General features: G+C 37.5%; 2 protein-coding genes and 1 pseudogene across 2 annotated transcripts; all 3 read right to left on the bottom strand.

Moving 5' to 3' along the window:
* Positions 1-22,312: 22,312 nt before the first annotated feature.
* On the bottom strand, positions 22,313-25,179 carry LOC139734986 (galactosylceramide sulfotransferase-like; annotated as a pseudogene).
* A 10,282-nt stretch (positions 25,180-35,461) lies between these two features.
* Positions 35,462-37,465, bottom strand: LOC139734985 (galactosylceramide sulfotransferase-like). The gene is made up of 2 exons (XM_071645761.1): positions 37,338-37,465; positions 35,462-36,572 (listed from the first exon to the last, which is right to left on the bottom strand). Exons 1-2 carry the CDS (start codon positions 37,463-37,465, stop codon positions 35,462-35,464), a joined length of 1,239 nt encoding a protein of 412 aa, XP_071501862.1.
* Positions 37,466-58,041: 20,576 nt separating this feature from the next.
* LOC139734969 (protein CREG1-like) lies at positions 58,042-65,699 on the bottom strand. Its single transcript, XM_071645746.1, has 5 exons — positions 65,564-65,699; positions 63,045-63,220; positions 62,028-62,096; positions 60,827-61,103; positions 58,042-59,080 (listed from the first exon to the last, which is right to left on the bottom strand). The coding sequence occupies exons 2-5, from the start codon at positions 63,153-63,155 to the stop codon at positions 58,878-58,880; spliced, it is 660 nt and encodes a 219-aa protein (XP_071501847.1). The 5' UTR covers positions 63,156-63,220; positions 65,564-65,699; the 3' UTR covers positions 58,042-58,877.
* Between the last annotated feature and the right edge of the window lie 6,390 nt (positions 65,700-72,089).

The raw sequence follows: 72,089 nt of genomic DNA, 5'->3' as shown, positions 1-72,089 counted from the left end.
TTAAATACAGTAGCATTGCTGAACATTTTACAACACGTAATAATTATTGCAGGTACATTATTCCCACACAGAGGTAGAAGAATGCTTTGCCGTGAAGCGATGTTGATGATGATAAAAAAAAGTGTCAATAACTTTTGTGCAGAATGACGAATTATAAGTCTTTTTTTTTTCAACAAAATCATTATGACGTGCCATATCGTGCTCAGAATGTATCAAGTTTGCTTTGTGGGTACCTGCCCAAGTGATACACGTTAAGCGCGACCCGTGTATTTATGGTTTACTGTGAGATTTCATAGACTCCATTTTATTAAGACAGTTTAAAGGAGTCGAATCAATTATCTGAGACCCCTCTTCACTGCGTATCAATCCTTACTCTAACTATGCCATTCCCCTTTCGCTCCGCACGAAAATGACGATTTCCAGTAAATAAGAACAAAACTGTTGCGAGCACGTCTCAGATGGTTGACATGAATGATTTGAAAGAATTTGAGTCATTATTATTATTATTATTATTATTATCATTATTATTATATTCACTGTGAATCTGAGATGGTTCAGTCACACGGCACACTCAGAAGTCAAGAGTACGAGTGACGTCAACAATAGAGACCACCTGACTGAAGCATGGCTATATTTCCAAGTTGAGTTTCGTAGCTAGAAACTTTGACCATGCTATATAGTGCAGTATACTTTGTTTGATCAATTCAATGACTTCTTTCTTTTCTTCTTTGTCTTCTGCGCAAAACGCCTCGCCAAACTCAGTCACCTGCATCTTCTACAACATACAAATAGACCTCGCTGCTTTATCCAATTAATTTAATTGCCCCCTTTTGAATACACTGTGTCACAATTGATTTTTCTGTTTTCTTGTAATACAATTTGTAGTATGCACCTTTAAAAGCATTTTACAGCTACATAGACTACGCTTGAGTTAGCCATTGAATTGACTTAATGCAACAGTGAACATTATAATGCAATATGCAGGTTAGTACTGTCTTGAAGACCAGACTTTACTTGCACGCGTCGGTGATAGAGGGCGCTGTTTCATCGACAGCTATCATGTAGGCGCCACAGAACGTTTCTTTCCCCGCGTCTGTGGACGTGGAAACATTGACAGACGTGGTGATTCCCAAGACGGGGCTGATGCTGAGCTGGTCGCCCGCCAACAGGTAGACGATCCCGCCGATGTACGTTGAATCCCTTGGCGTTGGTTCAAGGGCATCGCTTCGCGCACTAGGGCAAAATCATAGGATGAACACATTATAGGAAAATAATCAAATTCACGTTCATCACTCTAAACGAAGCAACAACATCGCCTTTAAATTATACAATGGCAAGAAGTATCAAGATGTAAATGCTTCTGCTCTGATCCACTATGTTTTTCTAAAATTTTTCCTTTATTCTAATATATATCTATTGGATTTACGCCAGTGCCTAACCGCAACAAGAGAAGCAAAATATTGACAAAGTGTTTGTTTTCAATAGTTTAGGATCCTGTTTCATGCTATTTGAGAGATTTCTGTAAAAAAAAGTAAGCTTGAATTAGGTTTCTCCCTAAAATGTTTCCAAATCACGTTGGCCTTTCTTGACCTCGCTTTCACTTCCGCCATGATGCGTATATATTCGAACTTCTATCATGCGAGTTTGTGTTTCGAAGGTTCATTAATGATGGTGATGATGGTAATAATGATAACAATAATAATGATAATATTGATGATGATAATAACAATAGTAATAATGATAACCACAATAATAATGATAATATTAATAATAATGTTATTATTATTAGTGTTGTTATTATTACTATTATTATCATCATCATCATTATTATTATCAACATTACATAAGATATTAGAATACTAACAATAATGATGATGCAGATAGGATAATTTCAGACATTGTTTTGGACACAACTTAAATATGTCTCAAAAATAGCGAGTACAAATGAGGAATACACGTACTCGGTTGAAGCCCCTTGTCAAAATTATTTGAACGTGCTCAGGGCGACTTACTGTTGTGTTAGTTCAGTCCTCATCACTATACGGGTCTTCCCTCTCCCACAGTCCAAGGTTCGGGCGATCATGTGACCCACGGCCCGTCCGACCTTGTCGGCAAAGGTCACCTGACTGTAAACGAAGTAGTACCCGGCAGCTGGGACCACGATGGACCGGTTGTTGACGAGCTCGAACCCGGGACTCCGCCTGAACTCGTTGGGGATTTCCCACTCGAACACCTCCCCTGCGACGTCATGAATAGATTGAAATCAAAGCTCATACCGGTGTTGTGCATTTCCATATTCACTTCCCGCATTTCGTATACGCGTATATGAATAATGCATTGGTGTAAGTTTGGCACAAAACAGATAGGCAGAAAATCTACCATAAAAAAAAAGTCAAACAAAGGGAACGCTGGGTGTAGAGTTATAGTATAAAACAGATATTGTAACAAAGGGGTCACTGCGTGAATGAAAAATTTTACTGGTGCAAACATAAATTAAGGTTTGGAGAGGAAGGCTACAGGAATTGTTGTTATATGTATAATCCATGAAGATCCATGAAGGAACTTGAAGGTACAAGTCAATAGAGGAAATAGGTCGCTATATATCAATATAAGAAAATGACATATAGGCTCTACACTCTGAAACAGGAGAAGAACAATAAAGTATATAAACATGTAGACGGTCATTTTGGGACTTGACTTTTTACTTTCGTTATAACCGTATTTGCTGTAACTTAATAAACATAAAAAACATTCCTAATTACCATATCAACAACAAGAAATTGAGCATGGTATGGCAAGACCTTACCTTGTACTTCCAGTAACAACAACAACAACAGCAACAACAACAACAACAACAACAAAAATCCCCTTTTCTTAATCTGTGTTGCTATTTTCATCGTGTTTATTCAAATTCATTTCAGTTTGATCTTACTCAGTTTAAATTGTATATAAACTAAGGGAAACATTTTCCTCCCCATAACAGGTAATGTAAAATTATTATTTCCTAATCTTCATATGATAGAAAAGGCCATGTACAACGTTTGTAACACGAATTTCATCAGCGCTTTTCAGTTTTCAGGCGTTACTCACCTAATGAAATTGTGCCGGTCAAATTCTTTGGAACGAGGTGGATCACAGGGTGTTCTTCAAGGAACGGAATCTGTGAGTGGTAAAAAATAAGGGTATAATAACTGTCAGTCACACCACACCGGGGGTCAAAGACATCGTATTCATCTGGTACAAAGTATGGTAAAATGAATCTCCATGATAATCACTCATATCACATTCGTAAATTACAAGGGTAAATACGTTGGGCATAGATTTCACCTCGTGTATAGCATCAACCCAAAGTATTCTTATTTCAATTATTTTTGAAATCACTGCCACCCTTATCCCGCAAAAATTACTTTCCCGGAACACTGCGAAACGCACGCACCGAAATATTTACACAGCCTCAATTTTTTACCATAACGACAGATGAATCATTTTAGCTCCCGGTTTTGAGATTTTACTTCTATAAAGTCGTTCATACCGCGCTCATCTGTTTTCAAATTTTCGTTTATTTTTTTTTAAATCGAAAACAGTTAATGAAAAAAAAAATACTACGCTGCATTTAATGGACACCACAGAGAGAGCAAAATTTGACAAAACTCACCTTTGAAATTGCGTTGCTTTCGTGACTTCGATCTGCGAAAGTTGAAAAAAAAATGAAGGTGACAAAAAAGAATGTAAAGAAAAATGTTGGACGATATAGATAACAATAAGAGTGAAAGACGCAACAAGAATAACACAAAGTCCAGCCAATGTTTGACAGTATCAATTAAAATAATACACGTGTCATGACAATGATATACATGCTATATTACACCACCACCGATTGCTCATATGTCATTACCTATAACAAACATAACGCACATCCAAGTGTTTATTACGGCTGGAATGACCTTTGTAGTGACGTTGATCTAACTGTAAAACTACAGATCTAAAGCAATGTCTTAAATAACAATCTAGGCCATATATCAAATACTGTATAGTTTTCGACGGCTTTAAAACGAAGAAGCAAAACGGTCCCTAAAATGAAGACATGAAAATCGGCCTTCAACCTGGTGTTACCCAGTTTAATGCCGATTATGATCACTCATGATGAAAAGAAAAACCCCAAAAAACTTACTGGTGCTCTCTCCTGATCCGGAAACAGATCTTCGTGCCCTCTCGTGATGACCTCGGAACATCGTTGTGCGGTTAAATCGGTCATGGTGGGCGAACGTATCCCTTTGGGGAAAGTCATCCGGACCTGACGACGGAAAGGACCAGAGAGCTTATAAATTATATGCAAATATTGTTATAGATAAAATGTAAATACATATATATATATATATATATATATATATATATGTGTGTACGGACTGTATATAGGCCTATATATATATATATATATATATATATATATATGAAGAGTTTTATTGCAAAACGAGCTAAGTTAACGAGGTAAGTTCTTGTTAAGTTGGGATATTTGTTATCAAAGCTGCTAAAAAACAAAGAAAATGATAAGAAAATACAGGATATTTTCAATCATAACTCTAGAATATTCCTTGTTATGTCACAAGTGAGGTATTACAGGAAATGTATAATTTTGCTCTATCTGATGATGGATTGACTTTGAATTGTTTAAAAATGGCGCTTAGCTAATATATGGCGCTTCATATACATGTATACAACAAAACCGACCAAGACTTCCTCTGTAATCTTATTGTTGTTGTTATTATTGTCAATTAAATGTTAATAAAGAATGATATATATCTATTTCATGTAACAGCATTGAACAAATACACACAATGTTGATGTCGGACAAAAGACAATACTATGCAGAACATATCACTTATAAACAAACGAGCAAAAAGGGCCCTTGAGTTCCATGACAGCAAATTATCCGCCTTAGACCTACAAGCAACAAAATGTATTTGCATTTTTTTTTATTTCCGTATCAAAAAAAATCCAGAGTAACACAAAGAGCAGAGTGAAAACAAACAAACAAACAACTCTTAAGATATAGCACATGCAGAGAAAGTACATAACACCGCTGTTCTTCCATATGGGGTCCCGAGAGTAGCTAGTGATGCGACGAAAAATATTCATAATTATGAATAATAAGCTAATTCAATAAAATACATGCATAAAATGACTCGTAAAATTCAGTACAGAATACACTGTATCTAAAATGAACAATTATAAAAAGTGAGGACATTTTTTCGATCTATTTCTGAAAGATAATAAACTATCAGACAGCTTTAATTCAAAAGGAAGACAATCAAATTGGAAAGCACCTCTATATACAGAAAAAGTTCTTTTGCAATAATCCGTATTGGGTTTTGGTAAAAATGTCATATTATTCTGATTAAAAAAATCTAACCAGAATATTGCACTTCTTAATAAGTATCCACCATTAAAAAACTTTCAGAGTTTAAAGACTTTTCTTTGCTTGTTGATATTGTTGTGTATTTTATTGTGTGTGCGTGTGTGCGTTTGTGCGTGTGTGTGTCACAATGTTCCAAATTAAGTTGATGATATGTGGAAAGTAGGTGACCGTAAAAAATAAGATATCGACAAAGCTGTATGTTTTTAAATTAAGTTGCAATTTAATGGCATTCATCACCTATATATGGGCCTATAGATACGCTACTCTTGTCGAATGATTTTCTGTGGATAGACATGACGAAGTTGTTGCTGGGTTTGTTTGTTTGTTTTTTCGGGTTTTTTTTAAACTGCACAGTAATTGCTTGAGTCAGGGAGGTGGTTGAATATGAGTGTTTTGGTCACGGTTCCAAAATCATAAAAAATGTTTTTAAGTTGCACAGCACATCGATATTATGAAAAGCTATGCGACAGCTTTTCATCAAATTTCCAAAGTTTGATATAAGTTAGGCTGTTACTTGGATGTTGCTTTTTTTAATCTAAAGTGGATTGACAATATTTTGGAAACAAATGATTTGATTTGTCTTACCATAAGTTCTGGTATCAGGAACTCGTGACAGATGCTGTCTGAGATTCTGGATTTCATAGCGCATGCATGCCATCCTAAAAGAGAGGGAAAAGAAGTTAAGCCCAAATATAATTATGTAAATTGAGTGAATGTAACGATATTTGTAGAACTCATCAGAGAAGTTTGAGGAAAAGCGGACTGTCCGTTGAACATATTCAAAAGTCATGAATTTTCAAAGATTCCCCCTACAGCCATCACTGGATAAGAAGACTACAACATTTCGTGACGTCACAATACCATTTGAACTATGATATTTTTAAAAATAAAGACAATTCCACATGATATCATTTTTTTCTAACATAATGAAAAAGCACTTGACTTACCTCTTTCAGAAATGAGGGGGAATATTATTACCCTGAACATGTATAAATAACAAGAGAAGGGAATTTGTACTTTTCATTTGAAGCAAAAATGAAATGTGAACAGAGATATCTGTTCACAAACGCACATATACATTGGAGAAAACAATTTCTTAAAATCAAAACAAATGTATTCGGCAGTGAAATTGTTTCAAAGGTAATCTAAAAAAGACATTAATTGATTATATTTGTACCTATTCCAACATTGTTTAACATATAATATATATATATATATATATATATATATATACCTTTATATTTACAAACATGAAGCTCCGTTATTTAACTTTTTTGGTTGAGGCTCAGTTGAGAAAGAGAGAGTTTTTCGACGACAAATAATCTCTAGGTGCAGAAAATCAATATAATTCGTCAAATCAAGCTCACTATCATAGAACATATAGATAAAGATACTATTCCTTACTTGTAAAATGCTGCCGAAAATGCGCAGACGATGAGTAAAAAGGCGAAAATCTGAAGGAATTCCCGCCATCCGCAGTTCCCAGACTCTCGCTCGGCCCTCTCTCGCAGCATCGCCAGTCGCTCGACGTCGCTCCTTGCAATCTTGTGCTCGCTGACGTCGGCGTGTTGAGGGTTTTCGAAGACGTGGATCAATTTCTTGCTCGTCATTTTGAGTATTTCGATTTCAGATAGACGCGAGAAATCTGAATACGACCAAAGGGTATTAAACGTTTCAGCGTCGATTTAACTCGATGAATTGCAAAGAGATCGATTAGAAATACGTTTGGAAATACAAAAGTCGAACCCACTTCAACCTTTATTGAGCTCACTATTACCCTCGGAGACAGACTCTACGACAACAAAAACACCTTTCAAAAAGCTCAACAATGCATGAGACTCGTTAAAGGATTCAACTCTTCTGGCGAGATGCGAGAAATGTATCCATATTTATACTCAAACACGGCGGGGGTAATTTGCTCCAGCAGATCTCTCTGATGAAAGTTGATTACGACACACCGACCGCGTACGCCGGCCACACTTTCACTTTTGGGGAATCCCCGACATATTTTTAGCATCGCACGTTACGCTCAACGCCATCTGTCCAGTGATTCGCGAAGTCATTTCCGCGCGTGTTGACGAGTTGCTGCAGCAGGTTAGTACACATGCCGAAATATCGGGAGAGCAGCAACATTGCCATACGCACAATTACACAATTTTGACTGTGAGAAGGAATATGAAGCTTTGCATTTGACAAGACAATGTGGTTTTTTCAGTGGTACTTCATTTAGTGGCTATTTTGAAACTTGCTGTTTGTATTGGTTTCCCTAGATTACTATTATCTTTTGTGCTAGATGTTACTTTCATTGATAACGGAGAAGTATGCTGCTTGATCGAACAATATTTATTGAAAGAGTTTTATGACAATTAATATTCTTTATCAAGTGACGAACACTGCGCACATATACATACACACACACACACACACACACACACACGATATATTATGTTCATATCAATACATTCATGTGTGTGGTGCGTGTGTGTGTTGGGGAGCACTGTATATGTTTTATGTTTTCTCTTCTTTTTTTACATACAAAATTCTTCTTTTTTTTCATTCGCAATATTGGCAATGTGGAATTTGTTGTTATAATGAAATTTGTGTTATTTTTGTCATGAATTAATTTGTATATTGTTTATATTAAGAAGAAAGAAAAATTAAAGATTGACAAAAAGAAACAATAGTCGTCTGTTTGAACTTGCCATACCACATCCAATGACACATGAAAATTAAATGTAGATTGCAAACTGACTGCAAGAGGCATTTGAGATAATGGTCAAATAAACGAAGAAGAAGAAGAAGAAGGGAAATGACAAAGAAGAAAAAAGGAGGAGGAGGAGGAGGAGGAGGAGAGACAAAGATAGAAGATGGAAGAATGAGAAAGATGGAGAAAGAGAAGGGTAGAGGGAGAGAGGGAGAGACACACACATACACAGTAAATAAAATCCCCAAACTTGCGAGAGCCAAACTTCCCTTGTTGACTCTGAAAAAGAAAAGTCTAATCTGACGTCGTTTTGCCAGACGGGTTTCGTCTCTTGTTCTTCGCTTTGCGCACTGAGCGCAACAGTGATATGACAAGACTACATTACAGGGGAACTCCACATTCAAAATGCATTACATTCTCGTCTCATTTGCGGTCGAACTTTCCCTCGAAGGAAATTCTACTCGAAACGTATATAGTTTCAACATTTCTACTAATTCAATTCAATGATCGCTCAAGTTTTGGGGGAAAAATAGTTGCAGAAGGAAATAACGGATCTTCCTCGAATCAGATCCTCTATCAGTAAAGAAAGATGATTTGCAGGTCAACAGTCTGAAAATTAATACGAAAACGAAAATAAAGCTCTGAGGAATATGTACAGATAATAGTATTTGAATAAATTATGCGAATAAGATAATGAACAATGTTTGTACAATTGAATAAATGAATAAATGAATATATGATAATTGGATAGACAAATGAAAAAGGGTTCTGTCTCCCTCCCCCCTCTCTCTCTTTCTATCCTCGTGAACAGAGAACAACTGCCACATGCAGTGCACATCTGTTAAACTTCCCAAATAAATTCGCAATGGTACAATAACTGTTGTTAAGAGTTGCAATTGTCAATTACATCAAGTGTGTATGCTCTATACTATCATTGAAAGAAGCTCTTATAATTACTTTCAATCCTTGCATTAGTATCAACTGTACAATGGTAGATTATGCAAGCAGAGTTTGAATTTCGAAAGCTGCTATCCCACTTGCCTAACTGTTACCTTCATTCTTTGACTTTCTAATGATTGACAGTAATGCACATGTTTAACTAGTTTATGTATAGTGAAGCCACATTACACTGCAAAAAGTCCGGTGTTAGATAGTGAACACCGAGCTGGTGTTAAATTTTCGGTGCTCATTTATGGTGTTAAATTAACATCTGCGGGTGTCATTTCCAAATTTTAAACTGTTTTTTGAAGAGTTTCTTAGTAACTGCACTTCTTGTTGATTTTTAATTTAAACAAGACGATCAAGAATTTTACATCAAAATACTAGATTTTTGAAAAAATGTGAAAATAAATTTACACTAAAGTAACACCAGCTGGTGTGGTCTCTTATTGAAGCTGGACGGGTGTTAAACCATTGATATTGACACCAACAAATATCAAATCAACACCATGTGGTGTCATTTTTGAATTAACACCAGTACAGTGTCAAAATAACACCAGGTACAGTGTCAAATTAACACCACGAAGTGTCAGGTGAACACTTTTCAACACCATCACAGTGCATTTTCAACACATGTGGGTGTGGTCCTTTATTGAAGTTTGATCCGTGTTAGATTTAACACCCGTGGTGTTAAATCTAACACCGATGTTTTTACAGTGTAGTTGCGGTTTTTGTGTTATTATTATAATCTTTATTATCATTATCATCATCATCATCACTATTTTTTATCTATCTATTTGTCATTTCAATGTAAAATACAAGGAGATATCATATTAAATACATGACTTCAAGAATGTGCTGGTTGCCAGGGGAGGAAAAAAATCAAACAATCACAGAGGCTTGAAGCTTTCTTCCCCGACCAGTCCATGCACCCAGAATCAGCTTTATCAGTGTAAAACTATTATAAACAATATCTATGATATACATTATAACATAAAACAAATATACACTTTATATATGAATGAATACAGACAAACATACAAATATAATTGGCAGCTTCGAAGTCAGCTACTTTCATTTTCAGCCAGTTCACAATTTTTAGAATCGCACGAACTGCAAAAGCAAGCTATTCCGTTCACAATCACCTCCAGAATCATTTTGAAAAATACTGATAAACTGTTTGTAATCTCATTCAGGCTGTAAGCAAAACTGATATTTTAATGTCCTTATAATTATGTTGTACATCATATTTATTTGTATTCATTGTTGATAATATCTAACGAAGTAGAATTAAACGTATAATACATCCATGTATGTTGTTTGACCCTCAGACTGATATAATTATCTTCATTTCCACTTGAATCTTAGTTTGTTCATATGAAATATGCGTCATCATTTATACTACGCTTTCCAAGATTATCACAATTTGCTTAATCTCTAAATCTATAATTGACATTTGAATCGGCAGAACCTTTCATTTCATTTCATTTCATTTCATTTTATTTCATTCTCCTTTTTCCAACAGAACACAACACAGTATGCATTAGGTTATTATCACAATCGTATACACACAACTTGCAAATGATATCAAATGATACAGTAATAAAGTTACATAATGCATGTATACGCAAAATAATACAAGTCTATGTTTCAGTTGGAAAAAAAGGAGAACTGAGAGGTCCACTAAAAAGCAAGCTTGTAGATTGTGAACCACTCAAGAAACTCTAACGAAATACTTACTTGTATATGCTTAACACAAGTATAATTCAAACAAGACGGAACAAAACAGGAGACACACGATAACATGACACGACTAGACAGAAAGGTGGAAAATGGAAAGAAGGAAGGAAGGAAGAGAATGTCTACACGCTGATCAAAGAAAAGAAAGAGGGAATTGAAGAGGGAATTGAAGAGATGCTTTAAACAGCCGGTGGTTGCATACAGCCGTGTAGACATTATGATGGCTATTTCATGAATTAATGAGTTCAGAAGATTCAAGTACTTTTATCTGTGAATTTGTCCCTTTTTTACATTATTTCTCTCAGATTTTGAACAGATTTAATGCAGTTCCATGTTAGTTTTTCTATAGATAAAGCATCCATATGTAGTAAAATTCAGAGTTGCAAATTTGATCGTGACAAAGCATTTTATTTTCGTAACAAACTTCCTCCAGGACTTGACAGGTAAAGTCTGATCTTCTCAAATCTCTGTAGTTTAGTATTTATTTTTATTTCTGATGATTTGTATAACGATTGATATGTGATGTTTGCTTTTCTACCAGTTTCTGTTTTCCATAATACATAGTAAGGTACACAACTTTACATTATTTTACCATTACGCTACGGTTTCCAAGATTTTCACTCCTATCATCTTCCCCATATACTCGCACTATTTTTGCAAAGAAAACAACTATGTTTACTGGACCCAGATACCGGAATGATCTCCCTCAAGATATTACTTCTTCCTTGTCATCGCTATTCACCTTCTTTAATTACTAGTATTACTTCGTGGATACACCGTATATACCAGGCTTTTGGCAACTTTCTTTTAGTATTCCCAGTCTCTTGCATTTATTATCAGCACTACGTAATTTAATGGTAACGATAACATACAGCATCATTTTTTTCTCAAACATGGCGAAATCTGTACAGTCTGGTACAACAATATTTATGTGGTCTATTAGTTCGTTCATTATATTGTGTGTTTTGGTGTGTGTGTGTGTGTGTGTGTGTGTGTGTGTGTGTGTGTTTTTTTTTATACTGCAATAATTTTATTCGGTCAAGATAAGATATCCGTTCTCCGTATAATTCCAAGCCTATATAAATTTTGGGACCTACAATTTTACAAGCGTTATAGCTTTTATGTAGGTCCCATCATATTTCTGTTATTTCATTGTGACATCTTTGTATCATGATATGACTATATACATTTGTGTTCAGTATTTTTTTTTTAATTCTTCAATCAAAACGCATGCATGGTTGTATACATTTTATATTCTTACCTGTTAAATTATTGTCCATTATTTTGCAATTTCATCGAGAAAGTGGAAATATGAAAAAAATTGAACTGAACTGAACTGAATCATTAATTTGCTGACCAGTCTACTAAGTAAATTAAAAGAAAAATGTACATGAAATGGTAGCCTTGTCTTATTGACAGTACGTGTACTGTATTCATTATTATAATTATGTACAAGAAACTTTGACCCTCTTGCGCCACTTTTCTAGCTCTATCTATAGTTTTTCTTTCCTTAGAAATCTATACCTACAAAACTTCGTGGACACTCTAAACTTATACATAGAATCTTTTGCTCATATATATTACCGGTAATTGAATGTCATGTTTATTACTTTCCAAGCTATATCCATTGGATTAGATTTCTTTTAGTTTATACGAACAGTACTTTCGACTCATTCAATTATAGAAGGTATATATATCTCTGGCTGGCAACTGTATTGCCGTAATAATTATGCTATTCATGCATGAAGTATTACGTTTCAAACTTGCGTGTGTTCTTTTTGTATCATGCTATAATTATGTGAATTGAAGAAATGATTGTGAATAGAAAAGAATAATGCAGACGTCGGGAACTGAGAAATAAGGAGGAGCCCAAGTTTCATGATATGCTTGTAGTTCTGTGTCCTTGAAATTCTGTACCACCCCGCGTACTCGTTCTCTTTAATAAACAGACTAAAATCACACAAACAGAAACGAGAAAAGTTTCGTCAAAATTGGACGTAAGATATATGTCTTGATTACAGAAGATATGTTTTTTTTTATTGCTTTGAATGTATTTCAATTGAACAAGTTTGTGATATATATATATATATATGTACATATATATATATATATATATATATATATATATATATATATATATATATATATATATATATATATATATATATATATATATATATATTATGTTTGAGCATAAAATTGATTTGTTACCTGAAATGCTTTCTGGTATGTTTAAATTCAATGACCACATTCATAGTTCTAACACACGAAAATAGTAATAGAATATAGTGACAGAAATAGTAATAAATATCATTCGTTTAATATATTATCTCGTGCACACGTTCAAACATAATGGACCCTCACTGAGGGATTCTTTACCAGATATAGTTACAATTTCCCCCACTATATAATATTTTTGAGAAAATCTTAAAAGACATTTAGCAGATGATTATATCTTACATTGTGGAATACATAATGATAATTGATGTAATTTTCTTATTAGTTTATATGAATATACACTACTCATAAGATTTGCAGATTTATTCACAGAAATGTATTGCTTTGCATCTGTTTTTTGTCATATTTTCATCTGTAATTTTGTTGTGACTGTAAATAAGTTTCGCTTCACCTTGTATTTATTGGGAACGACCCTGACAACACCTCTTCTTTACTTTCCATGTTTCATTTATAATTATGATAATATGTTATGTACTGCATGTTTGTAAACTTGTTTTCTGTATGCTGTTTGCTTTAACAAAATGTTACTTTTTTATATAAATGAAGCAGAATAAAGCTGAAATTCAATTTCCCAACTCTCCCATTGGTTCATCCAGAAACACATTTTTAAAATCATTCTTTGAGTCTATGTATGTGTTAATATGTATACTATATATATAATATATAGTATATATTTTTTTGTTTTGTTTTAACCAAAATAAAGAGGGGGCACGCACCCGGTGCGCCCCCCTCCGGATCCGCCACTGGGTAAAAGTATGTGTGTGTGTGTGTGTGTGTGTGTGTGTGTGTGTGTGTGTGTGTGTGATAGCAAGACATTGTGAGATCTTGTGTGTTGGAATCGGTGTATTCATTTAGAGTACACCATATACATGAACGCATGAAATATATAAATATATATATATAATATATATATATATATATATATATATATATATATATATATGTTCAGTATACTGTATATGTCTTTTTGGGTGCTGTTCGTTATTCCGAAGGTTCGTTAATCCGAAACACACAAATTCCCTATACCTAGAGGTTCGTTAATCCGAAAATGAAAAAGGGTTCGTTAATCCGAACATTTGTGGCGTTATTCTGAAGGTTCGTTATTCCGAAGGTTCGTTGATCCGAAAATGAAATAGGGTTCGCTATTCCGAAGGTTCGTTTATCCGAAAATGAAATAGGGTTCGTTATTCCGAAGGTTCGTTGATCCGAAGTGATAGAGGGTCCGTAACGAACCTTCGGAACAACGAGCTTTGTTTCATTCTCGGATCAACGAACCTTAGGAATAACGAACCTTATTTCATTTGCGGATTAACGAACCTTCGGAAGAACGAATCTTCGGAATAACGAACCTTCGGAATAACGAACCTTCGGAATAACGAACTGTAACCGTCTTTTTTAGGTGTTTACATCTGATGTGTTTAGGCACCGTGGATGCATGACTATGGGCTGCAAATAATGTAATTTATGTAGCTGCAAATTTGATGCAAGAACAATTATATTTTATGTCTTATTTGCCATATGCAATGCCAGCAATTCTTGGTAAAAATATGTATTAATATTTCAGATATCAAACTATTTGTGTACAGTTTCACACAAAGTTAGTGCAGTTTCATTGATGAATATTACCCTTTTCTTTCTACTTGCAGTCCATACGTTAATACTTTGCCTCATGAGGTGAAATCCTGTCATTCAGATCGGTTCGATGTTATTAAATTACAGACTGTATAACAATCATGTATAATGACCTAAGCATACCTTTGCTTGCCACGTATGTGATTTCAATGAAAACCACTTTAGCAATCTATCTATCTATCTATCTTTCTATCTATCTACTTTATTTCTATCAGTGCCTCACGAACAACAAACTTTTACTTGCTTGTTTTTGTGTTTAATGTCTTCTTCTTTTTTTGAATGAAATCAATGAAAAAAAAAAGATGAACCCCTCACATTTTATAGTAGTCATGAAATTCATGGTCTCGGAGTAATCTTGCGACGATGACGTTTAGGAATATAAAGGTTAAAGTTCCTATATTATCGAAGAAAAAGAAAGTAAAAGCGCCAAGGTTGCGGGCTGCAGCTAGCTTTGGAATGAAGTGGGAGGGGACAGAAATGTGTATTAATGGAAATTATGCGCAATTATTTATATATTGCTGTATTATATCTTGCAACGAAATAATTAACAAATGAAATGCATTTTACATTTTGAAATTATTAACATGTTTTCTCATTTTTTATTTCCTTTGGAAGGTTTTTGCATGTGTACATTCTTTAAAATATGTTATTATATAACAAAAAACAACAACACCATTCTGTTTGAGTGTTTAGTGCTTTGCAGCAATTGAGTAAAGATAAAACATATAATCTCCATCGATGTTATGTATATTGTAATTTGCCTTGATGTTATTTAAACTGTTTGGATATTGATCGTGTGACAAGGCCATGCAATCTTTTATAACAGAAACCGGACAAAGAAATTAAATCAAATTAAATCAAATTAAATCAAATTAATTGCTATGAAGTGATGACATCATCGCTCTTCAAAAAAAAATGAAGCTTTGCAAATCCTTACTTTTACTTTACTTCATATAAAGATTGAAGCTTACATAAAAGTCAATTTGACAACACAGCGTGGTGCAGATTTGCACTTTTATTTCAAATTAAGTGTACACGGTCTCATATTTCTGAAATAGATACAGTATGTATTTGTAAATATCAAAATTTGTCAAACATTGTCGATTAAAAAAAAATCATAGAAGCATGTGGCAAAATTGAAAACTAGACTGAATTTACTATTAATTTAGGCCAGATAATTTGAGATAATCTATTCTGAAGGCCTCTATTCTGAAGGTAATTTCTCAAGATGTGGATGTTATATTGAGGGGAGTGGCCCATCGTATGACATTTTCTTTTCTTTTCTTTTCTTTTCTTTTTCTTTTTTTATTTCTTCGGTTCTTTCCCCGAAAGTGATTAAGGACTTTTAATTTGTAATTTAAACTAAATGTGTGTATCAGAATTTCTTTTCGCGGGTCGAATTTCAGGAATTCATTGTCCAGGATACGGTGGACAACTCACATCTCGGATTTTAATAAAGAAGATTGTACAAAACCACAGACATTGGTTCTTTGCTATTGATTTCCTTTTGATGGATACACCGGAAGGACACGAGACACAAGTCCCTTTGTGGTGATACGTCCGTGGTGGTGCGATATAGATGTACATGTATATCAAACGCATCCTATTGTCCGACCAAGCCTACCTCTTACACTTTTACTTTCATATAATGTAATCCTGATATCAAGTCTAATCTCACTTTAAAACACGATTTGCTGTGTCTCATGACAGATACAAAAAAAGTTGTTTCGAAGAAAGACCTCGTGTGTCTTCATGATCTCGGTGATAACTTTCAAATGATTCTGAACTCCCCTAATAAAACATCGGTGGTTGCTTTAGTACTTTGTGCTTCCTGGGCGGAAAAAACAAACAAACCAATAAACAAACAAACAAACAAACAAAAAACTCGAAGCGGTGAAAGTATACGAACAATAGGGCGTTGCCTCTGAATGCTTCTGCATTATATCAATACATCGTAACTACCGTGTACATCCATACGTCGTATTCAAATACGATAACCTTGTGTGAAGTGTCTCATAATCAATACGTCGTATGTCCATTTCACGTATGGATATACGGTAACTAGGTGTGTGCACTGCAAAAAGTATGATGTTAAATGATAAAATGAAACACCCAGCTGGTGTTAAATTTCCAGTGCTCACTTTCAATTTAACATTTCAGACGGGCGTCACTTCAAAATGTGTTTGTTTTTAAGTAGGTAATTAGTTACTGTTCTTCTTGTTGATTTTGAACTTCAATATAAGACAAACGAGAACTTTCCGATAAAGTACTTGCATTTTGAAGAAGAAAAAAGAGAAAAGTTGTGATCACATTTGCACCACAGTAACACCAGTTAGTGTGGTCTCCTATTACTAGTACGCAGTAACACTTGGGAGATATACCATTGTCATATCATTGACATTAACATCAGCATTATCAAATCAACCCCATACATTGTCATTGTTGAAGTAACTTCGTAAAAAATGTCACCAGCTACAGTGTCAAGTTAACACCACGAAGTGCCAGGTGAACACTTTTCAACACCATCACAACATACTTTCTACACAGGGGTCCTCTATTGACACTTGTTCTGTGTTAGATTTAACACCCATGGTGTTTAATCTAACACCTGTCTATTAACAGTGTATGGAAGCGGCTGAAGATGACTTAAGACTAGTGAGGCCATGACATCACCCTCTCATCTAATTTGCATGAAATATGGTTGTTACTAAGATGTATATTATTCCTGCTACGTGAAAACTTTCACATGAAAATTCAATATTTTCAGATTTGATTTTAATCAAATCTCTGTTACACAATGTTGAGCTATTCTACCCGATTGATCGTCGCCGACCTGAAACATGGTATGCAACGATAAAGCTGTAAGCATGCATGAATGAAAAATAAAAGGAAAAGCGCGGATTTAGAATGTAAACTTTGTGTATTTCCGATATCCAGTAATTTTCATGAATACACATCCTGAGATTCCCCCATGACTTTTGTGACTTTTGAAAAGTGCTCATTTTGTCTTTGATGTGGGCTCACTCATGAATGAACAAATAAATCATTCTGATTTGCACACAGAGGTTAGCCAATAAAAGTATAGAAATACCCAAGCCAATCATGTTGCTCAGAAAGTAATCATGCATTCCGATTAAGGGGAAACTTATTTTGAGTGTGTGCATGCATGTACGTGGATAGTAGTAGTAGAAGTAGTAGTAATAGTAGTAATGTTAGTAGTAGAAGCAGTAGTAGTAGTAGTAGTATATCTATTTGGTAGTACATTGTATACATGTATATCTCCTACATGACGTCTTATCGTATAAATTTATTGATTTCAAAGTGTCTTAAGAAGTAAGAAAACATGAGCAAAACCTAACTACTACAACGCAGAGACGACAAATGACTCATCCGAGCTCTTCATCAAGGCTCCGATCAAATTCTGCCCTTGCTCAACAGCTTCATGTAAACATACATCTCTTTGAATAAAGATTAACTTTCGAAACCGTACTAATGAAGAAGAAAAAAAACCTGATACAAAATACAAATATCGAATATCTATTCCAGGAAGAGTCCGAAGACCGTATCAGATGTCAAAAGCGGAAAACCCAAATGGTTTTGTTAAATGGCAAATCTTTATTGAGAATATCGTCATTTCCGTTAGAATACGGACACAACTGCATTGAATCACACCAGGTTGTCTTGTCACCATAAACAAAGAAAAAAAGGGAGTAAGCATAGTAGGGGAAAGAGTGGGCATAGATTTTTTTTTCCTGCCAGATTTGGTCAGAATTCCATTCGAATTCACAATTCAATTCAATTCAATTCATTTATTTCATTCTCATTTTCTTTCCAACAAAACATAACACAAGGTAAATCAGAAAATCCATCATAAGCATATAATACAGTACAAGGTGCGAAGGATAAACGATAGTCAACAAACTAATAGAAATGAATTATGTATACATACGGGAAAATACAAAGTTATGTTTTGAAGAGAAAAAAAAAGAGAACTGAGAGGTCCACTTAAAAGCAGTGCTTGTAGATTGTGGACCACTCAAGCTCTCCTCACTCGCTTTTTTCCTTGGTTCAAATTCGCTACATGACTATGTGATAGGAGGTTTCATTCTTTCGTGCCATTCAAGTTTGTGACAAATTCATACTTTCTATTTCTTGGGAAAGTATTTCTATTCAAGTTTACATCAGTCGAGTTTTGGGTGTGGAAAATCTTTCTAAAACGTATCATTTTCGTTTTCAACGATGGAAGTTCGTATTCTCAGCAATCAATGTCGTGTAACACTGCGAGGAGATTTTTGTTGTTGTTGTTCTACTACTTTTGTTGTTTTGTTGTTTGTCATTTTTCTCAACTTTTCCATAGATCATTCTTATATTCTATTTTTGTCTTCTATGATTCATATCTTAAGTGTACTCGTACACTCTTTGCTCAAAAATACAATTGCTTTCACCGGACCCAAATTCTGCAATGATCTTCTGCAGATTTAGTCAAAATGTTCTTCTCTGATTATTTTCAAACAAAAACTCAAATTAATGTTACTCAATGAGTATAACTTGTCTGAATAGAATCATGTAACCTGCCATTTTACATTATTCTCTTTCAATGCATGGCAGATCAATTTGAAGTGTACGTTTGCTTTACCTTTGGTTTCAGCGTTTATCGTGTTAATGCTACCATTATTATAATCACTACACTAGTTCTCACACTCTGACCTTGTTATGAAACTAATCGTAGATAGATCATGCTCGTATATACCTGCGTATTTTTAAGTAATTTTTTCATCAATCAGTACTTAGTCGCTTTCTTTTCTTTCCTTTTTCCTTTTCTTTCTCTTTTCTTTTACTTCTTCTGCTCTTTGTACCTTGCTATTTTAGCTTTCATAACAGTTTCGTCATAGTACTTTGTGTCCTATCTCCATTACAAAACGAATTTACACTGGTACTTTTATTTTCCTAGAACACGCGCTCACAAGCTTTACTTTTGCCGTTTCTCCGTATTTCACATGTTAATGTTATAGAGAATTGTCCTTTCTTATGCTGACACACTTTCTTTTCATGACCAAATTTATTTCATATATACTTTTGGAGTGATCCCTGAGGTCACTCCAAAAGTAGTGAAAAATCAACATTTTCACTCTTCTTTTTTTTTTTAAAGAGAGTAATTCATCCCTTTGATTGACTGAAATGTTAAGTAATTTGGTTGAAATCAGTACGAAATTAGCCGAGAAAATTGATTCTTTCAAGGGGGTCCTTTTTTTAGATCTGATATTTTGTGTAGCAATGCATTTTTAAATACATTCAATGTGAAATTGGCGTATCTTATTGGTATGTTGATCATACGTGCAGCTGCCATTAATTTTTATGTTTTAGTCTAAAACACCGTGATTTCAGCCTGCCTAAAATTGTAAAAACAAATATACAGATAAAATTGCAATCTATGGCTTCCTTGCCAGGTTATTGATGATGCAAAAAAAAAATCAAGATCATTTATAATGTATTTTCATGTTGTAATCTCTTGAGCTGCATGCTCATAATACAATGTTACAAGTGACCCCATTGCACACTCCAAATTATTTTACTCCAAATTATTTGACTGAAAACATATACAAAACATCCAGTTATGCACTACGGTCTAATCAAAATTTGAATATACCCAGACCTAAAACAAATAGCTGCAAAAGAATATATATATATATATATATATATATATATATATATATATATATCACATATATACATATATATATATTGACAGCAAATCTTGCACATATAGACGTGGCTGGTGTTGGGTAGCACCCCTTTAATCATCGAGCTTTCGGGCGAGAAGCCCTTCTTCAGGATTGAGTTGGTGCTGAGTGTGGTCTTGTAGTGTTGTCTGTGTGAAAGTTATGGTTTCATGATTTCAGTTATGATTTACTGTCCTTGCACCACCCCGCCATGTTGTGGTTAAGTCCTTTGATGTCAGTATATATATATATATATATATATATATATATATATATATATATAAATTTACAGGGCTATTTCATGTTAGAACATACTACCTATTGACATAGGAAATGCTACAACTTCGAGATCCTTTAAAACATTACTTAATTATTATTTTGAACGAATTTACTCATGATTTTTTTTTTTGGTTTATAATGAATATAACCTTGGGATATCGTTCAGTGTAATTCATTTGCTTTTGATTTTTGGTTTTTTAAGTGTTATTTATGCTTTTCTTTCTGTTTCTGTTTCCTGTTAAGACTGAAGTATGTATTTTTTGTTTATTGGTAAACTGTACTTCAAGGATTAAAAGAAGAACAGTGTTATTCTGAAAATATCACTCAATTTGAGCTATCACTTTGATGTACTTTGATATAAACACTTATTGCAAGGACTGGATGCTGCGGAAAGAAACTGCGGTTTAAACAAGATTCTCAAATGCTCAAGAGCAGAAGAAGAATAGAAAGAGAAACTGGAGCGGATTAGCAACACCATGTATGTACACATATTTCTTTCCCACAGAGAGTATAGGTAGTGTTAGTTTAAACCAACTAGGAACGTTTGAGTAACATGACCATATTTGCTCATAGATATGCAGGTATTCTATGACAACATAATTTTCGCATATTGTTCATGTATTTGTTTTTGAAATCGTTTGACCAAAGTCACTCCATCGCTTCAAACAAACGAATTTGAATGCACAGGAAACGAAAATGGATAACAATTTTAAGAAATTACGAAACCTTTATTTGACTTTTTAGTCCTTCGTCGTCTAATCATTAACATCTATGTCCACACTTGCTTAATGTGGAACGTCACGCAAGTTGACTTTGCTGGAGTAAATTCTAGCTAACAAAATGACGAAAAGGTTTATGAAATCACTATCATTATCAAAGTTATTGTATTTTACAGTGTCGCATAATTTACATTCACGACACAGTGTTATTCGTAACAACAATGCTCATTCGATCAAGTCATGGTTTCAATGTCCTGCACACAATTGTCCAACCCCCCCCCCCCAAAAAAAACCCCCCACCAAAACAAACAAACAAACAAACAAACAAAACAAACACCACTCATCCACGACTGTCATAGTAAAGAAGACTTCCATCCAATCATTGTGAAAATATAGAAAATCTAGTGAGGGGGGGGGGGGAACTAGTTACTAAATGATAGATCAAAATTATTTCTTCAAAATTTAACGGACACACCAGTTGGAGAATTGAGAGTCATGATTTATCCTCTCACCTATTCAGATAAATATTTCTCTGACCTTTGTCTCGGTTTTGTATCAAGGATGTGAAATTATGTAATTTAATAACTTGCTCTTTTTTTGCTATGCTTTCCCAGTTTTGTTTGTTTCACTTTACTCTTTATAACAAAGTCACCTTATGAATTAAGCCGTGTTACGCTTCAAGCAATGCTTACATTTCACATCTTTGGTAAACTATATGTCATTTACATCATTATGAAAGTTTTGTACTGTATATATTCAAAGTGACAACTTTGAACAAAATGTTTATTTCAATGCACATTGTTAATAACACTACAGATGTACTACTGTACCACTAATTGTAATAATAACATGGTCCTAATCACCAAGGTTAATACAGTGTAGCTTCAATGTTACCACTGCCCTACCAGAGGACCCTGCCATATCATTAAGCCAACATTGCCACTGCAGGCACGTATACCCATTCATACATCTGGATCAATAGGGACATTAGGCAAAACATCTTGTGCAAGGATGAACGCATCGGGCAGGATTCGAACCCCAGACCTTTCCTTTAGAAATCCAGAACCTTATCTACTAAACCACGGTGTTATACGTAAAAGTTTTTGTGTTACCAATATTAGCATCTGATGCACAATACCGATCTCTGACGTCCCCAAGTCCAAGTGACGCCCCACGAGTTAAAACATGTGACTGTAACATTAAGAAAGCGGGTTGACAATAGTCAGTTCGTTGGCCAACGATAGCCGCCCATCGGACACTTTAAACCACACAAAATTATTATGAATGTAAATTGTAGACGCTGATGATACAATAATAATAATAATAATAATAATAATAATAATAATAATAATAACGATAATGATAATAATCACAATGTTATTAGTAATCATAATAATACTGTATTCTCTTTCATATCCATACCCATACGGTGACACGATGAGCATCAAAAAGCAAGTGTGGTACGCGATTCCTTAGGATTTCACCGACATCAGTATTAAGGTAGCGCAATTCTTAGGCAAAGCTTCCTTATGTGTGAAAAGTCTATGCTATCGGAGGTCGAAACCGATACTATAGATCCATGCTAACGTTCAGGAACCTCCCGCCACAGTGACGCGAAATCCACACTATATACACAATGCGTATCGACCAATACTGGTTTTAAACAACAGACATACACGAATTAAAATAAGTGACAGTAACGCATCAAAATAAGGCAACCGCGATTATTGTTTACCGTGACTGTTGTGCTCCTTCCCTTTTTGGCGTTTATATGTTTGTAAGTTGGCATGCCAAGACCCATCATAGTTCGTCTAATGAGGTCAGTAAACTCAACGTCTCGTCTGTTCAAATGATGGCACCACTCCGAAGCGTTTGTCTTTCAAAGAAAGGCTCACCACTCTCCGATCACTCTTATTCGGACGGCTGGTGTTACAACACAACTCGACCGTTGCCTTCAGCTTTTGGCGGAACACTGCCAAGTCGCTAGGAAACGTGGGCCCATACTCTTTTACTTTCCGCCAAAATGATCTATTAAAGTGCTGATACAGCATAACGTCTCCTCTGTTCCAAGACAAGATTTTTGCCCGTAGATCATCGTCCAGGACAGTTCGGTAATCAGGCGAACGAGTGGCTTTGGGCAGATACAAAATGTCGGACATTTCCCAACATAGCAACTTTCGTAGCAGGAGCAAGGATTCGTCGAAGTACTCCGTAATCATGACGAGATCTAACTCGACGTCGAGTTCGATGATCTTCCTCCGTACTGCGATCTCATCATCCGTTTCATCGTGACTCATACCGAAGTCGAACAGGTGTTGGTTGTGCATGCTGTCCTTGAAGTACTGCCTCGTCTGCATCACCATGTCGAAGTACTTCCGGGGCTCCGACAAGAACAGCTTCAGCGGCTCGTTGGAGCGCGGCATCGACCGAAAGATCTCGAAGTAGTAGAAAGCCGATTCGAACTGGGCCCCCGGTTCCCGCATAATCGTCACGTACTTGGCCCCGTGGAACACCTTGTCCAACTCGCTGCGATTGTACCGGACGTGGTTTGTCAGCAGGTCGAACCCGATGTCCGCGCGCCATTTCTCCCGAGCCACGCTGCTGCTGTTGGGCTGGATACGGTTCGCTGAGAATTTGTCCCGGTAGTTAATGAAGTGCGTCTGGTCGGAACAAGGAAGGTGAGGTTGTTGAGGAAGCCGTACCGCTGGAAGATGGACGATACGGTGGAAGACCGTCTTGTGTGTCTTCAGGAACGCCACCTTCCGCTGGGACGACAGGGTCGTTCTGCTGACGCATCAACGTTGAGGGCGCCTGCCGGCCAAGGCTTCACTTGCGAGGAAATCTTCTGCATTGCAGATACGGTCATGTAATGTGGAATAAGAAGAAACACAAACTAGTTTTACAAGTTACAATATTAACAATATTGTCATGACTGTCAAGACATTCAAAGTGTCATTTCTCACCATATTCAAGTTGGCAATAATAAACACAGCACAACCAGCAAACTCGGACATTGAATAAGATAACTGAGGAATTTTGAACTTGAGAGTTCACTCGTTTTCACAATGCAGTGATACCAGTCAAAATCACAACAATTAAGTAAAAATCACGACACGTCTCCACTTTAACATAAAATAAACATTCAAAAACGTTTAGACATGAAATTAGTTATAAGATGGATCCTTCGACTCAAATTATTATGGTCTTTTAAAAAACTGGTATCACTGTCTCATACGGGGAAGAGGTTGTCATTCAATGTCATGAAACCTGAACTGCACTTGCGCCATCGATTACACGATTTAAACATTATCTATACGTACAAAATAACAGGAGAATTGTTAGGTGGTAATATTGATCATCGTTTTCAAGAAATTGCATATGTGCGTGGTGAAAAAAACAAATAAACAAAAAACATGCTGAACTACTATTTCAAAACATTAACCTGTATACTCTATTAAGTCCGATTTTTAATGAAACCTATCATTTCGTTCGTCCGTGCGCTTTCTCTATTCGTTAAAGTCGACATAACCCTTTCAGTGTCAGGGACTTTGGAGAGTGTGTACAACGCTACGGATCATGCAATAAGGCGCGAAAAGTAACCACTCGGAATTACTAACCTTATCTCGGTTTCGAACCTTCGGAAGAAATCAAACTTTTTTTTTTTCGGATTAACGAACCATCGGAATTTGAAAGTACAACCGAAAAGTTTTCTTGCCTTGGCTTATAGCGGATGGAAGGGAGGCTAAGCATCCACAGCAGAGACGTGAGCATGAAGGATCCAGCGATGATGAGGAGCAGGATGGTCGATCTCGGTAGCCATCGCGACATCGTTCTCCACGGTCTCGCCTATAGTCCTGGTCAGGCGTTCATGGACTTTAGAGCTTGACTTTGATCCTGATTCTGTCACATCCAATGTTGAGTGATGAAAAAGAAAGACCAAAACCAAAAACACGACGTTATACATCATCGGCAGCGTTACTTTAATGTCGCTACTATGTTCATAATGTGTATACACATACAGAAACGTCATGCCATGTTTAAATTCTTAAAAATATTGAATCGCTATTTCCACACAATTTTTACGTATCAACCTAGGTGTTTATAAAAATTAGTAAAATCAGACAAACGGAATATTATGATTTTTTTCCTTTTGTCAAAATGAGATATGGAATAAAAGAAAATAATGGAATCTCGACGTTTCGCACGTTTTATGAATCTGTGACATCAGTCGCAACCCCATAAGAAATATTCAACCAGACTACTATGACTTTAAGAGGAAAAGGGGCTGTCGTTACTAAGTTGACAACATCTGGACAAGAAACATCGTGATTTCAAAGAAGAAAAACAATTTACAAGCACAACAATGAAAATTCTATCTAAACCGAACTAGGAAATAAGTTACAAAATCTTGAAGACTACCTAAAACAGTTCTCGAACAGTTGAATACGCAAATGTCATCACCTCAGTTTCCATTGTGTAAAACAAACAAGCAAACAAACCTGACAAGATTATTTTTTTAATGTAAAAGAATAAAACTTAATGTTATTCTTGGTTGAATAATTTTGAAATAATGATCAGTCAGATATAGAATTTAAGGCTGGGGCATATAATTGCGTTTGATTAAAAAAAAATGGAAATTTCAAGATTTTGTGTCTAAACTAAAATAAACGTAGCAAGGTGTGAGCCGATGACATCACAACACTAATTTGCATATTCATTTTGCAAGAGCGGATCCAGGATTTCCGTATTAGGGGGCGCAGAAATATTTCTGGTGTCACTTCCCACTTCCGGGTTTGAGCAGCTGACGAGCAAAAAAAAAAAAAAACAAAAAAAACCCAACAACAACAACAACAAACAAACAAACAAACAAAAAGGCATGTCAAGATTCCTGTCAATTTTCTGGTGCCACTATACAATCGAAAAATTCAAGGGGGGAGTACGCATTTTTGTTCTTTTTATTTCTTTTATGTTAAGAAAATATTGAAGGGGCGCGCGCCCGGTGCGCTAACCCCCCCCCCCCCCCCCCCCCCCCACCGGATCCGCCACTGAATATCCATGTGTTCAAGAACGGTTTTGCGATAATTAGTGAAACGTCACAATTTCATAACTTTCCTATTTTTCATCCGATTTTTGATCAAATTTCCACTTGTCGTGCTCATAAAAATTTTACTCTTTTCTTTCAGGCTGACTTTTAATGATTCATATTTCTTCCTCTACATATTGTAGGCGTGCAATCGCAAACACGACGCTACAATGATCCCCCAAAACAGTTCATCTATCATGTCTATAATCTTGGACAGTCACCATGACGTTCGTGTTTCAATAGTACGGGTTTCTCCTTGAAATGACACAACTTGCAGCGCGCGTTTTCTGTTATTTTGGGGGTCTCAAACATTCTCCACAATGGGGCAGAATACCACAATGTGAGGCATAAATCGAAAAACAATCCTGCAAACTGTTACGGTAGCATTATTATTTAATACTTTATGTTGGAGGGATATAGGCCCTACTCAGATGAGGATATGTGCTTTAGGATATAGGGTCGTTAGAGTTTATTCAGTTTAGGATTAGGATAAGGTTTAGGGTTACTAGAGTTAGGGTGTCCTAGGGCAACTGAATCAACTCTAACCCCAATCCTATTTAAAACATATTCACATCCTCGACTGAGCATCGCTCCATCCTATGCTACCATTAGTACCAACTGTTACATGGACCTAGTTTTTACACATACATGTATGCGTACTTTCCCCAACGTCTGTTTCTTTAGTCAGGCAGGAGATGCTCCCGACAGTAATGTACAGTAGCAAGCGTTATTTAGCGGACCACACCGCGACCCGTTCGCTCCACGTAGGCCCTACTCACCTTCTGCAGTCCCTCGTGCTGAGAGAGGTATTGCTGTAGCCGACTGCCACACTGGTAGCGATGGAGTCACATTTCATGAAGGCCCACACCACATGCCACACAGAGATGATGACATTTTACTTATCATTCCTGACACTTTGCTCAAGTCCAATCAACAACAAACGAGAAGTAATCAATTTAGTACCTTGGATTCTTCAGTATCGTCTTTAGAAAGTGACGATTGTTAGAAACTGAACACAGTAGGCAAGTGGGATTAGGTTAGTTATGACGTGTTTTCTTTTTTTTTTTTCCGGCGCTGGGTGAGAGGTCAACGTCTGATACGAAGAACAACCCTCCTGACTACTTCTGTTATCCAGATAAAATGCAGCTACGTTTCCGTTCTTTCTACGCACGCAAGGTCTCCGTTGAGTTGAAGTGCAATCGACTCAAAATTCGAATGTTGGGCTCTTAGAAACAGCGCATTAAATAGTTCAAGTTTCATCAACATCAAACATAAAAGCGTTGTTATTACACGTGCTACATGCTCCTTTTTTTTCTTTTTTTTTTCTCTCTCTTTCTCTCTTTCTGCTTTTTTTTTTATTATCACCCCACTCTTGTAAATCATTCCAATTGCTTGTAAATATTGTGATTTTTATTTGATTCAATAAAAACATTTAAAAAAAAATCAAACATAAAATAAGAAACTTATGGAATTCTAATATGTCACAGAAGAGCGCTTTGGTCACAACAACATGATGAGTGATCTGAGACAGTGGCGCAGATCCAAGAGGGGCGCCCGGGGGCGCGCCCTCTCTTTATTTTATTTTTTTTTAAACAAAAGAAAAAAAGAAGAAAACACGGGGGGGGGGGGGGCTTTAATTTTGTAAAGGCGCCTCCCCTTGTATTCCTGGATCCGCCCCAGAGAGATACACTAAAGTATGGTGTTATCACTTCAAATCATAGGCTCCTATACCTATCATTAACAATAGGATATTCAACAAAGACGTTTTGGGTTAGTTTATAGCAACTACAGCTCCGCTCCATCTAACTTACACAACAATGGTTCGATGCACAAATGTGATATTGAAAGTTTACGCAGGTCAAATGGAAAATTGTATGATGATTATATCACCACCCTACTTGATCTGAATATTATGTGATTGTACACAAGCAATATAACTGTGCTATGAAAATACGTGAAACTTGAAAATTCCATAACTTTCTCACCCCGTGTCCGATTTTCCTAAAACTTCTGCCACTTTATCATTATGGTTTTAAACTTACTCTAAAAGTTAACTTTAACATGGAGAGGGAATTTTCGCTTTAATATAAGTTGGCACTCTACTTCTCACGTGATCAAGTGGAGTTAAAACTGACAATATCAAACGAAAGCGAAAACTGAAATATGCATTAGCCTACAATCTGAAAAAAAGGTATAAAAATTCTCAGCGTTTCTAATGCTGTCAGAGCATAGATGAATCGGTAACACTCGTGTCCACAAATAAAATGATTTCACCACCGCAAAACTTCCCACCTGCTTCGTACATAAAGAAAAAAAAATCACAAAATAATTCTGACTGTAATTCACCCACTCTATATCAGAATGACGCCCTCATTTATAGAGTCATCATTACCATATAATCACACTGCTATAAGAATGCTTCTTCCAACTGTCACACTGTAGAGTTAATTTCCTTAATTTTGATTAAACATTAAAAAAATAATAAAATGTAGCAAAATCCTCAGCATGTAATTAATCCGAATACTTCATTGTGAGGCGACGGCTCTCATTATTATCTCATCTGATTTGCATACGTGTGTGTGACGATGCAAACGGATTTAAAGATCTAAAAACCTATAATTTTTAATGATTTTTGGACTGTAAACAAGACCCCAGATGTTTAATTTTCTGTTTTCTCTATTGTTATATTCTATTTTTTTCCTAGAGGTATCTGGAACGGATTGTAGTGGATCTTCAATCTGAAAAAAAAAATATTGTATCAATAGATTAAAAGCTTTCTGAAAAAAAGTCTCTTCTATTTTCCTGAGAGTCTATTCTATATGCTGAGCATGGCCGGCGGAACGGGGGGGGGGGGGGGGGGGAGGTTCCCCCCCCCCTCCCCCGACTTTTTGTGCACCATTCAAAGGAATACATAAGGTGTCATCACTTTGGGCCTCCCCTCCCCACTTTTTTTACCCGGAAGTACGTAAGTGGCACTAAAAAGAAATAGATAGAGATCTTGAAAAAACGCTCCGCCGGCCCTGCTGAGAACAGAGGAAAGTGAAAGAAATCAGACACAAAAGTACACGAAAGTACATGTAGGCCTACCGAAGATTATTTTTATACCGATCAGGCGTTGAGGTGTATCTCGTCGGTCTGAAACCAAACTCTCACGCAATAGGTATATATTGAGGGAGTATCTCGGTATTTTCACCCATAGACTCACGTCACCTCCCTGTCTAGAGACAAATATTCCCACAATGTATATTTTTTTTTTTACCCCCACAGCCCTGACCAACTAAAGGGAAACATACTAAAGATGAACTGGACCCCACAAAGTATAAGCCCTACATCTTGTGAACCCACACACACACACACATACTCACACACACTTTACACACACACTTACACACTAACACACACAAACTCACATAACTCTGCAAAATATATGTATATGACTCAAAACGATAACTTCTTGTCGTGTCTGGCGTAATGATTTCCCCTTAAATACAAGTTCACCTTCATAATACACGTGGGTTGAGTGAATGCTGCAATATTAGTAGAACACATCAGTGGGAGTTTGAGGAAAATCCGACAATCCGTTCAAAAATTATGAATTTTTGAAGTTTTTGCTCAGTCACAGCTGGATGAGAAGACTGCTATAGCTTGTGATGTCACATAAGTACAACGATATAAAGAAAGTATAAAGAAAATTCAACATATTTTCACTTTTCTCGCATAACAAAAGAGCACTCGACTTCTCTCTTTCAGAAGGCAAGGGAAATAATATTACCCTCAACATACGTCAGTAACAAGTCGAAGAAATGTGCACTTTATTCAAAAACTAATGTTTTGTGAAATTCTCTTTTTATTTCCTTATATCGTTCTACGCATATTATGTGACATCATACACTATTATGTGACATCATACACTGTAGTGGTCTTCTCATCCAGCAGTGATTGCACAGATACTTTAAAAAATCATAACTTTTGAACGGATTGCAAGATTTTCCTCGAACTTTCCCTGATGTGTTCTACTATTATTGTTGCATTCACTCAATCCACATGTATATGAAGGTGGACTTGTCCTTTAAAATACATGATATCGATATAGGTCTACGGGTTACGAGACCTACCACAAACCAAAACAGGGCAGAAAGAACATACAGATAAGTAGAAGAAGTTACACGTCAGGGGAAAAGAGTTTGTACGGGGTGCAGATGTGGTCCGGTCGCACATTTCAATACAAGGCGAACTTGATCTTTAAAAAAAAAGAAAAAAAAAGACAACAGCATCAGCAAAAACAACAGCAACAACAACCACAATCACAACAACCGTGGCTAAACCACGTCTTTCCGAGCGGACGAATGACACTGTTTGTTTTTGTGCATTGTAATGCACCATAAGCCCTCCTTGCCTCTGATTGGTCCGTCTGTACCACTGAACTCTATAGAGTTCAGTGGTCTGTACCACCTTATGGCAGCTTTCATCACTGCACACTAAACAGGGGAATTTACCTCCTAACGTTTACATGTTGCATCGATTCGGTGAATGCAGAAATACTCCCAGAGTAGAACATTACCAGTAGAATAATAATAAAAGTTTTCAGCTGTCCATATACTCCAGCTACACAGAGCCTGCCACACAACATTAATCATCTTTATTGGTGCAGAGGGGCAAATAAGTTTGGTGTAACTTTAAGCCCGCTTCCAAGGTATGATTTTTAAAGTAGGAAAATGTATATTATTATTATTATTATTATATAATAACTTATTATATATTATAACCCATTGGAGATGTTCGTTATTCCGAAGGTTCGTTAAAAGGAAAATAATAAAGGTTCGTTGCCTCCGAAAAGCACAAATTCCCTGTACGTGTACTTAGATGTTCGTTAATCTGAAAATGAGAAAGGGTTCGTTAATCCGAACTTTGTTGTGGCGTTATTCCGAATAATCGTTAATCCGGAAATGAAATTAGGTTCGTTAATCCGAAAATGAAAAGAAGGTGGGCTTTAACGAACCTTCTGAATTACAAACCCCATTTCGTTTTCGAATTAAAGAACCTTCGGAATAACAAGCTGTAATCAGCCCATTACCCTAAGATATAGTGTAATTTCTCCTGACTGAAGGGTCAATAGAATACCCATTACTTTGTACAGTATACTAGACGTGATAGGCCCTGTTTACCTTTGGGAGTAGTGATTATGTTCGAGTTATCACATTTGATGCATACGTGTAGATCAGTTGTATCACAAAACATCCTACCACATAAAAATTTTGCAAGAAATCATAAAATATAAAGAGATATCACAGTTTATCTTCTCAATAAATGATAACTGTAGACGATTTAGTCTGAAAATGTTTTTATCATAACTGTTGTTCAAATTTTGTATATTTAACAATACTTAACATCGATTATACTGATTCAATTTTTTACATTGGTTGTTTCTATCCCTGACTCACATTTTAGAGTTATTTCTAAGCACTAATGCTTGGTTTTGGTTTCATCTGCAGATGGTGTTTATAGTGCCTTTCAATTAGCTCTAATTGATAATTTTGCATCATGCGTATCTATAAAAAGACTAAAACGTACGGCTGCCAAGAGAACCGTCACACATCGGAACATGAATCCAGAAAGCTTTCAGGGAGATTCAGGTATGTTTTTTGCAACTCAGTGAGCAATACTACTAAAATTAATATATCAATGAGACTCCGATTTTCCTTTGTCTAGAAGTGGGAAAAAAATGAAAGTTAACAGACCTGAAAGATGTAAGGTTTCTCTGTCAGATTTTTCGAAGCTTTAAAAGCTCCGACAAACAAGTCTCATTTGTTTTCTGTATTTATCATAACGAAGCACATTGCGTACGGGAACCTTGACAATAATCAATTCAACAACTTCTTGCATTCTTCTTGAGTCTTTACACAGAACAACAATTGCCTGTTGAGAATGATCTCTACAGTGAAGTTTGCTAGCTTGATGAGAATTGTTCTTTCGTTTTTGTTCGTGTTACAGAGAGTGTTTTATAAGATGTATATCTAATATAATCTCATCAGATGTGGAAATTTACCTATCATCTGAGTATGGTTATGAGATAGAGATTACTTGCACGCCCCATGGCGAGTGATTGATAGTACACAATATATTGTGTAGGTAAAGTTCGGGCGAGTGGGGGTTTGTTGCAGTTCTCCTGAAAGTTTTGATTACATGTCACAATTTTTTTTTTCAATTTCAATTTCAATTTATTTTCATATTTCTCGATGAAAAAATACATCAAGTATAACAAAATTAAATAACACATGATATCCAACTAGGAGGCATAATATTACAAAATGAAATACATGTACATCATATCCAGTTAGGAGACATACATAAAAATTGCAAACATATAAAACATAGTGGTCGATCTATGAAAGTTGGAATCTGAAAATAAATGCCAAAGAAATATCATGAAGGAACCTACTTAAAAGCAGCAAGCTTGTCGAACGTAGGTCCCAGTTAAAATCGAGCTACAGATTATGAGGAGCACTGAGCTGATGAGGATTGAGATGAGGAGATTGAGATGATATTGAGATAAAATTGAGATGAGATTGAGATGAGATTGAGATGAGGAGATTGAGATGAGATTGAGATGAGATTGAGATAAGGAGATTGAGATGAGATTGAGATGAGGAGATTGAGATGAGATTGAGATGAGGAGATTGAGATGAGGAGATTGAGATGAGATTGAGATGAGGAGATTGAGATGAGATTAAGATGAGGAGATTGAGATGAGATTGAGATGAGGAGATTGAGATGAGATTGGGATGAGGAGATTCAGATGATTGAGATGAGGAGATCGGATGAGATTGAGATGAGGAGATTGAGATAAGGAGATTGAGATGAGATTGAGATGAGGAGATTGAGATGAGATTGAGATGAGATGGAGATGAGGAGATTGAGATGAGGAGATTGAGATGAGATTGAGCTAAGGAGATTGAGATAAGATTGAGATGATGAGATTGAGATGAGATTGAGCTAAGGAGATTGAGATAAGATTGAGATGATGAGATTGAGATGAGATTGAGATGAGATTGAGATGAGGAGATTGAGATGAGATTGAGATGAGGAGACTGAGATGAGATTGAGATGAGGAGACTGAGATGAGATTGGGATGAGGAGATTGAGATGATTGAGATGAGGAGATTGAGATGAGATTGAGATGAGGAGATTGAGATGATTGAGATGAGGAGATTGAGATGAGATTGAGATGAGGAGATTGAGATGAGATTGAGATGAGGAGATTGAGATGAGATTGAGATGAGATTGAGATGAGATTGAGATGAGGAGATTGAGATGAGATTGAGATGAGGAGATTGAGATGAGATTGGGATGAGGAGATTGAGATGATTGAGATAAGATCGGATGAGATTGAGATGAGGAGATTGAGATGAGATTGAGATGAGATTGAGATTGAGATGAGGAGATTGAGATGAGATTGAGATGAGGAGATTGAGATGAGATTGAGATGAGGAGATTGAGATGAGATTGAGATGAGGAGATTGAGATGAGATTGGGATGAGGAGATTGAGATGATTGAGATGATAAGATCGGATGAGATTGAGATGAGGAGATTGAGATGAGATTGAGATGAGGAGATTGAGATGAGATCGAGATAAGGAGACTGAGATGAGATTGAGATGAGGAGACTGAGATGAGATTGAGATGAGGAGACTGAGATGAGATTGAGATGAGGAGATCGAGATGAGATTGAGATGAGGAGATTGAGATGAATGAACTTTCTTTTGTTTTTTCAGTCGGTTAGGGACACTGCACTCGTTTTCAGCGCATAGGCTTTACGTAACAATTTATGGGATTCATCAATCCTGTTCAAACAAAGAATGAACTTGTGTAGACCAGGGTCCCGTTTCATAAAACTTATTATCAGTAAATAATGTCAGTGACAAGTGCCTCATTTCTGTGGCAAATTTGCTCTTAGCCAATCAGATGCGAGGATTTCAGTAGCTTATAACAACTATGACAACTTGTTACTGATACCAAGTTTTATGAAACGGGGCCCAGATGGCCACAATGATCCGTCAAGTAACATTTGGAAAAGCACCCATTTCATTACTTTGTACTGAATGTATTAACGATCTCTTTCTATTGATACAGTATTGCCAAATACCATTTTTTTTTTCTGTCAGGTGGATGTGCTGGCAAGCACCATTTATAAGGACTGCATGAATAATCATTCCATCACAGATACTTATCTCAGTGAATTCAAAAACCAACGCGCCTGTTGGAATACGAATGACCTTTTTCTGCTCATGTGCAAAGTGGAACTGCGAACTGGCTTATTGTGATGCGATGAAAAAAACAAACAAACAAACAAAGAAACAAACAAAAAACACAACAACCCAAAACAACCCATGATAATAATGATACTACTACTACTACTACTACTGATAATAATAACAATAATAATCATTATTATTATTTCAATATTATCATTACTATTATTATTATTATCATTATCATTATTAATAATATTATTATCATTATTATTATGATGATGATGATTATTATTATTACAATAAAAACAACAACACAGGAACAGTAGAATGAACCAGTGTATGAAGGATCAATGTGTCATTGATTGCGGAAAATTCCTGATACAGCTGTATAGGACTTGCTCAGATACGTGCACCCCCCTCCCCCGCTCTCTTTCTTTCTCCTTCTCTCGTTGGTTCAGGAAAACAGAGGGCGCTGTAATAAGTAATTACACAGGAAAACTGAAGTGATAAATTTGAAGTACAGTGTAATTTATAGCACTTTCTCATGCTGGTACATATATCATTAATTTGATATTGCTCTGTGTATGTCGCTCATTTGTTCAATGTTGCGGTGTAGTTTCAATGACTACGAGACTTCTCCTGTTTTGCCAACTTAAGATATTATTTCATCTGCCTTGTAAATCAAGGGAAATGGAAAATACCCAGTACAACGTTGCTAAACTCTTTTGCAGTCATTGGACTAGTCCTGAATATGATTATGCCGATGCTGCGATACACAGTTATTGTATAATGGAACACCTTTAGCTTTCATGGCAGTCCGAATAATACGAGTGTACTGGGAGTCGAGTCTCGTGAAAGTATGGCACCACAAGGGGGCGCCATTCCTTAGAACGGGAATAAGCACACGACCATCTAGGTCGCTGGTTCTCGTGCCAGCAAAACACGTTTCTTTCAGCCGGACTTGTCGCCGTTTGAGCTCGGCTAAATCTTCACTAAAAAGAGGACCATACTCCTTTACTCTCCGCCAAAATGTTCTGTTGAAATGTTCGTACAGCTTCGCGTCTGCAGAGTTCCAGGCACGGATTTTCCCGCGCACTTCGTCGCTCATGGAAGCGCGGTAACTTGCCGAACGGACACCCTTGGAAAAATAGCGGATGTCATCAAAACTCAAGTTTAGCAGCTTTTTGAGGAGCAGAAGCGATTGATCGAAGAATTCGCTGATCATAACCAGGTCGAATTCCTGATCGAGCTGTTTGATCTTGGAAGTGATGGCGTCATCGTCCTGCATGTCATCGAGATCGAGACCCAGGTCGAAGAGCTGCTGGTTCATAAGTCGTCTTTCGGTGGTCGACCTGCTGCGGTTCAGCATAGCTCGGAACTTCTTGTTCGGATGTGAAAGGAACAATTGTATGGGGTCTCGTCCTGACGGAAAATACTTGTACATACCGAAGTAATAAAATGAGGATTCAAACTGCGCAGCGGGATCGCGTATGATGGTGACGTACGTAGCATTGGGCATGACGCGATCCAATTCCTTGCGGCTGTATCTTACGTGGTTTGTGAGCAGATCAAAACCGCCGCGGTAGTCAAATGTGGATATGTTTTGCAGTTTTGCGATGCTGAATGGCTGGTGACCGGCTAGAATGTGAGAGCAATTCGGCACTAGGAAGTTAAGTCCGTTGAAGTAGCCGTATCGCTGAAAAATCGAAGCGACCGTGGAAGAGCCTGTCTTGTGCGTCTTGACGAAGACTATCCGATGCTTCCGAAGCCGGTTGAGTTGACGCTGCGGACAGTTTTGGTTAGTTATCAGGCAACTCCGGGAAAGGCTCGAGTTGTCGCGTTGAGCTTCACTTAGAGAGAGGGAGAAAAAATAGATAAATACTGTGCGTAAAGCATACATCAAGGCCTCGCTTGTAAACGCAACCACATAGCAACATTACTATGAAAGTATCACATTTGATTTATGATCTTGTTATACAAGTGCTCCAGCAACGCAAAATATTCGCGTTTTCCATTCATAAAAATTAGGTGTACCAACAAATCCTCTAGCTGAGCATTCTGATCTAAAGATGGACTAAACTTTCTCCAAGCGTCTTGTTCGGAACACTTTATTTCAATTTAATTTAATTAAAAATTGAGTTTATATTTCATAGAACACAAATTAAAAAGGTCTTATATGCAAATGAGATAATGCTACAATGTTCAGTGAAATCAATTAGCAAATATAATATCTTTCTTTAAGACAAAATATGTTTGTCGTAACGATTGATTTTATATTCACCTTTATCTATGAGTTTATGACACGCTCTACGGTTAATTTCACAAGCCTATTCTTAATTTTTTATAAGTTCATGATACACTCAACGAAAAGTGGAAAATGGAGGGACCTACAAAATGTTCGGGTCCCCCGAAAGAAAATCCAAATAAACGGATATACAATAAATTGTACTTAAAAGAGCGAAATATTTAGTCGTTCCTTTCATTGTTGATCACTTGAAAACGAGAGGGGCGTTTGGGTAACGTCATTAAGAGGGGGGGGGGGGGGACGCCTCGACCATTACTCTTCAACTTCCAAGACCAATTTTACGGTTCTCGGAGAAAACTACATCACTTACTTCGAAAATGCGGAAGGGGACTGATTCGCCAATATCTTCGGCGATGTCTTCATTTTCGTCACCATGGCAATGAGAATGACAGATGCAAGAACGATACAGACTTTGCCATGATGCTTTAAGCGTCCCATTGGCGTCACCTGGTTGTCTCACACCCTTAAATAGACTGGACCGGGCCGATACTATAACCACACTGGGGGGAAACTTCATACATAATAAGCCATAGAACTTCGGTAAGACCTACTTTAGGTGCAGTTGGTTAGGATGAATTCTTCGAGGGGGGGGGGGGGAACCCCACTCCACTTAGAGTCCGGAGGTGGTGGACTTTACTCCACTTAGAAGCTGGAAATGTTTCTTTTCATTTTAGAGGGGGAATACTTGCTCTCGCGTATAGATTCAGAAAGTGCAATCAGTTTTGATGCTGGGAGAGACACTGAATCTTTCGTGTACTAGTATTCTGAAGGCTTGTTGTAACCTAGACTCGAGTTTCTGTTAGGATATGTTATAAAAGGGTGTGAGACAAAGAGTTTTTAGGTATACAATATCTCTGGCGTGCGATCGTCTTGGTACGTCGAAGACCGAACATCGCCCTCTTTCGGTGGGCAATAGGAATTTGGACATCCGGTGCGAAGTTCAGCGCTTGAAACAAACGCTTACGGACAGCCGAGGATGTACTCTGGACACTCCTTTTTGAAGGTGACTGTGATCAATAAAGTAAAATTGAAGAAAGAGAAAAGTGAGAGATAAGGTTACAAGGAGGGAGGGGGGAGAGAATAAGAAACTTTCTAAAGTTCAAAGTTGAAAACAGAAATATCGGTCACAATAATCATGCAAAGATTTTTAGGCGATGATGTCATCACATCACAAAATCTCTCCCTTTGGCCTGCACAAAATCTTCACTGTTTTTCTATATTAATCGGTATAGAACATACAATATATTGATAAGTATAAACGTTTCCTTTTGTGCTTGTCCAGAATTTCCCTTTTAAAAGTCTAGAAGCGGGCCTATATGAACATAACTCATAGGAACGTCTTTTTAAAATCATATATTCTCAGACAACACATGACCACGATAATTCCATAGTCAGACGTATGACGGACATGCTTATCAAGCATTTATAGCCTATCTGTGGACTAGGAGGCACATAATGTCAACCTTTATATCAAGTGCCAATACATATTACAACATATATATATATATATATATATATATATATATATATATATATATATAAGTAACAAAGCTGCAACAAAGTTCATGCTGTATTCACCAACGGTTTATTTCTTCACACAAATTTTCGAGCGTCTCGCCGCCCTTTCTCAAGTGCTGATACTGAGAGAAGGAAAAGGTTTTCTCAGTATCAACACTTGAGAAAGGGCGGCGAGACGCTCGAAAATTTGTGTGAAGAAATAAACCGTTGGTGAATACAGCATGAACTTTGTTGCAGCTTTGTTACTTATATATATATATATATATATATATATATATATATATTGGCAGCAAAACTTGCACAGAGACGTGGCTGCATATGATGTTGGGTTGCACCCCTTTAATCTCTGTGCAAGTTTTGCTGCCAATGTATATTAACTGTCCTTGCACCACTGCGCCATTGCTGTCACTATATATATATATATATATATATATATATATATATATATATATATATACGTATATATATATTTCTACCCCAAAGCGACATAACAATGTGTCAAATGTCGCACCGCGCCTAAACGTCAAGGGACGGGAAATGGTTCTTCCATCTGTGAGTATATTCCCAAACTGCTCCTGTCTTTGAAATCGGAGAGAAATATATTTTTGGCAATCTGACAGCCTTGCAAAGATTAGCCTCCGTCAAGGCCGTTTTAATGAAGTACATTTAATTGCAAGAGAACCGAGCAGAGGAGAGCCGTACATTCACGTTCAATGCTTCATCTTCTCGCACTGAATAAATAATGCACTCCATACTTTATGTACATATTCTGGCAAATATGGAACAAAATCAATACGGAGTATTTCAATTCCCTGACAATGGCATATCCGTGGGAGAAATGTTGCAATACATTATAGCTTTTTCCATTTTTTTTTTTAATTTCATCCTCTCTTGTGCTTTTCAGGTGTATTTGTATGATCACACACACACAAAATACGTACCTTTATGTATATGTCTATAAATACTCACAAACACCGTCTTTCCCACAGAAATATACTGTAGAAATGGGGCAAAAGACAAAATGTCAAAGGTCATTAGCTCGTAATCTGGGCATAAATGATATTCATACTTATGTTTCTATGTTTGCGTTTGCGTGTGTATATCGACCAACTGGAACGAGTTTGTCATGACAATTCTTTTAAGTAAAATAACACAAGCTAAAAATACCGTAACGATCCTCTCTTTTTTCTAGGGATTTTTCACTGTTCATGACCTTCAACCAATCCAGCCAGATGGGATTACTCACTGAGTTTTCCTTATTAGTTAACTTTCAATTCAGATCACATCCTTACACATCTTGAAATGCCATCAGCAGAGACTCCAACCTAAAGCACGTTCTGATCTGGAGATTCTCCCGCCTGAGACCCCTAGCAAACGGGAGACTCCAAATTGATGTGTGCGAAGCGCGAAGTTCCTAGGGTTCTAGATGCTCTCTGGTGCTATCTAAGGCTTATTTTTTCAGCATATAATAGCAATAAGTAAGAAATCCTTTCCAACGGGAGACACAGAGCCAGGGCGGGAGAAATTAGATATTAAGCGGGAGACCGGGAGATTCTGCAAAAATGAGTTTTCGGCGGGAGATCTCCCGTCGAAAACGGGAGAGTTGGAGTCTCTGCATCAGAAAGGAAGAATTATCCGAACAACGAGGTAGCCTTTTCCAAGACCCTATAAAAATAAAATACTGCATGTGAATCGCGAGTATATCGCCAGTCGCAAGCAACTCTAAACAAAACAGAGGTCGTACTAATCTCTACAGCGCGTGGTAAAGGGATCATTTTTGGTTTTGGTTGAGACCTAACTTTAAGTTTCTAACATTTTTCTATTTTATTTTTAAGATAATAAGAAACCTCTTATGAAATATGACAGAGCATGTAATTCCAAGAGGGATTCAACGTTTATTTGATAAAAATTGGTATTGAAATGGCTGAGACATCAAAAACAGAGCTAACCGAATAAATGATTGGACCCACCTTTTACTAGGATCGCTGCATTTTACCTTCTTTTTGGATGTCCCAGCCATTCCAAAACCGATTTTCATCATATAAACTTTGAATTCCTCTTAGAATGGTATGCTTTGTATTAGATTTTCGTAAGTGGTTTCTTGGTATCTCACAGAAAGTTAAAAGTCCAATCCTCATCTCCACCAATGCGATCCTATCCCTTTAAGCCTCTCGATTTGGGCTTGACCGAGGAGGCTTGATTGAAGACCCTCTGCTCCCCATCTTGTAATCAGTATACGCTGAGATGGTCTTTAACAAAGGCTAATGGGGGTGGGGTGGTTGCCTATGGAGTTTCAAAAACGAATAGTAAAGCACTGACAGTTCCAGAAATTCTATGCTGGTGACAGAAAAATGGCAAAGCAGCGGACAAATCAAACTTTCCATATCTGAACACGGATCTTCAAGTACTGAAGACACTTTAGTCGAATCACCAAGGGGAATTGCACCGCAGTCGTGACGCAATCAAATAAACATACCGCCCGGTAATCCTTATCTATTCATTTTGACACAAAAATCACTATGTCACGAGAATCGCCGATAAAAAAACAACAACACATAATTATATATACAGGCCATCTACATAGGTGTAAAATATTTCTACCACATGATAAATTGTTAAGTGATATATCGAGGATCTTACAGCACAGCAAACAAATTGTTCAATACGTGCATCTTCCTCCTAGTATTCATTCGTGCATCAGTGTTCAACACTGCTCAATTCTGTCATTGTTTATAAAATCTTCCCACTGACGTTGCACTGTTGTACTTTGTACTGAAATACCAACAGGTATACAATTGATGCAAGTTGACCGTCGGTCCTAAATCCACATGTGTCACTCCTTCGTCCGAATAAACAAAAAAGCTTCCGGTTGCTATAACCTATTGAGGATAAGTTTCAAAGACACTGGCAGTGTAGGCCTACCTGGCGAGTTGAGAATGGTGCCAGTAAAAAACAGCGGACAAGTTCAACAAAATATCACGTTATCATATACTAGAGTTAACGAAATTTGAAAAATCAGAGTCCAATAAACTTAAACGCATTGTGCGAATATATTTCCAGTCAAAATTAGCAGAAAATCGACACATAATGATTACTCAGAGAAATCTTTATGAGATGCAATAGGATAAAGTTGTGCAAATTGAATATCTTTTAGTCAGCAGCTATAGGGGAAACAAAATCTCCTAAAACGGCGTAACAGTCTCATTAAGGTGACGCGGACAGCAAGCATGATAATAGTTCCATACTTCGTTCGTTCGTTCGTTCGTTCGTTCGTTCGTTCGTTCGTTCGTTCGTTCGTTCGTTCGTTCGTTCGTTCGTTCGTTCGTTCGTTCGTTCGTTCGTTTGTTCGCATTCATTCTGGTTTTCAAATCAAATCAAAATAGGTTACATGCCATGGGTATGACAAATTGAAACAAAACATAACAAAATGACAATAGTGTGGGTGCTATGCCAGTCAAAAGCATTTAGACACTAATAATATTGACCCCTCCAATATCAAATGAACGTTGTAAACATACTTAGTATATATATTGACTTACTGCTGATTTTTCTGCAACGGCTCCTGCACAACTTGGTTATGACGTGAACAATCCAGTTGTAAATTGACTAAAATGGGGGAGACGTCTAAAAACTTCCCACGGAAACCAAAACCTTGAGGATGGTACGTGTTTTCACAGATGTCATTAATTCGTTTCTATAGGAGGGTCGACAAATAATAGTCATTGTCCTTGAACTTCTTGAGAATCTGCAAAAGGGAAGAAAGGATCTCCCTACCATCTCCTAAGTTCAGATGACGCCCTCTACGATGACCTCTTGTCATTTACCGTCACAGGATGTTCTACGCGCGGCTTATTAGCGAAGTTCAGTTTAAAGGGAAGGTAAACCCAAAGAGCAATGTGGATTGAGTGAAAGCAGCAACATTAGTAGAACACATCAGTGAAAGTTTGAGGAAAATCGGACGAACGATGCAAAAGTTATGAATTTTTAAAGTTTTGGTGTTGGAACCGCTGGATGAGGAGACTACTAGAGGATATGACGTATGAGTAGACAACAATACAAAGAAAATATAAAGGAAATTCGACAAAAATTCACTTTTCTAGAATTATGAAAGAGCAATGGACCAACCTCTTTCAGAAAGCAGGGGGAATAATTGCTACCCTTAACATATGTCAATATCAAGTTGATGGAATTTGTAATTTTCATGAAAAATTGATTTTTGTAGAATTTTCTTATCAACAAATCAACAAAATACTTACATAGTCATTCACACAGCTATTATTCGTAACGTTTGGATCTTACATACATTTTCTTTTTTTTTCAAGAACGAATATCATATATGAAAGAAAGCAATAGGAAATGATAAAAATGAAATGCAGGGGACCATCATCATAAGCTAAGCTTGACGAGGAAGATGGCCCCAGACTACAACCGTCTACAGTTATGGTCTTTATGGTTTTAGTCGGAAAAATATTGATATCTCCTTATATTTCAGGCTTTCAGGCAAATTTTTATATGATAGGGTGTTTTGTGATATAATTGACCTCCACATATGCATCAAGGTTAATGTGATATCTCGATTTTTTTTTAAATCATTGCTCCTAAAGGTAAATCAGTACCTTTAAAGGACAAGTCCACCTTCATAGACATGTGGATTGAGTGAATGCAGCAATATTAGTAGAACACATCTTTGACAGTTTGAGGAATATCGGAAAATCCGTTCAAAAGTTATGAATTTTTGAAGTTTCTGCTCAATCACTGCTGGATGAGAAGACTACAACCACTTGTGATGTCACATGTGTACAACGATATAGAGAAAATATAAAGAAAATTCAACATATTCTCACTTTTCTCGCCTAATGAGTGGTCACTTGACTTCTCTCTTTCAGAAGGCAGGGTTAATAATAATACCCTTAACATACGTCAGTGACAAGTCGAGGAAATGTACGCTTTTTTCAAAAAGTAAAATTTTGTGAAATTCTCTTTATATTTTCCTTTTATCGTTGCACCCATGTGACATCATACACTGTAGTAGTCTTCTCATCCAGCAGTGACTGCGCAGACACTTTAAAAAAATCATAACTTTTGAACGGATTGTCAGATTTTCCCCAAACGTTCACTGACGTGTTCTGCTAATATTAAAGAGTGTGTGCAGTTCTGGTCGAGGTGAGGATTTAGCTTTTAACGTTTTGCGAGATATTCAGAAACCACTCTATGAGATGTCAGAGAGCATGCAATTCTAAGGGGTATCAAAAGTTTATTTGATGAAAATCAGTTTTGAAATGGCCGAGATATCCAAAAACAAGGTGAAACAAAGAGATCCTAATAAAAGGCGTGACCTGTCGCCTTTTATTATTATCACTCTTTTTGGATATCTCAGCCATTTGAAAACCAATTTTCATTAAATAAACGTTGAATCCTTCTTAGAATAACATGCTCTTTCATAATATTTCATAAGAGGTTTCTCATTATCTCACTTAGGAATGTTCAAAACATGAATCCCCACCTCAACCAGTACTGTACCGTCCCTTTAATGCATTCATTCAATCCACATGTATAATTATGTGTGTGAAGGTGAACTTGTCCTTTAACATATAGATTTTTGACTTGATCACCCTTTCAATTCAATTCAATTCAATTCAATTTATTTTCATGTTTCTCAATGAAGGAATGTACATCAAGTATAATAAAATGAAGTGAATCACAATATCCGGCTTGGATGCACAGTAAAATAATGTAAGAATATAAAACATGGCGGTCAATCTTTGTAAGTTTGGCTCTATGATGTATAAATCGTATAGTTCGCCATCACAGCAAGAAAACCAAAGCATTATGAACGTTATTATGATCAATAATATGCACACAATGGAAATTTATAAGTGGCAGTGGAGACTTAAATTGATCCAGATGGTGGCGGCGGGATGCTCTAGATAGGGACTCTACAACCTATACGGTTTCAGTTCTTTATTCCGAAGGTTTGTCAATCCAAAGTATGTCCGAATATTCGTTAATCCGAAAAATGAAATAAGACTAGTTATTACAAAGAATGATAATAAAGAAGTTCGTTATTCCGAAGGTTCGTTAAAGCGAAAAGGAAATAGGCCTAAGGTTTGTAATTCCGAATGTTCGTTAGCACGCACATTCTCGTCGTTGGATTAACGAACTGTCGGAATAACTAACATCCCCGCGAACGTCATCCTAAACTCAACGATATTGACAAAACACAATGTTAGGGAAAAACGAAACAAAAACAAAATATATGTCTTCCCTCCAGGACAGCAGAATACTTATTAAAGCTTGACTAAGCTTTGTAAAATTACATGGAGGATAAACGTAGCCTATATACAGGCTTTACTAATTAGCGGACTCGTTGAGGAAAATAATGACACTTTTTATGTAAAAACTAAAGAAGAGTTCCATAATCTGTCGAGGCTGCGGGTTGCGCTTGGAGCTGCGAAGCAATACATTGAAATTCTTCTCAAACCTTCTCTTAATTTTACGAGAAGACTCCACTACTCCTTCGCCCCCTTAATCCCCTTGCATAAACCTCCTACCAAAAATATAGATTGTAATTACTTAGTCCCACGCACAGTTCAATTCACTTCAAGCCACATGTTACAAACCATATAGGCCTATACTTAATACTTAATAAAATATGACCACTACAAACGTATATGCGTGAAGTTTTAATACGTACCAAAGAAGATGAGATGGGTCCATGGCATGTGAAAAGAAATTAATGGTAATATAAAAGCAACATGAGCGTTCTTCAGCCTGCAGTACAGTCGAGTTTGCCAATCAGCTCGACATTTGTAAGCTAAACACTTGCCATGCTATCGCACCTTTTGGGTTCGAGATTGAGTTTGAGTTTTGGATTTAATTCACCTTTGACCTCCAAGTTCAGAGCAATTCTCATCAAAGTGGCTCAATCGGTTAGTGCGCTGCATGCCTCTATGATGAAAGCATTACAAATATCTATCTGCGTGTTTCATTGCATGGCGTGAAATAAATGCCATCTGGTTACGATCGAGTTGGCGCGGACGGATCGCAAACCCAGCAACAGCAACCGACTGTCGTCTGCCAAATTCCATCACAGTTTATATATATTATCTCCAAATGCGGTATAATTTTGACCTGACTCCATGCTAGGAAATATCCTCGCGGTCGGAACTTGACAGGATAAAATCTAGGAGAAAAAAAAATATAGGCAACCAAGAAAGAGTACACGTACAATAAGCGACTTTTCCTTTTTTGTTGTTGTTGTTGTTGTTGTTGACAGCCGACATAAAGGAAGTAAAACTCTACCACCGGCAGCTTACAGCAGCAAGATAAAATGCTAAGAGATCGAGTTGCTCTAAACTATTAACATGAACAAACTACTTCGCATGACGAGTTTATATACAATATATACCATCAGGGAGGCTAGACGAAGACATCTCTGGTACCATATGTGTGTGGTCTCTCGATCCTTTCAATCCCCTGCATGTTGCTTTATACGTACCGAGGGACGTGAATAGACAGTACCTAAACACAGGGAGGTGAGACGATTTCGTCTCACCTCCCTGCATAACAAATAACCAAAACTAAAAACAGTCATAACATGGTTTGTATACCAGGTCTTTGTACCATATAGTTGCAAAATGCAAAGGATAGACGGAATTAACACCAACATCCGATCTTGTGCAATAACACTGGCGATGTAAATATATCGAACTTTTTAACAAAATCTCATTCAAAGCGGTCTATAATATGTTTCCACTTACCATTCGAGAAACGGAAAGCAAAAGTTAATGTCATTTCTATTGCTGCTAATATGCAGCGTCGTTGTTCCTTGCGACAGCCTCATTATTCTACCCCTGCCTGCCGAGCATTCACAACGCACTCTGTTGTTATACAACCTGAGTTTTACTCGCATGAAATTCATTCAAAACGTTAGGCCAACCATTATGTGTCATTATCTATTAGCCCATGTTGGTTCTGATCCTCTAACACAAATGCACTCACACACACATACCAAAACGTTTCCGCGATGTCCCCTCAAATCTTCGACGAAGAAAACATGCTTCTCCAACTCCGATATGAAACTATAATGGAACTGGTAAAGTAAGACTAAAAGCACATGCAGTTACATACCTTGAGTCCTTTGCTTGGTCAGTTCTGTTATTCAATTCACTAATATTACTGTATAATGATGGATGGCGTTAGCAGTTGGTGCGCCCTCTATAGCTCCCTTGCTGGAAGAGATACACACAGTCGAATGTGTGTGGTCAGACAATAGTGACATGTATACAGTAGTTGCTTTGGTAGAAAACAAAAATCAGTTGAGTGTGAAGAGTGGACCACCTGTCCGCCTAAAAAGTAGCAGAGAATCGTGCGGAATAGTTTACGATGATGGCGCACAGTCAGATTCAGTGCTGGTTTCATAAGATGATTTTCCCCCAGTAATATTGGCTCGGCACGTACTACATGCGTCAAGCGGCGCGGTGGGAATCTATTTTACTTGGCAGGAGTCCCGTACTGACACATCCTATTGATATCGATAACAACTCTGAAAAAAAATAAAAAAATAAAAAGATAAAATGAATATTCAGTAAGCCTACATCGATGTTGCCTGCATGAAAGCTGGACAGTACGTCATAAATCCGGCATGCGGTTAGGCCTACTGGGCGACATAAAAATTCAGTTTTAGTCTATCATATATTATAAAATGGGTTCAAGAATGTAGCCAATTGGAAGCGCTGAAATGAGTCACGTGTGCGTGCATTAATTTTTACTATCATGCACGGCCTTGCAAAAAAGCGTAAAGTCACTGACGTCACAATGTTTACACTAGCAGTGCGCACTTAATCAGTTGTTACAAGTGCGTCGCGCGCTACCATACGCGCTGTCAATCCTGTAAACAACTTCTCGTTCGGGCTGCCAGCCGGCCTTTCTTGTGCACAACAATCATGTGGCGTACGTATACGCTTATACGTACAGTACTTACATGTGCGGGATTTCCGAGTGCGACGTGCGTAAATGTTTGGGACGAATCCTCGGACGTCTTGACCCACAAAGGTACGTGAAAAACGCTGACAAATGCTGTTAGTTTTCGAATTTTCGACCCATTTTATAAAACAAATGATGCACAGGATTATTTCGTGGCGTGTGGAGGCGTAGCTCACTCTCGGGTAATTACAATGTAGTCCAACATGCACTCGGCTTCGCCTCGTGCATGTTTCACAATTGTAAATACCCTCGAGTGCACTATACGCCTACACTAACGCACTCTATCCTGTGCATCCTTGTATAATAACAGTAGTACAATAAACTCATTGTACTAGTACACACCCGTATACACTACACTAACGAAGGCCCGAGGCGAGTTGAAAATTTTGTGAATAAAAACCTTCTTTTTGGAACTACAGATGACGTATTAGAGACTCCTTCTTATAATAATAACATTCGAAGTCCAACACGTGGGAAATTCCAAGATGAATTTTATATATATATATATATATATATATATATATATATATTCATCTTCTTATAATAATAACATTCGAAGTCCAACACGTGGAAAATTCCAAGATGAACATTATATATATATATATATATATATATATATATATATATATATATATCACACCCAGAGGCCGTTATCAAAGTCAAGCGAAACGGTGTTATTGTCTCCCCCACGATGAGATACGCACCTAACGTAATCATATCTATTTCTTTTGAGTACTCTTGTTTCTGTTTTGATGTGAACATTGTTGATTCTGTCATGAAGATTTCATTTGTGCATAAATGGAGAAATAAAACAAACTGAAGATGAAAATGAAACTGACACCAATTTCCAGGAAAATTCTTTCTTTTTAAAGGTATGCATGAGATCAGAAAGTGCAGAGTGTAATCACGCGAGATGGAATTTAGCCAGTCATGTCTTTGTATAATGTTTGATACTGTTTATGTCACATGTTTTTACATTAATGTCACACGTTTTTATACCAATGCCACATGTTTTTATACCAATGTCACATGTATTATACTGATGTATTATATTAATGTCTCATGGTTTTGGTCACATGTCACATTTTTGTTACACTCTTGCAAGTTTGCACTTTCCAGCTTATCATTTGCTATTACTACATCAGTAAATTTTACGTACGAACTCATTTTACAATGGCTTCTGGGAATCTATATGCCCTATGACTGCTCAGTCAATTCTTGGTAGATGCACTGATTTACTTGTATGTGGAGCATGGAACCATTAACCTAACCAAACCAAAACCAAACCTGTTAATGTGTTGTTTCACTCCCAGTCCTGAATTTATCTTCTATAGCTTGGGCTATATCTGTACAATGTTAGATTGTTCATCGCCCGTTTATTTGGATTCTCTTTGAGGGCCCACATATCACATCATGCACCACCTTCAAGTGGGTCCATTAATTTTTTGCTCAACATTTTATTTCAAACTTACCTTTTACTGTTATGGCAAGCATAATATCTAATGTTTGAAAAGGATAACAATTGCCATTGATGCCAGTGTATCGTTATCTCATTCACATGCTTAAACTGTTAATTAGTGTTCTGTAGAAAAATGAAATAAATTTTGAATTGAAATGAATTGAATTGAATTTAATCGAATTGAGTTGAGTTGAATTGAGTTGAGTTGAATTGAATTAAATTGAACTGAACTGAATTGAATTGGAATTCAATGAATTGTCACCAAAGAGAAGCAAATCCCTGTAAAGTATGATGCAAGGCACGCTTGGCTTAGCTCGCTTAACTCGGCTTCAACACCGTTTGAGTGGCGATAACTATATAGTGTGGCAATATTACCCACATAAGAAAAACGAGACAAAACATATCAAAACAACAACATCAATTCACAGTATCATTAAGATGGGATGTGACATCGGTATGCAAGCAGTGATTTAATGAGCCCCCGGATTTCGAACGCTTTGAACTCTCTCGCTCAACCATCCCCTTGGTAACTGCTCCTTAGAGAGCGGATATGAATGCGACATCCAGCATAGATTAGCCTGCCATCAAGAATATGACATAAACTTAGGTTAATAAAATGTATAAATATATATCAAGGGAAGACTTGATGGCAACATCTTAAATTCGATAAGAAACAAAAATGGAAAAGGATAAATGGAACAGCTGAACGTATACACGTGAAAATAATCAAAGTCCAGGACACATTCACCCTAGATGAAAACACGTGCAAATGACGTGGTTCATAATGTATATCCTTTATTGATAGAATCCAGTTTCATGAGCGCCCTTGAAACATGGAGATATAATAGCTCCATCTCCATGCTTGAACCTTCCTCTGGAGGAGATAAATGAGACTGAAGTTTTTAGATAATTATCGAATCGGAAGGGATTTTTATGTGAGGTATAACATGTAAAAAGAAACGTCTCTGGACGAGTCTATACACCAAGCAAAACTTCGCGTTCAAAAAAGTGTCTAATGGTGTATTACTTAACCACACTTTACTTTCGAAAGGTAGAATTTCAGTCCCTGTGGCGCGCCAGTCTTGATTCTGGACAGTTTTCATTATCATAACTATTATTCTCGTTCTTTTTATACATCGTAAAATATCTGGAGTGATGAAAATTTGGGGGATACGATCCATGTGCACTTCAACATTGTTTACATTATGCAGTGTGTATAATTATGTATTCAGTGTTATTATTTTGTACTAGCACCAGAAAGATGAAAAGGGGAGATCCTTTACACGTGTAAGGACTACTTTATGCTGACACTAGTATTGTTTGTAGGCCTCTTAAGTACCGCTGTAATGAACGTATAACTTCGGAGAATTATAGGTCATCGAACTATATAACGGGGTATATAATGGCACTTTGCCTCCTGTACATTGATTCTTCCATAGTACAAGAAGGCCTGGTAACCGCATTACTTTGACATTTTAGTTTGATCACTGATGGAATTGCCGTTTCTACTCCCACAAAAAGGAGGAAACACTCTAATTCCAAAGAAAGTTACTGATACAAGATTATTGTTCAGCATCGCTATAGACTAGAATGAACTCTAAAACATTTGCTCCCAATAGACCTATTAGTATCCACACTTATTCACTATTACTATACTTTAAATGATTCGAGGCAGGCTAAATTGCATGCATCATAAATCATGTACAGAAGAAAACAAAACTTTGGCATTCTACTCTAATATACTCCATTTCATTCTATTGTTTCACTTCATTTACAGTACATGTATATCTACTTTATCTAATTTTGACATCTGTCGTTTGACCTTTAAGATGTTGTGTTACAGTGTTATATTCAATTCTATTCGAGACTACACTTTACTCTAGTATACAAATGCTATGGGCATATTCTTTCACATATTTCATAAGCATTTTATTAGTATCTCGCTACCGGCCTTCTCTAACAGTAACCTGTCCTAAAATGGGTTGATTACTAACTTCTTTAACTCACTTTCCATTTGCGTTAGACCCCCACCTTGGTCCTTTGTCTTCATAGATCTTGGTTTAGGATTACATTCGGCCCCCAGTTGCAGTTCTTTCCAGCGGCGTATCTAGGGGGGGGGGGGGGGGCAAGGGGGGCACGTGCCCCGGGCGCCACTCCTTGGGGGCGCAAAAAACGAAAAAAAAGCGAAGAAAAGAAGAAAAAAAAAACGAAGAAGAAGAAGAAGAAAAGAAAGAAGAAGAAGAAGAAGAAAAAAAAAAAAAACTCGCCCGGAAGGGGGGGGGGGGGAGGGAGAATAGTGGGGGGGGGGGCAGAAAACCAAATCAAACAAGATAAAAACAAAACATGATGATGACGCGGACAAAATGACAATGTTTATTGTGTTCACACAAGAATTCCATGTTCCGTAAGCTGAAATACAAAAATTTTCGGCGCGCTCGCTGCCCTCGCTCGCCAAATATATGTAAAAAAGAAGGTAAGAACAAAACTTGATGATGACGCGGACAAAATGACAATGTCTATTGTGTTCACACATGTCATTTAATATTTAGCAGGCAAAATGTTTCACTGAGCAGCGGCTGCAATTTCTTTTGTTCTGAAGCGATCGCCAATTGGATCAAAAGGCGCCAACGGTTTCGAACATACGGGGGGGGGGGGGGGCGCAAAAAACTCCCAAATCAAACAAGATAAGAACAAAACGCAATGATGACGCGGAAATATACAAATTTCGGCTTCAGTTTGTTGGTATAAATCGTTATCTATAAGGTCGTCACTATATCTTGATTAGAATTGTAAGATTTAATAAGCAAAAAATGACAAAAAATTCCATGTTTTGTAAGCTGAAATACAAAAATTTTCGGCTCGCTCGCTGCGCTTGCTCGCCAAAATTTATATATATATATATATATATATATATATATATATATATATATATATATACACATACGTAAAAGAGAGATAAGAACAAAAGGTGATGATGACGCAGAAATATACAAATTTCGGCTCACTCGCGCGCACTAATTTAGAGTATTTTTTTCAAGTCCTCAGTTTGTTGGTATAAATCGCTATCTTTAAGGCCGTCACTATATCTTGATTAGAATTGTAAGATTTAATAAGCAAAAAATGACAAGAATTCCATGTTTTGTAAGCTGAACTACAAAAATTTTCGGCTCGCTCGCTACGCTCGCTCGCCGAAATTTATATCTATATACAATTGTATATATATAAAGAGAGATAAGAACAAAACGTGATGATGACGCAGAAATATACGAATTTCGGCTCACTCGCGCGCACTAATTTAGAGTATTTTTTTCAAGTCCTCAGTTTGTTGGTATAAATCGTTATCTATAAGGCCGTCACTATATCTTGATTAGAATTGTAAGATTTGATAAGCAAAAAATGGCAAGAATTCCATGTTTTGTAAGCTGAAATACAAAAATTTTCGGTTCGCTCGCTGCGCTCGCTCGCCAAAATTTATCAAAATTCGCTACATTTAAATCACCCTCAAAAGACCCCTTTTAAGTGCTTGAAAAAAGCATATCATGTAGACTTTGTTTAAAGTCCCTACCGGGATGGGGTTGGGGTTGAACACTTTTTCAGAAATTAGGGGCGCAATTTTCGCGCTTGCCCCGGGCGCCGTTTCCCCTAGATACGCCACTAGTTCTTTCCGAAGGTTCAGTATATACCGAAGTTTTGTTATTCCGAAGGCTCGCAGTTCCGAGGTTCGCTAATCCGAAAACGAAATGAGATTCGTTGGTGCGCACTTTTTTTTTTTCATTTTTGGATTAACGAACCTTACTTCGAATTCACGAACCTTCGGAATAACGCCACAAAATGTTGGGATTAACGAACCCCAATGGCCATTTCAGTTTCGGATTAACAAATCTCTATGCTTATACAGTATAGGTACAATGTATTCGGAGTTTGTGTGTTTCGGAAAAACGAATCTCACTTCACTTTCGGATTAACGAACCTTCGGAATAACGAACATTTTATGATCAGCCGTAAACGTAGACATCGCGTAAGATAAAGTGAACGCTGCCAATTCTCGAATCGCGCCCTCTCTTGCTTTGTAGCAACACAATCTGAAAGATGATTTTTTTTTTCCACACGGAATTATTTTCGAGTTCTGTTTTTTTTTTTCCTCATGTCCAATCATAATTTTTCTACATGATCATGAATCTCTTGCGTGGCGTTCATTTAATCGCTTCCTCGTGGTAACTCAGTGAATTCGACATTTTCAAATTCAATAACTTTCTTTTATTTCATGACCGATTTAATTGATAAAACTCTTCAACATCAAGTGATGTGGATTGACGCTGTAAATGACAACTGCATTAGAAGATGACTTGTTCATGCAAATACCATTATGCCAGTTTTATGACACCTACATAAAGTATGCAAGGAATGATTAGAAGACTCCTGATCATGCTAAATGTATATTCATTAAAATCAATATAAACAAATTAACGATGTGTTTATATAATGTGCAGGGCACCGCATTATTCTTGTTGCAGTATGCCACAATAGAATTACAATTTGAATGCAATAGACATGAATAGATACAAGGTACATGTGAAGAGTTTGTTCGCAAAAATCGATAAGTCCATATTTGCCAAATGGAGATATTTGCGATTAAAGGTCAAGAAAAATAAGGAGAATAATAAGAACATTTTTGCTTCTTTTGACCATAACTTCAAAAATGTACCTTTATATGTAGTAACCAATATATCATTTAAAAGGTATTATTTGGTACTTTATGACAGTGACCGTACTTCAAAATCTTCAAAAATGGACATATCAGTTTCTGCGAACAAGCTCTTCATGTATAGATTTAGCCTGTTTTGTCAATACATGTATAATGAATGTTATCTTCTATCACTCAAACCCTGATTACATTACAATAAAGTGTATACACACGTAGATTCACAACATGACACGACAAAACACATAGGCCCAATAGAAACACAATATATTGCAAAGCTAGTGTGGAAGTGAAGAAAAGGCCTACTTACTACTTTATGATTACATATTAGTTTTTTGTTTTGTTTTTTTTGTGTGTGTGTGTGTGTGTATTTTGCTTTTTCTCTGTTTTTTCTAAAGGCCATGACCATCGATGTCTTTAATAAAATAGTTTATTACTTGATGATGACCATATTCTCACTTCTATAGTTATGTGTTTATGTAGTAAATAAAATGAAATGAAATGAAAATAAAAAGAAATCCCTTGGCTAGAAAACTTCCGCCACACACACACACACACACACACACACACACACACACACACACACACACACACACACACACACACACACACACACACACACACACACACACACACACACACACACACACACAGGCAACATCTTACGAAGGGAATTCTGTCGTAAGATGTAGACTGAACTCTTGGTGTACTTTTTTCTTAAATTCTGCGTATAAGGATTTGGCTTTGAGCCAGCAGGATCTCCGTGACAAACCAGGGAAAAACAAACGTAAGTATGCTATTACTCCACTCCCATATCCTTGCATGTGCTGCAAGCACACACAGTGAAATTCCCCACTGCTTTTCTACTGGATGTAATGTTTCATTCTTCATATCAAAACCAGAGAAATAAAACATTCTAAAAATTGTGACTATTATTTCACTTTCTCTTGTGAGAGAATTTATATCAACGGGTTTTGGTCGCTATTTATTGATGCTTCTACTACAGTATACGATTTCAATCTCTGCCTGCATGAATTTGTAATATTCTTTCTTTTTGTGATCTCATGACCACTTGACAAATAATAATATTTGTATCGAAAACATTGTCCATTTTCACATTTATGTCTCATTTTGTAAGTCGAAGGGAATAAGAAGTTAAAGATAACTGAACTTTGCGATAATCTGGAGAAAAGTCAATCAGCATAAAGTGACTGTCACTCTATCTGATCAGAAAAATGTATTATGTCTGTGATTTATATGTATCTTCAAAACATTAAATCACAACACAAAAGAAAAAAAAAAACAAAACAAACAATATGTAAACCAGGAAATGATGTCAATACTGTACAATGAATTGTCTATCAATGATGCACTAATGAGAACAATTTGCACTACTTTCTCTGGCAAATATGATACAGTGTATATCAAACACATTTATACATGAAGTACATGTCTACACCACACAAACACGAAACAAAGAGAGAGCTTTGTAACACTACCAAGCCACATTCATACGTTCACACCTCTAACTTCACACAAAGTGACCACCTGAACAGAGCGCAGTCTACTTTTCCACAGAGCAATAATTCTTTATTCAAGTTTTCAGCTTATGTCAGACTGATGGTGTATAGTACCATATCACACTTTGCGACAAATTTCAGAATCAGAAATGTTTCTTCATTGTATACACAAAATAAAAAATGAATTACAATGACAACAGACAATATTAACAACAGACAGCATGACAATGACTACTCTGCAATCCTCTGCATACATATCAACAGATAATTAAAATTAAATACACCTAGTTGCTGAGATGAAGGGTATGTAGCAAGTATTCTGAGTCCATCTCACATCACATAATTAATTAGATATATCATGTCAGATTTCATTATAGCTTGGCTCATATAAAAACACAGCCAAGAACACACTGATGTACATGACTATTTCATCAACAGCAATAAGACTCAATTTGCAAAGGTCAAATAATGAGTATCATTTCCCAAGTATACACATTGTCCTAACTCAGCTGACGCTGAATCAATATACCGTAACCTCCGACCCTGACCTTTAGCTTCACTGCTATCATTTCACTCAAATAATCACATCTTCATTCTTATCCTTCCTACTACATTGCACTGTACTGGTGACCAATCTTAGCTGAAGGGATGGCACCAAAAATGACTTTTTGACTCAATACTTTTGCTCACTTCTCATGTTCATTTCTCCAGATCAAACCGTATGATAGCCAACAGGACAATAACACACAATTCTTGTCCGCTTCAAAAAACTACCCAGCAGGCGATTGCTGAAAACTTGTCTACAGTACAAACGCCAATCAATTCTCTGCCTTGCAGGTAATGTCATGGAAAAAAGAAAACCACATTAAATCTTACAAAACCTAAGAAAATGAGACTGACTACTTTTCACCATGGAAGACAGTAAAATAACAGCACCAAAAAAGAAAAAAAGAATAAATCAAAGAGCATCTAAAAATAATTAACACTTTAACTCCCCTTTTTCCTAACCATTTTTTTTTTTTTTTTAATCAAGTGAGCAATTTAAAGTAAAATTGACGAAGAAATCTCTGTTTTCACTGATATCTGGAGAAATAATTGCTGGGTAAAGTGCAACTACTTGAATAAACATGTGAATATCATTGAAGATCTTTCCTGAGACAACAATGATTCATTATCTTGAAATAAAGTAAAACAACTAAACAACAAAAGATGAGGATATACTTCTGATGATGAACCCCTATTTCATGTCCTCTCCTTTCAAAAAACAAACAAACAAACAAACAAACAAAAATGTAGGCCTACACTTATTTCATAATGACCACCGGTCAAACTTTAAAAGCACTATGAGCACACAATTCTTTGGAAGAGAACAAAATCACATGAACAAAAACCCTCTTTCACCTGAAAACAATCTTGATGACCTTGTCAGTTGGTTAGGGACGGTCAACAAACAGGAAAGATGTACTTGATCTTTGATATCTAGTCACGAGAGATAAGAGATCTACTGTTCAGTCCTGTCAGTACAGAATTTCATCTGTCCTCGCTTGTGGAGAGACTGATAAAAGGTCGTCTTTCTTGTTTTCACGAGCATGCCACATTACACGGCTTAAACCATTTAATTCCGCGCTGTTTGATTTGCTGCCAAGAGAAGTTTAGTTGTGATGGCATGGCACAGCCTTGCATTAGAAATTATCAGTTGATGGGCACAGAGCCAGGATGGGTACTAGTAATACATACTGTATTGACTGATTCGGGTTCGTTGAGGGCAGCAGACATTTTACGGCACTGGGCGCAGCCATAGTGGGTGTATCAGCCGACCCCCCCCTGCTCTCCCCCACCCCGGGGCAACATGTTTATCACGCACTTGTAACAAAGGTTCGCGCGCTAAGCAAGCATTCGCGCACTCAGTACGAGACGCCCATTGGCTAAAGCAGTTTTTCATTTTGCGCACGTGCTAATGTAGGGAGAGGGGTGGGGGAGTGCGGAGGGGGGGGGGGGGTCTGCTGATACACCCACTATGGCTGCGCCCATGCCAAAAATACACATAGCGCATCACAGAATCGGTCAATACTTGCCGATCAATTGCTACAGATGCGACTTGAGTGTAGTGAATTTGTACATATGATGCTCCACATTGAGCATATTACAACTCCTAGGTAGGGTTGAAAAAGAAAGGAAAAAGTTGTGAGTAATGCATTATTGCAACAAGTGCTATTTACAGCATAATTACAGTTGCTAAAGTCTCTGTGAGAGTGAGCAAAGCTGCAATTGGCCATGCCAGAGTAAAAAGTTTGTCAAGGCACTCATAGCAACAATAAAAAGAAAAAGAAAACACCAGAGAACAAAAGCACATCCATTGTAACAGCACAATAAATTACTATCAATAATATCAATGGTTGCATTCACTATTTTTTTTTTTGCATTGATCATTGAAAACGTAGGAAAGAGTATAAGAAAGACCTTTCCCTTTAAAAATCACACACACACATACTCACACATCACACATTCTTACAAGCTCACTCTCCTGATGACACTCCATGTCTTTGAAATGGTCTATCTATCTATCTAGCCCTTTTAAAAATCTCTTCTGTGTAAATGAAATTATCTAGCTATATACCTAGCCTTTTTTTTCTTGATCTATCTCTGTGTCTATGAGATTATCTAGCTACATACCTTGGCCCTGTTTCATAAAGCTGTTCGTAAAGTTATGAACAACTTAGGAGCGACTGGTGATCAGTTCTGATGTGGTATACTTATAAGAATTTCCATAATTCACAAGACCTGATCACCAGTCGCTCGTAAGTCACTCGTAACTTTACGAACAGCTTTATGAAACACCCTCAGAACCTTTTTTTTTCCCCCTCAATCGAACTCTGGGTAAAGAATCTAAGAGATTATATAACTACTACAACATACCTAGCCTTTTTTTTTTCTTGATTTAACTGTGTAAGATGATCTAGCTATGGATACAAACCCCCTTTTTACAGATGAAAAAAAAAGAATAATAACGGCAAGAATTAGTGGGAAAAAAATGCATGAAATGAAATGGAATAGGTACATGTATTGTATTGAAAATTGCATAAATCCACTTGATCGCCAAACCATGAAATCATGCTTTCACAGCAGTAATCAACTGAATAATTGTGCAGTTGAGATCAACCTGAAAATTTGTGTGAATTCAGACTGTTACAACTATTTGTCTCAAGGTTGATTGTACTTACTTCTGCATAATTACATTTAAGCCATATGTGAATACGCTAAAACATTATCATATTGACGTGATAATCCTGTGATTTGAAAAACTATTACACCAGCCCTCATAATAAAAGCGCTGGGAAAGTACATTCTGAGTAATTTTCAATCATCCCGAGTAACCGGTGACCCACATATTGCAATTTTTGTCATCGGCTCCATGATAAGACTTTCTACGGGGAATTTCCATCAAATTTCTGCGACGTTTGCAATGATTTGGCTGAACAAGATACGGGCATTCATGTTATACTTTTAAGCACTTAATAATTTAAGATATCAAAAATGCAAGCAAAAGCACTGCCATGCAGGGTAAATTTCTTTTTAACTTCCCCTCTGACTGCATCCAAGAGGTCTGCCATCTGGAATGCAAAGAATGGCACAAAAAAAAAAAAATCTCTTCTCAAGTCATCATGCCTAGGGATTGGCATTGTAGTAGTCCTGGACCGATATGAACGTCCCCCCGCCGTAGAAGTCGATGATCCAGAGGACGTCGATGTCCAGCTTGATGATGCGGAAGTCGTGGCTGCTCGGCCACGACGGCATGAGGGGGTGGCGAGAGAACAGCGCATTTTTGGCGAACGCCATTTCGGCGGAGTCTGTGACTTCGACGAATTTGCCTGGAGTGTCATGTAACAAACAGAAAAGCCAAAAGTGCATCAAAATGTTGATACAAATCAAAGTTTTCTGATATACCAGAGCCCCGTTTTATCAAAAGATATAATCTATTTTAAATTTCCTTACCACACAGGCTGCCATAGCCTTGTGATAGAATCAACCATGTAATCAATTATAACTCTTCATAAAACGGGGCCCACGGCTCAACACTAACTTTTCTTTTGTCTGGTGGCTTGTTCAAGCCACTAAATCTTTAAATCTGAAATTTCAGTTGCCTAAAAAAGATATGTAATGGCCTGACATAAAAGCAAAAGTAACAATCCATTTTGAATCTTAGATGCCCAATTGGGCCACCAAAAGATAAATTTGGCTGCCCGACACCTATTTTTACTGGCCATGGGTGACTGCTAATGTCAAGCCCTGGATATACTGACAGCAACGGAAAGCCAACTCGAAAACAATGTGGAGTTCCACCTCAACAAATAACAGTTGGCTTCAGGGCATATTTAGAATGTGCTGATCAGCAAGAGAAAGTACAACAGTGAGTGTTGGATCCCCAACACAGCACAATCTAACTAATCTCATCACTTATCAACTTTCACATCAAAATTGCTTCGAAAGGGAAACTGAAATGATTTGGGTGGAAAACATAGAGAAACACAGATACATAATGACATATACAGTCTGACACATTCATGCAGCCTCGCACGATGCCACGACTTGTTACGTTATCTCATAGATAATGCTCATTTCCCTGAAAACTGCCATGGTCATACTAGTGTGGCATGGTGTGTAACTGCTCTTTAATCAACCCACTGGATTCTAAGAAATCACTTTTCTGAGGCTTGGTAGCTTTTTTTTCTCTTTTCTTTTTAACCATTCACTGTTAGTCTTTCATGAGGAATGATAAGGAAAATTAAATGATTGGGGCAATTTGTTGATCATACATTAGTTGTTCTGGTTGCAGAATTTTAAAAAGCCTTTTTTTTTGCTTAGTCTTTTGCAATCACTTAAATTGGCAACACAAATTAGATGATTTAGGTTCCTGTTTCTTTGTAAGACAAGCAAATTTTTGTAAATTTCTTTCTGATCTTGTGGAGATGTCACAAGTGAAACAAGTTCAATCAAACCGTTCTCCAATATGAGGTGTGTTGTGAAAGTCAGAGTTGCCAATTTCGTGATGGAAAGGCGATAATTTCTGCTGCCACATCCTCCAAGGGAAGCAAACAGTCAGTTTTTACGACATCTCCGTTGTGGGATGATCAGTAAAGAAAGTACAGTCCAACCTTTCCTATCTGGCCTCCCTTTATCCAGATCTCCCTATCATGCGGATGCGATCTTGGCTTTATTTTTTTCTTCTTTTTAATCAAATAATTACTGGGAAAAGGGGGATTTCCAATTCAAATAAATTTCCTACACAAACTCACGTGAATTACATATTGTTTCTAACAGACTTATTTCATTTTGGTAATTTAAAAAAAACGGCTATAATTTAGCACTGATAGCAAAGAAAGAATTTCAGTGTACGCTATACCTTGAGTAGGTTACATGTAAATGTACAGTGTACATGTGTAGCTACCATTGGGTAGGCAGCTGCGTGTATTAAACATTGAGTCTCCTATATCTGGCCAAATCCCTTATGCGGATGAGCGCCGGTCCCGACATGTCCGGATAGGAGAGGTTGGACAGTACAACAATGAAAGCAACAGATCTATGAATAAAGAAGATGAGTAGGTCATGGCACTAACCTAGCAGAACCAGACGTGCACAGAGGGGGTTCTCCGGATCAGATTTTGACGTGACCGCGCAGTCCGCTATGTTGCTGAACTCTGCCTCGCTGAGGGTGACGGAGACATTGGGGTTCTTCGCGACGTCGTGCATGGTGCTGTCGATCATGGCCAGGTAGAAGTAGGGCGTGCCTGACCCGTTGCCCACGGGGCCGTCAGCGAGCGAATTTGGGGCGGGAAACGGCCTGCCCAGCATCTCCGGCTTGGTGGACACGGTAGCAATGACCCCCCAGTTGGCCTGCAAATTGGCAACAAGGGAAAGCCCCATTTCCGATTAATTCAAATTATACAAAAATGGAGGAAATCAATTCGCTTCCAAACGTATCAAGCGACTAAAGCCCGCCGCACACTACACGATTTTGCCCCGATTCACCGGTCTTAAGACCTTAAGACTAGAAGTGTGACGTCACAGTCTTGCCATTTTCTAGTCGTACGACTGGGTCTTGGCGCCAGTCGTAGAGATCTGACATGTTGAATTTCTATGACCGGTCGGGAGCTTCCAGCCATTCACAATGCAGTAAAAGGCAAGCGCACACAGTGCGCGCGCTTTACAGTCGGGTCGTATAGTGTGCGGTGTCTGGTCGTACGACCGGTCTTAAGATCCAGCTTGGCTTAAGACTTTAAGACCAGTCTAATCGTGTAGTGTGCGGTGGCCTTTATAAACACCTAGCTTGAGATTTTAGATCTGCACCTACACAAGCAAAATATGTAAGCCAATTACATTTTTAATCATTTCCTTTTGAACTTACCATAAGTGACTGATTTAACAGGAATATAAAATGAGAATTCCCTAAAATTTCATTTTTATGAAAAGTACACATTCTATCTACTTGCTACTGACATATCTTAAGGGCAGTATTATTCCCCCTGCTTCCTCAAAGAGGTTAGTCAAGTGCACTTTAATTGTGCTAGAAAAGTGAAAATACAATGTATGTTGAAATTCCTTTATAAATTCTTCACATCATTTTCCATAAAGAGACAACACAAAGTATTGTAGTGCTCTCATCTAGTGATGGCTGCACCAAAACTTTGAAAATCTATAACTTCTGAACAGATTCTTTGATCTTCCTCAAAGCTCCCTGATGTGTTCTACTAATATTGCTGCATTCACTCGATTCACACATACATTTGGGTTTCCTTCTCCATTCAGCATAATACGTACCTTGTGAACCATGTATCTTGCCCTCTTGGCCTTGTCATAGTACGGAGGACGTGTTGACTCTACAGAAGGCTGCATAGTAAAATTGGGAGAGAAATTCAAGCTGTAGCAAATCTTCTTTCTCTTCACTTTCCCATGGCACAATATGCCAAACTGATACGTTTGCTGACTTCAAGTCACTTGAGGTGAACCACAACAGTGGGCATCGTTCATCCGCTTTTTTTCCATTGTGCCTGTGTCAGGTTGACCATTTCAACGAGTTTGCGACCTGCTCTTTGTATGGAGTAAAGTGCCATTTTTTATGTGCATGAGTTATCAATTATTCCCACATGGGACCTGCATTTAATGTCCTATACGAGGGACAGCATCTTGACTCCTACTGTGGTTAAATACAACATTGCTTGACTAGACTCATGCAACTGGCACCCTGGCCCCTTGACTGCAAGGCAGATGCCCTACCGACTGCGCCACCTCAGCGCCCAAGCTGCAGTATCAAATAAATTCACCAAACATTTGAAATTATTATCACAGACAATCATTTGTTGAGAATAGCATTGTGTGTGTATGCACCTGTCTTTGAATTCAGATGTCATTTTGCCTTCAAAGACTGTTGAATTTATGTTACATATCAACTGATTGAAGTACAGCCAAATTTTTGGTCACTGTTACTCTTCTTATCATGAACTAAGTATTGAGACAACAAAAACCACTGATTTTTACAAAGCACTTTAATAATTCTGCACGTATCAAATGTGAAGTGACCAGTGTTTTATCCTTTTAACTACTGCATCATTTGAATATAAGAGGTGTAAATAACTATTTTATTTTCTTTTCCTTTCTCAAACTTTATAGGGGCTCTGTAAGTCTAGTTTATTATCCACACATTTACACATCACACAATGTATATGTTCCACCAAACCGATCAAGGCCTCTTCCCCTTTTTCTCCACAGTTAACTTTTCTTTCATGAGACACTTTATTCATAATCTATACAAATCAGCAACAACAGGCCGTCACTCACCTCAAGGTCGACAAGCTCAATGGCATTATCCCTTTGCGTTTCCATCCCGGAAGCAATGGACAATGAACAACTCCAAAGCACAATAACAGCGAGAACCCAGCGAGCATCCATGGCTGTGACGTTTGTTCTTGTATGCCTGGCTTCAAAACAATCAGATCTAGAGATGCTCAATTCACCTGCAGAAGAGAAGGATACGCATTCATGGTTACACCAAGCATTTATGTTTCATCCCCACCTGTTTTCAATTCCACCCATACTTAGATACCAAAACCGAGTTCACCAATTCATTTTAAGGAGTAATCCAAGCATTTTGATAAGCCCTACATATAACATAGTTTCATCAGTACGCTGTCATGGGTACGATTGAAGAAGATTCCATGCACACTGCGTATGCCGTTCAAGGATAAGTACTGTAAAAGTGGATATTTTCACGCGACTAATTTTTCGTGCTTGGCCGGGTAAGAAGAGTTTCGCATGTTTTTAATTCCATGGAACAAAGACATCAATTACTGGAACATATGGTATGCAAAAATATCCCCATGCTTTTTATTCTTGCACTAGCTTGTGGATGCACAAACTGCACAAAAATTTCAACTCCAAGAAAATTTCCACCTTTACAGTACGCAACATCAAGGACACTTAGGGATCAGAGTAGAGTGTTTAATGTCTGTAATTCAGGCACAGGCAATATCAATATACAATGTAAATCAGCTACATAAAGTCATAAATTTCTTTTGCTGAAATTCTGCAGCTACATTCTCCTGTGCAGGAAGATTGAGCTCTTGTTGTTTTCATAATACAGAAAACTAACTTAGGATGGTCCAAGAGGGAGTTTTACCATTTTGCAGCAAAATATGCATGACGGTCTAAGTGCCATGCCAAAATCGAAATGACATGCTGAACAGCAGAAACTTAATAATGAGTGAAATGTGTCATATTAAAACAACTTGGAAATCTGGTGCATGTTTTAAATAAAGATTTCACCTTTGGATTACAGCTCATTCACTAACACTGAAGTTACAATTGTAAATGTTCCAAAATAAGACTAGGATAACAACAGAGATCTTCTAGAACCCTAGAGCTGTTTTTTCTTTTTATTTGTTTATTATTACCTCCGCCAAAGAAGGAGGAGGTTAAGTGCTTAACCATCAGCATGGGTTTATCTGTTTGTAAAATAACTCAAAAAGTTGGGAATACATTTGAATGAAACTTGCAGGAAAAGTCGATGACAGATCATTAAAGTTTGGTAGCCATCAAGAAATTTTTATGGATTTTTAAAGGATTTTTTCATCTTTTAGCAGATAGGGTCAATGGACTTAACAGGTTAAGAGGTCAAGCTGCGCGTATTTGAGGTTTGCATATGCGCTCTACGCGTGCTCATCTCGTGGGAAGTGCCATGCAGCTGCAAGTTGTAAATGATGATGGAAACAAAGGATTGAACTATCATGGGAAATTGGACGATTTTTCAGCACATGTGTATGATGGGTGGGAATTAGCTGCTTGGCAGAGGTCTGCGTTTTCAGAGTGCTTTTCTAGTTATTATTTTTTGTTTGTTTGTTTGTGGGGGGGGGGGGGGCAGTAGATTCTAAGAGCAAAGCCAGACCTTGGTCCCAAGTTTATAAGGATTTTGCACTCTGCATATTCTACATTACCCACACCACACGTTATGCACAAATCAACTCCCCCGACATATTTCAACCACATGTTGTGACCATCTTGAAACTATTAAAAAGAAAATCTGACTGCAACAGACTGACTAGAATTCTAGTTAGACCCATTGATAACAATAAACAGGTAACAGTTATAACGTAAGTTAGAGCATGGACCAAGGTCCATCAATGGTAACAGACTATTCAATAGAGTCTAGACCTATACATAACCACAAACCTCCTGGCAGGGCATGAGGCCATGAGATTAGATCCACATTGTCATTGGTCCAGAACCCCAACTTCTAACGTTACTTCTATCTAACATTTAACTGTTACTGATTTAGTTCTACTTCTAGACCTAGTCTACGGTGCTTCTCATCATTTAGACATCAACAAAGCCTGTTCTGTTCAGCAACTGTATGAGTTAGTAAACTAACATCAATTAGGCAACAGAATAGATTTTTCACGCTATGTAAATGTAGAATCTAGACCAATGCAACACAAATACTGACGTCACGACAAGAAAAAGACTTGATTTCCAGGTAGATCTCTCCCCGAACGAAGACACACACATAAATATGCACACAAAGCCTTCTCGGACTATTGCGTAATGAGGACAGTCGGTCGCCCGTAGACTTCTACTAAGAACATGTCCAGAGGGTTAGCGGCCCCCACGCCTAAACGCACGGGGTGGGCGTTCACCTAGCAATCGCTGTCGAGCGATGGAGGCTAGCGCGACTTGACTCGAGGAAAACACGAGGTTCATGCTAAACTGTCACACCCTTTTGTCAATGGCCATGAATGATGACAATGTAACAAGCCATATGTGTACCTCATTAATGCCCGCGCTCAAATCCAATATTAGCTTACCGATCAAAAGACAGAAAAGGACGTTTTCTGAACCTCCACTTGATGGACAATGATAAGAAGCTCGTAGATATCTAGCCAAGTTCCGACTGCGATCGACGAGTGCTTACGGTCAATTCACGAGAGACGACATACAGTGTCGTCGCGGCAGCATACGCATAGTTTTGTTTTTGTCACACTCACTGCATATAGCACGGTACGAATGGTGGAATATGATGATACACATGCATATAGATGGTAGGATCTTTGTACGTTTGAGATGGCGCCGGCGCGCGTGCGGCGTGGTCATGCGCTTCATAGGTGTCATCAACTCATGTGATCACTAAACTATGGAGAGGAGCGCAAAAGGTGTATCTAGTAAGATCCGGAAACTTTCACTAATTATAATTACATTAGAAATATGTACAACATCCGTGTCGGCTGTCTCACGCGACACCCGTTTTCTCAAAGCAGAAGGGGAAAAAAGCCCACAAACAAACAAAACAACTCTTTTTACAGCTACCCCTCCTCCAGCACAGAAGACAATTCAATGTTCCACAAAATCAGTCATGACCATGTCGATTTAGATATTAATACTTTTTTGAGTTCCCAGAACTCTTTTGTAAATAACCGGATAAGAACTAGGAGCTGTAAACACAAACAACTGGTGATTCCACGATCGAACTCTCAACCTCATCTATTATCATATTTCTCCCCAAATGGCAAGACTAAGGAGTGGAACAATTTGCCCGAAGAACTTTCATCAATAATAAGCACAAAATAATGCTTTCAGAACAGCTCTACAAAAGCATTTGCATTTGAACTAAGCGGCACTCCATTCACAGTCACGTTCTGAGTGATAACCTGAGCTTTTCAGAATAAAATTTAAGAGATCCAGATCCAGCGCTTCACTTATTTTTATCGACCTTGTTTTGTGCAATTTTCGATGTTATTTAGGCCTACATGTATTTTTTTTCAAATAAGTCAATTAAAGATGTCAGTGGCGGATCCAGAGGGGGCGCACGGGGGGCGCGCTCCCTTATTTTTTGATAAAAAAACAAGAAATAAAAAGAAAAAAAATGGAGGGGGGGGGGTGGCAGAGCGGGTTGATAACAACCCGCTCTGGGGGGTGGCAGAGCGGGTTATCAACCCGCTCTGGGGGGTGGGTGCGTGCGCCCCCTATTAATTTTGTAAAGGCGTCTCCCCTTTACGGAATTCTTGAATCCACACCTGGATACTATACCCGAACACTATATTTATATTGCAAAAGGGAGTGCGATTACATGTTCACATATTCCGAATACATGAGTACAAAATGTTCGTAGGCTTATAGAATTGAAAAGTCACTTTTAATTCAGAATAAGAAAGTAAACAGAAAAATGAATGATATAGCTCTTTACGCCTATTACGTTCTTTTCGCAATACCACTCGAATTACGCTTTTGTTAGCTCCCAACTCCTGAACACTGTATCTCATCGTTCATTCTTTTATCATCCAAGTCTCCTCTCTTCTTTCTACTTTTCCTATTCGGGTCCCTTGCTCGGGGTTTCTTTTCCGTCTTTATATATTTCACCTTGTGTTGTCCTTTTTGGTTAAATGACATCTATAATACGTTAAAGATTTACTTTATTTGTTCTACATGTGTGGTGTTCCGTTCCTTGGCTTGTTTAAAAAAAAATGTTATAATACAAGGCATATATATATATATATATATATATATATATATATATAGGCCTATGTTCAGAAGCCGCAGTCCAATTCAAGCGATAACGGTCTCCCCCACCTGTACACTTAAAGATCTGTAATGAAATTGATATATTATTTCACATGATTATATACTTGTAATGTGAAATCTTGTTTGTATTTTCATGTGACTTGTGAGTAATATATGCTTGACATTGCTATACTTATTTTCCGTTTATGTAAAAGTGGAAAAATAAACCTGACTGAAACTGAAATTGAAACTTTCCTTTTCTGTCTGGAACAAACCTGTGTTGTAGGCCCTAATTGTTGTTTTTCTTGTTTGTTTGGAGTTTGGTCGCGCTTCTCAACCTTTTCCCCGCGGCCCACAAGTTGGCTCTGGACTGTACACAGTTTCGAGGTCCAATTAAATCAAATATGAATCTCATTTTACAATATTTCATTTTTGGCCAACATCACAGCCAACATGCCGAAATCGCAAAAAAAAGAAAAAGAAAAAGAAAAAGTAAAAGTAAAAACGCTCAGAAATTCACATTCACCGCAGATTTGGAAGATGTCGATTTATCACAAGATTTTATCGCGTGAAATATTCATGTTAGATCTTTTACCGTAAAATACGCCGTAAAATACGCCGTAAAATACGAAATCTGAGCATCATTTGCCATTTTTTTCGTCCGCACAGTAACAATGTGTACCGTGAATCGTGGGTATGTGATTCTGGTGCAAGGACAAGATGTGAAAGACGTTGATTCTTCCATTACAAAAATCGTGTCCGCAATTATAATATGATTTTACACCGCGCTAAAAGGCACATTTTTGTAGAGGGGTACTCTCTAAAAAAAAAATCGAGTGAAAATATTCACTCTTGAAGGAGTGAATACAAAAAAAAAAGTGAATTTAGAGTGAAATTGGAGTGAATTTCGAGTGAAAATGTTCATTTTCACTCACTTTGGAGTGACCTCAGGGATCACTCGAAGATTTTGGAGTGATCCCTGACGTCACTTTAAGAACATTTTCACTCGAAATTCACTCCAATTTCACTCTAAATTCACTCTTTTTTGTATTCACTCCTTCAAGAGTGAAAATTTTCACTCGATTTTTTTTAGAGAGTATACTTGAAGTTTATTTAAAAAGAAATCAGAGTGAATTGCTTTCAAAAATAAAATTTTGCTGAATTCGTAATATTCAGGACTTTGTGAATAACTCTCTAAAAACGAAACACTCTTGTGTATTTCACAGGGCTCTTGATATGGCATGTTGTTGACCATGGAAATATTTTGAGCTCAAACGTGATGTCCACCAACTCCTTCAAATCCCATATTAAGCAAAAGTGTCAGCACCACCCATGGGCACAGAAATTAGAAACCATGCAACGCGGAAGAATAAAAAACAGCTGAAAAATCAGATGATCGCCGACTTTCTCCCAACGTATAACATCACTTTTCGGCGATTACTTTTTTTTTTTTAATTGTCGGCACGCCTCAGTGAGCAAAAATACTGCGGATTGCAGCCAACACGATTGAAAGTTATAATACATTGTCGCGTCCATTTAATCATAACCATTCGAAAGTTTATATACATCTTCAATAAAAAGTGAGTATTATAGCCTATGGTGGAAAAATAAACAGCAGGTGTTCGGGTGTCACCATCAAAACATTCTTGGATACATGTATATACTTTGTGTGTTACATTATTCGTATTGTAACACTACTGCATGGGTTGCAAATATATTCTGATGTTGTTGACTCTTGGATTTACATGTATGTTTCGTTCTGATGACATAAACACACATACACACACACACATACACACACACAAACACACACACACACACACACTCATACACAGTAATTACACACACACACACACAATCATAAGGGGAAATGAAGTGCGGCTTCATCAGAGTTTCGTAAAATAACATGCACTTTTATCTCCGGTGCCATCTTCATACTGAACAATAAAAGCCCATGCAAATAGCACCAAGGAATGACGTTATGTAATGATCGCAATGATGGTTGGGTACATGTACTTTCTAGTACACCCTTGCATGTTATGATATCCATATCAAAAGTCTGTGATAGTTACAATGTAGGTTGCACGAGGTATATGGTATCAGACTTCCAAGTACCGAATGCACGGCTGACCGATGAAAACGAATAAGCATGCTCTTCAGCTACATGTATCAGGACTGCATGAAGAAGAGATCATAGAGAAATGTGTTTGTCTGCTCGGGAACTGGAGCGCGAGTCTGGGTCCACCTAACACATTCATTGTGATACAGATCGAGATCTTCCCTCTCTATTGTCACCCTTAACGTCTCCCATGAAGCGGGACCTCTCTTTCCATTTCTTTTTCTTCCCCATTAATGAATAGGTTGAGCAGGAAACATTGAAACGTCTGAACACATTTTGCACTTTCCGTTACGATGCTTTGAACTTATATTCACCTTTTACCTTCGAAAAGTTTCCTACGACTCTTCAACACAATGCGTGTTCAAAAGGAACCATTTTGGTTCATACATATCTTACTCAACAAAGTGATTTTGTATCACCTTCCATGTACTCTAACACGAGTTTTTGCTAAAAATAGAATTAGATTGTATGTTTACTAGAGAATGATTCGCCCTTGAAATATCAACGCAAATTGTAACACATGTTTTCCTACATCCTGAATGAGGAAATGCTGTTTTATTTCTGGTCTTACATATTGTTAAAATGTAATCGAAATTTGACTGATCAATGTCTAAATTCCTCTAAATGTTTCATTCATAATTGAAATGGGACCTCTAAGTAGCCTGAGCTATATTGCTTCCCAAACTTCACATTTTCCCTCTCGGAGGTGAACATCCCCCCTCCCCTACATGGTCGCGTTTCACGAAGAATTAAAATTTAAGATTGACTAAAAATAATGGTATGCTGTGTATGTCTTCAATGTTGCTCAACTTTCTAATGAAAATGAAGATTGTGGAGACTTTTTTTTTCATGTAGCCATTGATAATACAAGCTAAGATAAATAACAATGGAATTATTCTGTAAACATTAATGATACTGTACATGTAATTTGAAGTGGGCGGTGATTAGGCCAATGAAATTGAACAGGGAAACCAGTAGCATATACCATAATTTTTAGTCAATCTTGAATTAACATCGACTTCGTGGAACACCCCCATTCTACGGCTTTCTCAAATCAAAATGTTGGCATGTATGACATTCCTCTTGACCCCGGGGAGGAGGTGACGTTGTCCTGGAGGCTGGAAGGGGACCAAGGTATTGTGGTTTCTGTTGAGGTGACAACAAACATGGTAGACTCCCCCTTGTACAAATAAAAAAGATCCACGACTCTTCAAACAATCTCACTCGGGAAAGAAATTATAGGGATTAAGAGTCATTACCAATTAGGATGAACCTACAGGGACTCAACAGGGCAAAACTCGAGGCAGCAGAAGCATAAGCTTCACGGACACACATTAGTGTGTTCAACAGGGAGCCTTGACATTGGAGAACTATAGGGGGAGATCGTCATCCCTCACGTGATCAATCTCACATTCGTCTTCCATGTTGGAGAGTCCCACCTCATCTGATGCTAGGAGTGATGCAGATGCTGCAGGAAATGCTGTATCAAGACATAATCTGACACTCTAAGAGCTCCTCCACCAGCCCAATCATCCTAGACAAAAATCAGGATAGTTCTATGTGGCTGTGTTTAGACTACCACTAGCTTAATGACCGAACCATCAAGGATTCTTTCCAAACCACGGACTGAGGAAAGCCGGTGCGGAGGCGATTTTTTTTAATATTATTACAACTTGTATTATTATTTTTTTGGGGGGGGGGGGGGTGGGGGGGTTGTGTGTGCTTGGTTCTTCTCTTCGTTTGACCTGTCACATGGATATTTTTAAGTCAAGGTAGATCCTAGATCTATGGAAAAGACAGTCTTCAGAGTACCCTGGGGACTGTTAAGGTCGTATCACACCTTTCCGGGCAAGCTATGCGGGCTTGTTGCGAGTAGGGATTTTCCAGCACGCATGAGAATTTTCTGCGGACGGCAAGAATGTTTGCGAGTTTCGCACTTGTGTCTTACCTGCTAGACGCGTGCTACTTACCTCCTACTTGCGTGTATTCCGTGTGACCTGCGTGAGAGCTTTGAAACCGATCCAATTTCTGTTACGAGCGACTTACGAGTACTGCGAAGTACCTGTATTGGAGTTGCCTGCGTGGTGCTGCCGGTAAAGGTCTCCGACAGATGTTCTGCGTGTACCTCTGCGGGCAAACCCCTGCGAGTCACTCGGAACAAGTTTTGAGCATGCTCAAAGCCACGTCATACCATATCTGGGGAAGTTTTGCGGGTTGACTTGCGGGGAAACAAATTTAATACCCGGAGCTCTCCGCAGTTGGTCCGCATCTGACAGTACCTAGCGCGTATCTCGCCCATAGCTGCCTGGAGGTGCGCACGCAAGTCCGGTTTACCCGCAGCCAAGTTTTGAGCATGACCAAAACTTTTTCCGGGTCAGTCGCGGGGATTGCCCGCAGAGGTCCACGCAGAACGCCAGTAGGAGGCCCTTAGCAGTAGCACCTCGCAGGCAACTTCCATGCAGGTACATGTACTTCACAGTCCCCGTATGCGGTCCATGGGACTTCTGCCATTCCTTCAGAGGAATTCCTTCACTGAGTTGTCAGCCCCCACGCGCCTGGCACGTAGGTCACACAGAATACCTGCAAGTAGAACTTAAGGCCGTGTCACACCATAACGCGGGCTTGTGGCGAGGAGGTATTGTAGTTTCCAGCACGTAGAAGATTTTCAGCGGGCGAACAAGAATGTTTGCAATTTTCATTCATGCCTTGTCATACCG

Source organism: Diadema antillarum, unplaced genomic scaffold (assembly GCF_040938485.1).
Source record: "Diadema antillarum isolate AM-2024a unplaced genomic scaffold, OU_Dant_1.0 seq00000561_RagTag, whole genome shotgun sequence".
NCBI classification, from domain to species: Eukaryota; Metazoa; Echinodermata; class Echinoidea; order Diadematoida; family Diadematidae; genus Diadema; species Diadema antillarum.
Note: the sequence above shows the minus strand (reverse complement) of the source record. Positions and strands in the feature narration are given on the sequence as shown.

Excerpts from the sequence above, each read along its gene's own strand:
- LOC139734985 (XM_071645761.1), bottom strand. The coding sequence starts at position 37,465 with ATGGGACGCTTAAAGCATCATGGCAAAGTCTGTATCGTTCTTGCATCT. Across the intron at positions 36,573-37,337 it reads TCCCCTTCCGCATTTTCGAA|TGAAGCTCAACGCGACAACT; the intron begins GTAAGTGATGTA and ends CCTCTCTCTAAG.
- LOC139734969 (XM_071645746.1), bottom strand. The coding sequence starts at position 63,155 with ATGGATGCTCGCTGGGTTCTCGCTGTTATTGTGCTTTGGAGTTGTTCA. Across the intron at positions 62,097-63,044 it reads TTGAGCTTGTCGACCTTGAG|CCTTCTGTAGAGTCAACACG; the intron begins GTGAGTGACGGC and ends TTTACTATGCAG. Across the intron at positions 61,104-62,027 it reads CAAGATACATGGTTCACAAG|GCCAACTGGGGGGTCATTGC; the intron begins GTACGTATTATG and ends GCCAATTTGCAG.